This window comes from Canis lupus, chromosome 3 (assembly GCF_003254725.2).
Source record: "Canis lupus dingo isolate Sandy chromosome 3, ASM325472v2, whole genome shotgun sequence".
NCBI lineage: Eukaryota > Metazoa > Chordata > Mammalia > Carnivora > Canidae > Canis > Canis lupus.
The window spans coordinates 81,302,865-81,374,953 of NC_064245.1; the positions used below are offsets into that span (position 1 = coordinate 81,302,865).

Below are 72,089 nucleotides of genomic sequence, written 5' to 3' on the forward strand. Positions count from 1 at the left end.
GTTCTTAAGTCTCAGAAAATTTTGTGCTTTGCACTGTGGAGGGACCTTCGAAATAGCACAGGTCCCTGCGGTAAGTTTTGGTCATAATGAGTGTCCAGCAATGCAGAACCCTGAAGTAGAATGGACTTGAGGATCCTCGTGCTCAGGGAGAACTAATGAAAGGAAGCAAAAAACCTTGACATTACATTCTCTCTCTACTGCTCTGCCCAATCAGGAGTCACTTCTGGAAACAACTATTCTGTGGAATAGAACAGGCTCTTGGCTCATTACTGAGCCATGAGCGCAGTGTCACATAGGTCTCAGTGGAAAAAAATAAAGAAAGAAATCCATTAGGAACAAGTCAGAGGACAGTTGCACATAGTCATGCTGTGTAGTTATGGTCCTGCTGTTGTTAAAAACATTCCAAAAATAATGGCCTCTTAAAAGTCACCAAGGAATAAAAAATGTTGAATGTTTTTCAAGTTAAAAAATAATTCTTTATGCTCTCTAATAATGTTTACTTCTGACATCTATAGAGATTTACAAAAAAATAAAAGATGTTTAATGTCGGCTTGTCAAATATAATATTCTTTCTGTCCTTTAATAGCTTTTTGGTAACATTCTTGATTTTATTTAGTTTTCGAAATTATTATTTTTTGTGGCAGTTATTCTAAACCAATGGGAAAAAAACAACACAAATTATTTTTTGAAGTATTGTCTAGCTCACTAGAGTAAAAATCATCCAAGCAACATTTTCAGAGCCAATATATGTTAAAATATAATTAACTTGTAAAATTTGAATACCTCTCCATGGATACTCAGCAGCTAAATGAAGACAAGACCATGGCTGGGGTGCAGTGTCGAGACCTTGGCAGGTGTGAGGCTGCCTTTTATTTACTTGTATTTAAACTCTTTATTTTGGAATGATTTTAGATTTACAGGGAAATTGCAAAGAAAATACAAAGAATTTCTGTAAAGCCCTTATTCAGTTTCGCCTACTGTTAATATCTTACATCACTCTAATACTTTCATCAAAACTAAAAGACTGGCATTGGCATATTACTATTAATTAAACTCCAGACTTTATTTGGATTTCACCATTTTTTCAGTGGATGATCTTTTTTCTATTTCTTGATATAATCCAGATTTTTTAGTCTGTTTGCGAAACTGTAACAAAAATATCATAGTCTGTGTATTTCTCACTGTTCTGGAGGCTGAGGATTCTAAGATCAAAGCACCAGCAGATTCTATGTCTGGTAGGCTCCATTTTCCTAGTTCATAGATGTCTGTCTTCTGATTGTGTCCTGACATCATGAAAGGGGGTGAGGGAATTCTTTGGAGTTGTTATTTGTTTGTTTGTTTGTATGTTTGTTTGTTTGTTTGGAGGGATAGAGTCTGAGGTAGGGAGGGGCAGAGAGAGAGGAAGAGAGAATCTCAAGTAGGCTCCATTGCAGAGACTGACATGGGACTTGATCTCATGACCCTGAGATCACAACCTGAGCTGAAATCAAGAGTCCGATGCACAACCAACTGAACCATCCAGGTGCCCCTGTAGTCTCTTTTATAAAGGCACTGATACCATTCATGGGGTCTCCACCTTTATGACCTAATCAGCTTCCAAAAGACTTATCTTAAAATACCAATCGCATTGAGGATTAGGTTTCAACATACACATTTTAGGGGTACTCAAATACTTAGTCTATAGCACCAGCGTACTACATTCCACTTAGTCCTAATGTCTCTCCAGTCCTCTCAGTCTTTCCTTGTTTTTCATGACCTTGACAGTCTTGAAGAGTATCATCTAGGTATCCTCTAGAATAGCTCCTAAACTGGGCTTGTCTAATATGTATATTTTTTTCTCAGTAGACATAGATTATGATATTTTGAGAATATTACTACAGAACTGAAGTGTTCTTGTCATCACATCATATCAGCAAGTAAATTATATACACATGACTTCACTGATGATGTTTATCTTTATTCCTTGTTTAGGGTAGTATCTGCTAGGTTTCTCCACTCTAAGGCTACAGATTTTCCTTTTTGAAATTGAGTCTTTAAATCTAGTGTACATCAGGGGTTATGGGATTGGAGGAGGGAGATAATCCCCAATTCTTAGAGAGAGTACCTAAGTATCTGTATTTTTGGATTCTTCTATTAGAAAACTTGTCTTTTTTTATATTTGTTTCTTTATTCAATTACTTATTTATATCAGTATGGACTACCATTATATTATTTTTATGTGAGATTATAGTCCACATGACATTTATTTTGTTGTTCAAATCGTCCAAATTTTGGTCATTGGTAGCTCCTTTAATTTGCTCCTCTGTCCCTTTGACAAGCCCTCAGATTTCTTTTTTAGATCATTTAAATTGTACGTTAAGGTGCTCCAGGCTTATCTTGCACTTTCCCTGCCTTAATTCTAAAATCAGGCATTAGTCCAAAGACTGCTGACTTTTCTTATGATTAGTGAATATCATTCAGAAACCAAGATCTAGGTTCTGAGTGTGCTGCCTGCTACTGAGGCACCCTTGTTTCTAGGCCTTCCTAACCTAACTAGAGAATATATGTATATTAGCTTATGTACATGCAGATATCTCAAATTATTTCTATATCTACATCTTTGTGTGTATGTGTGTGCAAAAAACTATTCATACTGATATCTTAGGCTCTAATCCAGTACCACAGCATACGATCTATCTTCATTTCTTATTTATCTGAATTTCCTTTGTTGATAATAACAAACTTGACTCTTACCATCGACTCTCATTTATCTAATTCTTCATTCCCAGTAACCATGTAAAGCAGTTTCAGATATGCTACTTCTACCTAGGGCTCCTTTTAAATTTTTTTAAAGAGCCTACAACCATATGCATGATTAAAATTCTTCTGTGACTTCTCATTATCTTTAAGAAAAGTGTGAATTATTTGACACAGCTTATAGAAGGGTCCTGGATAATCTAACCTCCTACCTCTGCAGGCTCATTCATTAATTTTTCTTTTACGTTGTTTCCAAATTCAAGTCACACTTGTCTTTTCTAGCTCCATGACTATAGCATGTTCTTTCCTATCTTGGAACTTCATACCTGGCATAACCCTCTCCCCCATAGTGTGACAGCAGGCAATTCTTTCTTTCTCTCTCTCTTTCTTTCTCTCTCTCTTTCTTTCTTTCTTTCTTTCTTTCTTTCTTTCTTTCTCTCTCTCTCTCTCCTTTTCTTTTTCTTTCTTTCTTTCTTTCTTTCTTTCTTTCTTTCTTTCTTTCTCTTTCTTTCTTCTTTCACCTTTCTTTCTTTCATGTTTTTTACTTTTTCATTTGAGAGAGAGAGCACAAGCAGTGGGGAGGGTCAGAGGAAGAAGTAAACCCCCCACTAAGCAGAGAGCCCCATGTGGGACTTGATCCCAAGACCCTGGGATCATGACCTGAGCTGAAAGCACTTAACCAACTGGGTCATGAAGGTTCCCCTCTTTATTTTTCTTTTTACTACTATATTGACATTGCCTAGAAAACTGTCTGACATACAATAGAGTGTTAAATTATTGCTAAATGAATGAATGAATGAATGATTTTTCTTCTGTACCTGATTCTCTCTGCCTTCTCCCTCCTACTATCATTTTACTTGGCTAAATCATACTCATCATGAAATTCAATGCTTAAACTTCACCTCCTCAAAAACTCATTCCTAAACCACCCTGACTACACTAGGTTTGGGTCCACATCTACTCTTTTGGGTCCCAGCCTGTATTTTCCTTCAGATCATTCGTGGAGATTACAATGTTGAGCCTACATTTTCTTTCTTTCTGAATCAGATGGAGTCAAACTTCAAAACTATGTTTTCTTCTTTCTTTTCTTGGTCCCCAGGGACCCGATAATGTCTTGCCCATACTAGGAACCTGGTAGTTATTGGTTGAACGAATGAAATAATGAATTGAAGAGAGAAAAGATTAGATACAGAATCTGTGCAAGGTAATGGAGCAGCTACTGAGATCAAGGGCAAGTTTCTTCGTGTACTTTCAGCTGGAGGCAAAGTCACCTTGGGGTACTTCAAGGAACAAGGTGTAAATTATCTGTGAAAATGTCATTAGGACTTTGAGGCAATGAGAATTCCATTGAAGAAGTACTTATGAGGTTTCAGAGCACAAATTTTTAAACAGTTCAGTTGAAGATTGCAAGACCTGGGAAAGCTTTTGAAGATATATGTAAATTGATTTTGTGGAAGAAACTAAAACTCTCATATATTTAAAGTTTGCCAGAGTATGCAATTTCTGATTTTATTTTATTTTTCATTTTTATCTTTCTTACATGGGATTCCACTGGAAATCAAAACATCTAAATCTACACAGCTTCCTGTTTCCATTAGTGTGATTTTTATTATTTACTTTCTTCATCATCATGACTTTATCGCTCTGGGAGACCTTTGCCTAGAAAAATTAAGGGAAAATAATTTTAGTATTTATTTTAGGAACTACCTATGAGACCCTCCAACTCTTCGGTAGAAAGTATTGAAACACAATTTACAGCCCAAAGTTTTGATCCTCTTGCCTCAAATTCCTCACTTCACTGTATTCACCAATCCTAAACTATTACATGACTCTATGGAATCCTAAATAAATCCTATATATCCTTATTAATACCCTGGATTTGCCTTTACTAAAACTTTATGGAGGGAATTGTTTCCCTTACTATAGCAAGCAACAACTCATCAAGTTGTTTTAGTGATATTTTAGGGGAATCTACATTCAACACTTCTCATATTAGCACACTTACTTTATTTTTATTCATTAATACATTTAGAAGTACACCATTACATTCCATTTTTGTGGACCAAAAAAAGATTAAATATTGAAGAATATTTTTTACCACCTTTAAGCTATCAATATGACAACTCTTAAATATTTTAGTCTCGAACATTTTTTTTTAATCATGTATGTTTAACACAAAATGTTACATTAGTTTCAGGTGTATGACATAGTGCTTCCACAACTGTTTATGCTATGCTATGCTCAACACAAGTGTAGCTATTATCTGTCACCATATGCTATTACAATACTGTTGACTATATTCCTTATGCTATACCTTTTACATTCCAAAATATATTTTTGAAATTTAATAGTAAGTGTATATCATGCTAACCAGAATGGTATTGTATGGTTGATAAATGCTTTGTCACTATACTAAAATACCAAAAAAAAAAAAAAACAAAAAAAAAAAACTTTAATGTCACCGTGTTATTACTGTAAAGCCTTTGAAAATATTGTTTACTATATTTTTTAAAAGAGAATATGTTTTAAATAATATTCATATGGGCTAGGAGAATTAGGAAAATGCCTTTCATAAATTTGGCTCAGTGGCTTGGCCACTTAGGATGCTGATCTATGAAACTTTTAATTTTCACTGACTTTGCAGAGTATTCTGATAATAATTCAACATATGAATTAAATTTTTATTTCACAAAATAAAACCAAATGACTCTCAGTCAATAAATTCCAACCATGAAAGAAGTGAATGGAGCAGCAAACTATGTATGAAGTGCCTAATGAACTTGCAATAGAAAAATAAATGTCACTGTCCCTGGTCCTGGGAACTTGTGATACAAATCATATATCATGATGTCACTGTAAAGCTCAACATCATACTCATGCCTTGTGCTTAGGAAAGCATAAACCAGAGGTCTAGAATCTTGAGTTTCATTTCTGTTCTATCTTTAAACTCCCTTTGAAGCTTTAATGAAGAAAATTTATTTTTTAGTTTTTTTGTGTGTGAACTGAGAGGGTTGGATTAGATCATTGGTTTTCTAATTGTTTTCTACAGAGACATCTTAGAGGCCATTTTGATCAGAGGAGTAATGAATGGGTCCAGTATGAGGACCCCTCACTCCACCAGTGCTTCAAATAGAGCAGTTCTGTTTTCTTCCTTTTTTTTTATTTTGGACTTCCAAGCTTACTTTCACTTGAACAAACAAATCAGTACATTAAACAAAAACAAACAAACAATAACCAAAATTCCACATTCCATTTGTCTCGAATATAGAGTTTGGATTATGACAAACTTATTTCAAATTCCGTAGTTAAAATATTTCTTAATAATAATAATAATAATAATAATAATAAAATAATGATGGTATAATTTGTTCGGTCCTTATAATGTCCTGGGAAGCTAAATATATAATCTGATTTCATTCTGACAAGAGCACTGAAAGGTAAGTATTATTATCTTTTTTTTTAAATATACATATTTTTTTTAAAGAAAGGGAAAGTGAATATCAGAGAGATTGATTTCCAATTATCCAATTCCCTAACATTTTTGAGAGCCTACTTGTACCAGGTGATTTGTTGGGTGTGTTTAGATTCCATACTCACAATACACTATGTAGCTATTTATATAGCAAAGCTCAGAACTAGAATTGAATTCCAGAGTGGATAAAGCCAGTGCTTCATCAATACTAGTAATAATAATAAAACTGCTGCCACTGAGAATAATGATATACCTCACCTTGATGTGGAGGGACACTCTTGAGGAACATTGCATATTAACAATTTTATTTAATTTCATAATGCAAGAGATACACTATTTATTTGTTTGTTTATTTTAATTTTTTTGAGATACACTCTTCAATTACTCCCATTTTAAGGATGAAGAAACTAAAGATTAAACAAGTTAAGTGGTTTGCCAATATCTAAGATCACAATATTAGTAAGAAGCAGAGATGAGCTTCAATCCTAAATTGTCTAAGACCAAAGCATTCATTCAACCCATATACTTTCCTGATTAGTTTGCCATACTACCTCCCACTGCAATTTAAAATGTGGTTAAAAGTAATGGAATCTGAGGACTGGCTCTCCCTGATTCAAGACATATTATAAAACTACTGTAATTAAAAGAGTGAAACATTGGAAAGAATATACACTAGTAGACCAATGAAGCAGAATAGAGAGCCCAAAAAGAGATCCACACAGATATAGCCAACTGATCTTTGACAAAGAAGCAAAGGCAATACAATAAAGCAAAACAATCTTTTAACAAATGGTACTGGGACAACTGGACATTCATATGCCAACAAACAAATAAATAAACAAGAAAACAAACAAAAGCTAAACACAGACCAGAAGTCATTAAAACAAAAACAATGTAAAACTTTTGCTTATGAAAGACACTGTTAGAGAATGAAAAGACAGGCCACAAACTAAAACACATAATAGTAGTTTTGAAAAAAGAAAAAAAATTTGCAAGAAACTTTTTGGATAAAGGATTATTACTCAAAATATATGAAAACTTAATTTTCAACAATAACAAAACAAATAATGAAATATTAAAAAAATAGACCTTAACAGATACTTCATTAAAGAAGATATAGAATAGATGACAGGGGAGCCTGGGTGGCTCAGTCAGTTAAGCGTCCAACTCTGGTTTTGGCTCAGGTCATGATTTCAGGTCTGATCTCAGTGGAGAGCCTGCTTTCCCTCTCCCTCTGCCTCTACCCACCCCATCCCCAGCTTACATACTATCTCTTCCTAATAAATTGATTAATCTTAAAAATAAAATAAAAAGAGGTAGCCTGTGTGGCTAAATTGGTTAAGCATCTGCCTTTGCCTTAGGCCATGATCCCAGCGTTCTAGAATCAAGCCCTGCATTGGGCTCCCCATTTATTTTTAAAAAATATAAAATAAGGGATGCCTCGGTGGCTCAGTGGTTGAGCAACTGCCTTTGGCCCGGGCATGATCCTGGAGTCCCTGGATCAAGTCCTGCATTGGGCTCCCTGCAGGGAGCCTGCTTCTCCCTCTGCCTATGTCTCTGCTTCTCTTTCTGTGTCTCTCATGAATAAATTAACAAAATCTTATAAAATCTTATAAAATAAAATAATAAAATAAAATAATTAAGATATAGAGATGACAAATAAGAATATGAAAAGGTGCTCTAGAGGCAGCCAGGGTGGCTCAGCGGTTTAGTGCCACTTTCAGCCCAAGGCATGATCCTGGAGACCTGGGGTCGAGTCCCATGTCAGGCTCCTTGCATGGAGCCTGCTTCTCCCTCTGCCTGTGTCTGTGCTTCTCTCTCTCTCTCTGTTTCTCTCATGAATAAATAAATAAAATCTTTAAAAAAAGAAAAAGGGGATCCCTGGGTGGCGCAGCGGTTTGGCGCCTGCCTTTGGCCCAGGGCACGATCCTGGAGACCCGGGATCGAATTCCACATCGGGTTCCCAGTGCATGGAGCCTGCTTCTCCCTCTGCCTGTGTCTCTGCGCCTCTCTCTCTCTGTGACTATCATAAATAAATAAAAATTAAAAAAAAATTTAAAAAAAAGAAAAAAAGAAAAAAAGAAAAAAAGAAAAAGAAAAGGTGCTCTACATCACTTATCACAAGGAAAATGCAAACTGACACAATAGTGAATATATATAAAATATCTGCACCCGTACAGCAAAAAACATTTGTACACTTATTAAGTATGTTAACTAAATAACTAAGGAATTGTTAATATTTCTCAATAAAATTCATACCAACAAAAATTAAAAGTTCTTTCTTTACTGCGAGATTTGAAAAACAGTAATAAAAATTACTGTACAGTTAGGGACACCTGGGTGGCTCAGCAATTGATCATCTGCCTTCTGCTCAGGGTACAATCCTGAGGTCCCAGATTGAGTCCCACATCGGGCTCTCTGCAGGGACTCGATCTTGGGTCTCTAGGATCAGGCCCTGGGTTGAAGGCGGTGCTAAACCGTTGAGACACCAGGGCTGCCCAAAAGTCTATCTATATAATAAATAATAGTAATATTTAATAAAATACCACTACACAAGTATTAAGATGACCAAAATCTGAAACACTAATAACACTAAACGCTGGGAAGAATGTAGAGCAACAAGAGCACTCATTCATTGCTGGAGGAAGTGCAAAATGGTACAGCCACTTTGGAAGACAGTTTGGTGATTTCTTACAAAACAAAACATACTATTATCATAGGATCCAGCATTTGTACTTCTTGGTATTTATTCAAAGGAATTGAAAATATATGTCCACACAAAACCTACACATAAATGTCTATGGCAGCCTAACTCATAATTCCCAAGTCTTGGAAGCAATCAGGATATATGATAATGGGTGAATAGGTAAAGGAACTGTGGTACATATGGACATGGGCATATTATTCAGCATTAAAAAGAAATGAGTTATCAGACCATGAGAAGATGTGGAGAAATCTGAAAGGAATATGAATAAGCAAAAGCAAACAAGCAAACACAACAACAACACCAAAAAAAAAAAAAAAAAAAGAAAAGGCCACGTATTGTATGATTTCAACTATGTGACATTCTAGAGAACACAAAACTATGGAGACACTACAAATATTAGCAGTTGCCAGGAGTTAGTAAAAAAAAAAAAAATAAGCAGAACACAGTACATTTCTAACAGTGAAATTACTTAGTATGAGGCTGTAATGGTAAATACATGTCATTATACATTTGTCCAAACCCATAGAATTCACAAGACCAAGAGTAAACTCTAAAAGAAGTTATAGAATTGGGATGATTTTATATCAATGTAGGTTCATCAATTATAACAAATATACCTTTCTGATGGGGGTGCTGATATTGAGAGAGCCTATGCACTGGTATGAGAGAGGGGGGTGGGGCAGTATATGAGAAATCTCTGTACCTCCTGCTTTATTTTTCTGTGAATCTGTAACCACTCTAAAAAACACAGTATATAAATAAAAATGTAAATACTCAACATTTCAAAGCAAATCAAACCACACTGAGACATCACCTCACACCTGTTAGAATGGCTATCATCATATAGACAAGAGACAATATGTGTTGGTGAGGCTATGAAGAAAAAAGAACCCTTGTGCACTGTCGGTGGGAATGTAAATTGGTTCAGCTGCTATAGAAACAGTATGGAGGTTCCTCAAAAAATTAATAATAGAAATACTGAATGATCCAGCCATTCAACTTCTGGGTATATATACTAAGGAAACAAAATGACTACCTCAAAGATTTGCACCCCCATGTTCACTGCAGATAATTCACAACAGCCAAGATATAGGGGGGACAGCTACCTGTTCTTTGAGAGATAAATAAAATATCTTAAAAAGTGAAACATAAAATGGAATGTTATTCATTCTTTTTTTAGAAGGAAATCTTGCCGTTTGTGACGATGACAGACCTTATTATGCTAAATGAAATAAGTGATAGGAAAACAAATACTGTGTGATATCACTTATATGTGGAACCAAAACAAAAACAAAAACAAAAACAAAACAACAACAACAAAAAAAAAACAAACAAACTGAACTCCTAGAAACAGAGAACAGATTGGTGGTTGCCAGAGATGGAGTGAGGGTGGGGGTTGGGAATGGGTCAAGGTGGTCAAGATTATTTATAAACTTCCAATTATAAAATAGGTAAGTTTGGAAGATATAATACAGTGTGTATATAATATTAATTTTATAATTATATATTTGTACATCTTATTAATATGTTTGTGGTGGAACCAAGTATAGTGGGAAGAAAGGAACTTAAAAAAATGTAAGGGAGTCAGTGGTAGACATACTCTAGAAAGAAAACTTTCACCTTTTGGCTTTAATTATGTGTCTCAGGGCCAGTTTCTGCCTTACTTAATGGAGCAAGGAGCCCCTGCTAGGCTTTACTTGCTCTCCACAGCAGGTTCTTAGAACAAAGGAGAGTCTGAACAGCTCATGGCCTGGATCGATAGTTGTAAACTCATTGCGCACAACTGAGCCACTCCACTGCACTGCACTTGAAAACAATGTCCATTGTGCACTCTCAGAATTTGTGTCTCTAATGATTTTCTTGACCAATTTCATACAATAATCTTGACCCTGATAACTGCTAATGAGGTTTAAAAATAAAACAAAATTATGACTGTAGCCTAATAAACTATCACTGTAGCCTATCTAAGAGTGTTTCCATAAAATCTGTAGTAGGAGGACATTGTTGTCCATGTGAAATACTAGCTTATATTTTCAGAGTTGGCTACATTGTCTCCTGGAATGCAACTTTTTCTCTGTCCCCTGGGTAGAAATGCACTCACCTCTCTTCTTTCTTATTATATCTATCATTTAACTCAATTACTTTTTATTCATAGCTTGAGTTATTATTGTATAAACCATAGTTTTTGCTCAGGAAATCATGCTTTATAAGATAAATTGAGTTTGGAGACCAAAAATGACTGGAATAATTAGTTGAATGAGAAGGATTAAAAATTGAAATTGCATTTTGCACACAAAAATATGTTTTGATCCCGATTACTTTTCTACATTTATCAAACCACATTTGCTTAGAAATCTATTCATAAAACCATGGTACATTTTGTTTTTATTCTCTCAAATTGGGAGCCAAAACTAAAACTTGCAGAAACACATAAAAAATAAACTGGAGGAAAAATTCAAGTTAGCAAATCTCTACAGCACAATAAATACATACATTTTCTCTCTATGCGTAACACATGGTTTGGACAGGTGTTAGTATTAATAACAACAAGAGATTTGCATATTTTATAAACAAGTTTGCAAATATACCATAATACCTAACACTCCATACATAAATTTCCACAGATGTATCTTTCTTGTCTAAAATATGTGTAAAATTTTCTAGCATGTACCAAAAACACTCCAGCACTAATGCTTACTTCGGCAAAAACTGGGCATATCTATTCACAAGACCTAAAATGCAGAATTTATGCGATCAATTAAATCATTTGCCAATTAAATTTCACCAGCTTATCCAAAAGTTAACTCTTCTAAAAGTCCTCCTAGAGACAAGAATCAAATACAATCTTTAAAGTTAATATACTGAAAACAGTAATGGCATGTTTTTATATATATTTAAAGAAAAAAAAAGCTGTAGTGATTAAAACTCCTTTTTCTAGCTGGTGTTGTGTTGGGAAGGCATGAATGCAGAGACGCACTTATTCCTCCTTTTGTTTGTTTTTGGCCAGCAGCCAGTTAAGGCTGTAACTCTAGCTTGTGGAAATTGGTTGAGTAAATGGAGACAATGAACCAGGTGCGGTGGATAAAGATTAGAGAGGCTGAAATTATACAGTTAGTGAGGTATGATTCTATTGTTTCAGTAGGGGCACCAACTCCTACTGTAGGGAGGAGGGATGTGGAACGAAAAACCACATCAATCAAAATCTTTTGCCTGTACATGTTGATTTGTATCTCAAATGGCTGTCCATATATTAGGGATATTTACATGAAGAGCTATTTAAAATTGTTTCGTTATGTTTTTATCAGAAGTATTGGATTCCATGTGTCTTTCTTTTTCTCTCTTATCACAGGAGCTTGCCCACTGATGGATAGGCTTGACAAAATGTTTTGAGGGCTTCTAATAAAAGTAAGATCAGGAAGACATATGCATAAATTTAATCTCAGGGTCACTTAAAAAAAAAAAAGCTCTGTCAGTGGAGTCTAAGACTTTTACTACATCATTAGCTACTATTGTGCATAGTTTAAAGATCATCTCAGGATGACTTGATTGATTGAGGATGACATGTATTTTGTTCTCTGAATTTATAACATGCTTCAAAAATGGTAGATTATATGACCCTTACAAGCAGATTTTTGGCATTAACATAGTCTCAGTGCTCTGCAGACACAGAGGCTGTTATTTTTGGTTATGATCTCCTTTTCTCAGTCTATCAGATCATATAAAATTTCTGACACTGATCAAGCAACTTCACACAGCTTTCCCTGGCAAATGGTGTGGCTTGGCATTCTTCTTTCCTTATATGTGACACTAAGCCATACCTTTTATACAGTTTACAAGGAAGATCTGACATTTTTATATATAACCAATATAAGAAAACCAAAAGGACAAGTGACATAGGAATTCTTTATGAATTCAAGGATAATTATTCTGCATGTGGATATCAAAATCATTAAATTATTATTAAAAAAAACCCTTTAGCAATTACGAAACCTGACACATTCCATGAAACCTTTTACTTTGATAAGTTCCACAACATTGTCATTTACATGAGGCTGAAATATTTCACCAGTCCAATATTGTGTCCTTACTAGAAAACAGCAATTTACTCCATTGTGTTTAGGTACAACATAAATTAACATATATGAAATATATTTGGACAAGGTAATGAAAATCTTGAGTAAAAGATTCTATTGCTAAGAGCTTTGACAATAATTTTTCTTATAATCTAAATAATTGCCCACCACTCTTCCACTCTCATCAGAATGGACAAAGGGTGTGCTTCTATTTCCTATCTTAAAATCATAATTTCAAATGAGTGATTCCACCAGGTAGAGACCTAAGTTGTCTATGCATATTGCATTTTTCAAATACAAGGATTGATGGGAAATTGAGATTCAGTTGAGCTAAAGTGATCATAAGCTTGCTAAATGTCTGATATATCAATATATTTTATCTATATCTATATATCTATAGATACATATTAAATTTTCTTAAAATATCACCAACTTCTTTGTTTAATTTTACATTTCAAATTTATAACTTGTAAGATTGGTGATTTTAATATTCTAACTAAAAACTTTAATTGGAATAGATTGTAAATCCTTAAATATATAGATCTTATACCTAAATTTTAAAATTTAATAAAATTAAGGAGAAAAATGGAGGGAAAAAGGTAGAAAGCATTCCAATATTGTTAAACATGGTAAGCAGGAACTCCTCTTCCTTTCTCAAAGTTATATTGATCAATGTACTCTTTAGATCCAAAATATCAATACAAGAAGACCTGAAAATCATGTAAATTCCAGGATGCTATATGGAAACAGATATCTTTTTTTTAAAATTTTATTTATTTATGATAGTCATCACAGAGAGAGAGGCGGAGACATAGGCAGAGGGAGAAGCAGGCTCCATGCAGGGAGCCTGACGTGGGATTCGATCCTGGGTCTCCAGGATCGCGCCCTGGGCCAAAGGCAGGCACTAAACCGCTGCACCACCCAGGGATCCCTGGAAACAGATATCTATCTCCTCACTATATCTCTATCCCAACAGCCATATCTTCTCTCCTTTTCTGGTTTTTATTATTGGTCTTTAACTCCAGGCACCAAGCCTCCAGCCCTCCTCCTCTGGATTCAAGTCAAGGCTTACTTTTTTTTTTTTTTTTTTTTTTTTCAACTTCACAACAAGGATTCTGTAAAGACTTGACAACCAATATATTGTTAGTTATCAGTAACAATGTCTATTTCTTTCTTTATTTTTTACAGAGGGAGAGGGAAGAGAGAGAATCTTTAGCAGTCTCCATCCCTCAGCATGGAATCTGATGAAGATCTCAAGTTCAAAACCCTGAGATCATGACCTGAGCTAAAATTGAGAGTCAAATATTTAACGGACTGAGCCATCCAGGCGCCCTAGTAACACGTTTTTTTTTTTTTTTTTTTTTTTTTTTTTTTTTTTTTTTTTTAACTAATGAGTAATCTGGCTCCAAAATTCTATCCTGAACATGTGTAGGGCCCCTCATCATAGCCATTGTCATACTTGGTTCATCCGAAAGCAGATTCTCAGGGAAAGTCTGAGGAAGCATAATAATCTCAAAGGTGGTACTTGAAGTACAAGAGCAGGAACCAGCAAGAGATAATATAAACATGTATTATCAAGATGGCCATAACTAGTTGGAATGAGTTGCTTGTTATATTTCAAATGCCCACACAAATAGCTATAAAAGCTGTATCTTAGAACAGGCTCTCTGGAAGAATTTATTCATTCTATCTTATCATATTGGTTTGAGAAAGAGAATTTAAAAACAGTCAGCCCTCACATCTGGTAGCTATTTTCTACCAACTTAGCCATGATGTTCTTTTGTTTAGCATATACTATTTTCATAACATCAACAATGGACAAGAACTATACCTGACTATAAAAGAAGAGAAAACCAAGATAATTACAGAATATCTCTGAAGACTGATACAAGTAAGTATATTTGCAAGTACAAAAATATGACCAGACATGCCCTTATACTCATTACTTCTCCAATGATAATCTGAACTCTGCTCTATTCCTCCTGTATTTAACATTAAAAAAAAATCTTCATATTGTCTCTGACTTCCTAGAGTACTCAATCTAGAATAGCCCATACTTCCTTGACCCTTCCACTAAATCTCCTAACAGATTCCCAAAATTCTATAGGTCAACGTTCTTCGTACAAATCAAACCAATAGCATAGATTAGATAGATAGATGGTATAGATGATATAGATATAGAGATAGGTAGAAAGAGATAGATAGAGATGATAGAGATGGAGATAGAGATAGATAAGTGTTACTATTGCAATTAGTTCACCTCATTATGGATCCTGAGAAGTCTCATAATCTGTTGTCTGAGAACTAGAGAACCAGTGGTGGAAATCAATCTGCATCTGAATGCATGAGAAAGTGAAGACTGATGGTGTATGTATCGTCTGAGCCTGAAAGTGCAAGAACCAGGACCATCAATGTCAAAGGGCAGGAGGAGATGGATGTCCTAGCTCAGTTAAAAAGAGCAAACTCATTCTTCTTCCACTTTTTTGTTCTGTTCATCCTCAATGGATGTTGCCCAATCACACTGGTGAAGGTAATCTTTCCTCTGTCTATAAACTCAAAAACTAATCTCTTTCAGAACACTCTCACAAGAGGTACCTGGGTGGCTCAGTCAGTTAAGCACCTGTTTTCGGCTCAGGTCATGATCCCAGGGTCCTGGGATCAAGCACCACATTGGGCTTCCTGCTCATTGAGGTGGCTGCTTCTCCTCTCTCCATGTTTGTTCTCTCTCTTTCTCTCTCTGTGTGTGTCAAATAAATAAATAAAATCTTTAAAAAAAGAAAGAACACCCTCACAAACACACCTACAAATAATGTTTTACCAGCGACCTGGGCATGCTTTAGCCCAGTCAAATTAACACATAATATTAACTATTATTCCCTCCTAACAACTCTTAATAGTAAGATATCACATTTTCCATTGTTTTCAGTCTTTGCTAACAGAAATTAATAAATTTAACTTTGACCATAGATGTGTTCCTCTAAACTTTACCTGTTGGCCAACATAGAGTAATCATTCACACTTCAGAATTGCACATAGTTGAACACCATGTTGGTTCCAATGAAGCCCTCAACAATACAGCTCCAGGGCAGGAAGCATCAAGGGCATGAGGTAAGGTGTTATTACGTGTGCCTGTATGAATCTATGAATCTTTCCTGAGCCCATAAAAACATGTTACCACAGTACTAGAGATGTAATATAACTAGATATGGGGGGCCCAGTGAGGTAAGGTTTTTGATGTCCCTGATATAATTAGTATCTAAACAATGTGGGGCAGCACTTCATCTACAGTATAATGTGAAATATGCTCTTTAAGCTTAAATATATTTACATTTTTTAAAGATATTTATTTATTTATTTATTTATTTATTTATTTTTTATTTATTTATTATTTATTCATGAGAGACAGAGAGAGAGAGAGAGAGGCAGAGAAACAGGCAGAGGAAGAAGCAGGTTCCCCGCAGGGAACCCAATGCAGGGCTTGATCCTGGGGTGCAAGATCAGGCCCTGGGCTGAAGGTAGACTCTCAACCGTAGAGCCACTCAGGCATCCCAATACATTTACATTTCTGAAACATACTGAGAAAACCATATCAAGATGATGGAGATTGGTTTAAATGGTTGCATGGTGAACATTTCAAAATTATGAATTTAGGGATTCCTGGGTGATGAGTGTCTGCCTTCAGCCCAGGGCATGATCCCGGAGTCCCAGCATCGAGTCACACATCGCGCTTCCTGCATGGAGCCTGCTTCTCCTTCTGCCTATGTCTCTGCCTCTCTCTCTGTGTCTCTCATGAATAAATAAAGACATTTAAAAAATATGAATTTAAAATTTTAAATATCTTATGAACATGGTATATACACACATCAAAATACCATTTATGCACTCATTTTTGGATTAAAATTTTGTTTATAAGTTTAGGTAATCATATATATCTAGAACCAAGTTATTTCTTCTTTGCAATTATCTCTACATATGGGAACAATAAAATGATTTTGACCTGTCAAAGAGAGCTCTCCAGGGATCCCTGGGTGGCGCAGCGGTTTGGCGCCTGCCTTTGGCCCAGGGCGCGATCCTGGAGACCCGGGATCGAATCCCACGTCGGGCTTCCGATGCATGGAGCCTGCTTCTCTCTCTGCCTGTGTCTCTGCCCCTCTCTCTCTCTCTGTGACTATCATGAATAAATAAATAAAATCTTTAAAAAAAAAAAAAAAAGAGAGCTCTCCAATTCACAGTAGCCAAGATGGTCTTCAGGAGAAGAGTTGAGATTGAGGTAACCATTTAGGGCTTTATAGATAATTGTAGACTGAAATTGCTCTCCAATGAGATTAGTTGCTAAAATAGACTTAAGATTTGTGTAGCCCTATTGTCCTGTGAGTTCCAGATACTTTACATTTCCTTCCATTTATTTCCAGTGGAATCTATGCTGATATTTAAACAAAAGAGCTGTCCAGGAATATTTTTCTTTTCTGGAACAACACCAACCACAATAGCAGCAACATTCTTCCAACCAGTATCCTTATAGCTGGGTGGCCACTTACAGAATTCTTCTCTCTTGACAATATCAGCAGAATTGTTTCATTTTTCCCTTTTAATAAATACAATGTTTTCCCTTTTATTTTTACTTTTTATCTTCTATAAAATGTTGGAAGACCAGGCATCACCAGGCATAAGTGTGTGGTGTTACTTGCTACTTTAATACACTTTTCATTAATTTCAAAGGACAAATTTTCTTCAGATTATACCACATATTAGAAGTAAAAATCAGATTTAATAATCTCAGATTTAAGTCAGATGTTTGACTGTCTTTATTTGTTCATTCATATACTTCTTTCTTCACCCAGTAAATATTTATTGAGTATTTCTGTACTAGGCACCATGCCAGGTACTTGAAAACAGTCATAAACATGATGCTCTCAAACCCTGTTCTCATGAGGTTTATAATTTAATTCCATTATGCTTAAGAATCTCATGGTAAATATGAAAAAAGCTTTCAGTCTTGGGGATGACCTTTACAAGATATTGAAAGGCAATTTTAATATTGTCTGTAAGCACTTAAGTATTTTCTTATGTAGATTTGCAGAAGAAGGCTTCCTCATCAGGCAAAGCAGGTATTCTCCCTAGATGAAAACAGTAATTTGGTAATAGAAATTCCAAATGATGTTTCCCTACCATTAACACTTTGGTTTTTCACTTGGCAAACACTGAAAAGGAATGAGTCTGTACAGTTGGAGTGCAACTGAAAATAGCATGAATGTTAATGCTTTTTACAAATCTCGATCACTTAATTGTTCATCAAGCTCAGAACATCTGTATTTAAGCATTAGCTCCACTGTCTGCTATAAGGCAATTCCAAGAGCTATATTCAATGGAAGCTGCAAAATCAGCATATTTAAAAATTCAACATATTTAATATCAAGAACTACAAATAAGAGACTATTTTTCCTTTTCTTACATTCATGCAAATCCTGATATTGTTAATAAACACAAACAGTAATGCTAAGGGCCAGTTCTATTTATAATCATTTTGAAGCCAAACTTCCCCATAGGTTAGTACAATGATTCTATAAGTGGAGACTGTACTTTAAGAGGTAAAGAGATAAACACATAAAGTGTGAAAGCTCATTCACTGAGGAAATTAATTATTAGAGTATTTACACAAGGAAATGTCAACAATAAACTATCTTAACCTATTAACAAACTTCCAAATTTGGATGATTTAAAACCATGTGACTACAAACATAAAATATGATGGTTCAATAATTATCATGCACTTTCAAATCAGGTTTGGGTCATATGAAACTTTTTGTGAAAGTTTGCGTCCTGTTGTTAATTGTTGTCATAGTTTTACATATGAGTGAAAACACAAACCTGAATGCTATTTTTATTTTTACTATGATTCTCTGGAAATTTAAACTTTGAAGATCATAAAACTCTGGCTCAATAACTTTTCAAACTAATTCTTTGTACAGACATAGTTCTACATATATGCAAGCACGACTAATGTCATTTTACACTGATAATTTTATTATAAATGTGATAATGATGTAGAGAGAAGAAAAAAGTGTATGAGATTCCAAAGTTATGTAACAATTATAAATCTTTACCTTCATTCTTTATTAGTTGCCAAATAGCTATATGTTTTCTTTTGAAAATACTGATTAATACTGCACTCTATCAAATGCACACATAATAACATTAGTGCATGTAATGGCACACCTTTAATAGATAATAGATCAACAATCACTAGTAGGTAGGAGGGAGAATATTTTGATTACAAAAAGAAAACATTGTTTACATTGTTCTACATTCTAACTGGAGAGGGGGTTGTGATTGTATGATTCATACATTTCTGAAAATTCCCAACACTGTACAACCCCAAAAAAGCGAATTTTGCTGTATATAAATTAAAAAATAAAATAAAATAGATTTAGACAGTTCTATTCTGCAGGCCACTCAAACACTATGTAAGAATTTTCAGAATATATAAATTCCCTTTTCCATAGTCTGCCATTTATTTATTTATTTTTAAAGTTTTATTTATTTATTTATTCATGAGAGCACAGAGAGAGAGGCAGAGACACAGGCAGAGGGAGAAGCAGGCTCCCCACAGGGAGCCTGATGTAGGACTCGATCTCAGGACCCCAGATCATAACTTTAGTCAAAGGCAGACACTCAACCACTGAGCCACCTAGGTGCCCCACAATCTGCCTTTTACATTTCATTAAGACAGGCTTGATTTGGTTTCCTAATTTATATATATATAAATATATATATATATATTACATATTATATATAATTTGTATATATTATACAAATAATATATATATTACATATTATATATAATTTGTATATATTATATATAATCTAATTTGGATATCCTAAATTACTGAACATATGATCTTTATAAAAATTCTTTGATAAGGGATCCCTGGGTGGCGCAGCGGTTTGGCGCCTGCCTTTGGCCCAGGGCGCGATCCTGGAGACCCGGGATCGAGTCCCACATCGGGCTCCCGGTGCATGGAGCCTGCTTCTCCCTCTGCCTGTGTCTCTGCCTCTCTCTCTCTCTCTCTCTCTGTGACTATCATAAATAAATAAAAATTAAAAAAAAATTCTTTGATAAGTTCTATTCTTATCGTTTAAGTTTTAATTTGGAGAAAATTTTAAAAATTAAGAACTTAAAAATTTTCTGAGAAAAGTGGTAACATTTTTGAAGCAACTTTCACATGAAGAATTAAGAAAGTTTCCTGATATTTACATATCTTCTAACTCCAATCATATTCTATTTGTTAGTATAGATGGATGAGATAGAGCTTTCCAGTATTTTGTATTGTCTATTACTTTTTGTCTGTTCTTAATTCCCTGACTGTAATATACCCACTAATTTAGGTAAGAAAATTTTGTAAATATTTCTTTATTTTAATAGTGTATTAAGCTATATTCCAAGTTTTAACTCTATTATTTTATTCTGAGTTTTATTTGACAATCATTCACCACTGTGATTTGCCAGTTATCTTGCTTGATGATAAGAGGACTGGAAGATAAGAAGAGATGGTCTTTGCTCTTAAAGAACTTAGAAGAGGGATTCTCAGAAATGTAAAATTATTTAATCTAAATGCTTATGAGCCATAATAGATGCCTGAAGAAAGTGGTTCACAGACATGGAATTAAGAATCTTTAAGCTTACCTTTATAATTGACTGAAAAAGGATCATAAAGATTAAAGGGCATAAGCTCCTATGTCATGACATTGTTGTGTGAAATTAAAAGGTCTCAGATGCGTGTGAGGTTGAATTTGTCAAAATAATTACTCAGGAAGATTTCCTCTTCCCTCAGCCCTTAGGAATAAAGTGACTTTCTTCCAGAGTAGAAAGATGGTTTGGCTGTTTATCCCTCCTTTCTCCACTATTTTGGAAGTGCCCCTGGGCAGCTACAGCCTGTGAGGAAAGTCTCCAATTCAACATGTACTTGAATGAACACTAATTAAGTAAGTAAATCCTCTACTTTACTATGTCTGGTTTGTTATTACACCTATAAAAGGAATTATTAATTTTAAAAGTTATACTTTTTCTGTTCTAGAATGTTCATTTTATTCTTTTATATTAACAAATTACAATCGCTGTTGAATTTCTTTATGTTTTACCCTTTATTTCACTATTATTTCTGTATTTTGTTTATTTTTATGGTCATTTTAAAGTCTCTTTGTGCTAACTCCAACATCTAAATTATCAGTGTACCTAATTCAATGTTTCTTATTCTTGATTTAATTATCATTTATCTTTTGATGCCTGTTTTTATGACTTATAATACATGATTCCATGCCATATATAGATGTTGTAATTACCTCGTAAAAAGACTTTATATCTAAGCACTGTAAAGACAGATTTCACTGCCTTTCAGATATAATACTTCCTAACATTTGGTTTGTTCAGGATTGGATCCTGGAAGATATCCTTCTTCTACTCTGAAAGTTTTGCTTTTCAAAGATTTTTAGCTTAGCTCTTTGGTGTCTCAAATAAGTTCAAAATCTGACAAAGGTCCTGAGAAAAAGACCTCTCCTTAGCATTACTTGTCTCCCAAGCACTGCAAGATAGTAAAAGATTTTACTTTACCTTCATCTCAGCCCTATACCCGCCATGCTATGCAGGTATTCAGTAAATATCCAAAGAAGGCAAATTGGCAGAAAATTAGAGAATATTCTAGGAATTATTTTTTTTTTAATTTTTATTTATTTATGATAGTCACAGAGAGAGAGAGAGAGTGAGAGAGGCAGAGACACAGGCAGAGGGAGAAGCAGGCTCCATGCACCGGGAGCCCGACGTGGGATTCGATCCCGGGTCTCCAGGATCGCGCCCTGGGCCAAAGGCGGGCGCCAAACCGCTGCACCACCCAGGGATCCCTATTCTAGGAATTATTATGTCATGCTGGATCATAGAGGCCTCAAAAATTATGCTGATTTTTCTTTCTCCCAGTATAGTTTTTCTGCTTGTAACAAAACTGATTTTTAGTTCAGAATAAAACTTGACCAATAACCATAAGAGAAACAATTCTGAAGTCAAGCTGAGAACTCTGCTATTTAACCTATTGTCCTGGCTTCTGCAGTTTTCCAATGTGTGCGTAGAAGATCCTTAAATGTATCCCTTTACTTCTACTCTATAGCAGCATAGGTGGTGTAATGCTATCTACTATGTCTCACTAAGAAATTGATTCTACCTTTTGTGCTATGCATTGCTTTCGTATTTGATTTTAACTCCTGCTACTTAGGTTTTTAGGATCTGGATACAAATGAATTGCTCCAGGTTACGTTGGCCTTGTTGCAATTCAATAAATTGTACATTTCTTTGTAAGTAGAGCTGTATACAGTATTTTCAATATCATTGCGTCCTGAAGGTAGATACTACAATAAAAGTAGGCAAGACTCAAAAGCCAAATCAGCCTTAATAACTTTACATAGTCTAGAGGTAGCTTGACATTGAAATAAGCAAGCATAGATTATCCAACTCAACATGGTTGATAAAATAATCTTTTAAATTGACATATACTTTATATAAGCACTTTTATGAACAAAATAGTAATTAATGAAAAGACTTACTTTTAACAAAATTAATATAGTATACTTAAGATGTATCTTAAAGATAAACTTAGATGTCGAATATATATATATATATATATATATATATATATATATATATATATTTTTTTTTTTTTTTAATGGGGGCACCTAGGTGACTCAATCAGTTCAGTGACTGAATTTGATTTCAGCTCAGATCATGATCTCGAGGTCCTGGGTTCAAGCTCTGCTTGGCCTCCACTCTCAGCACAGAGGCTGCCTGTCTTACTCCATGCTCCTACTCCCACTCACTCTCTCTCTCTAATAAATCAATAAAATCTTTTTTAAAAATTTAAAAATAAAATATTTTAAGAATGTAAACATTCATACTATGATAAAATAGATATCAACCATAGAATAAGAAAACTATTAAACAGTGTAAAGTGAGAAGAAAAACGAAACAAAACATAAGAATGTAACCTGGAATTGAAATTAATAAAACTGGAAAAAAACTATAGAAAAGTTAGGCAATATTAAAATTGATTATTTTATGACAGTATTGAAAGAAATAAAACCTTGTAATCTAATGAAGGAAAATTAAAATTAGAAATAAAATTGTTTCAATGTTGGAAAGAGAAAATTGTGAACAAAAATATGCCAAAGATAGCCCTGGTGGCTCAGCGGTTTAGTGCCGCCTTCAGCCCCGGGAGTGATCTTGGAGACCTGGGATCGAGTCCCACATCGGGCTCCCTGAATGGAGCCTGCTTCTCCCTCTGCCTATGTCTCTCTCTCTCTCTCTCTGTGTCTCTCATGAATAAATAAATAAAATCTTTAAAAAAATATGCCAATGATTAAAAAAAAATAAAGGGGTACATTTACAAATTAATTTATTAATTTCAGTAATGCTGAATATTTCATGATTCTACACATTTCCCAGAAAATTTCTAGTGTAAAAATTTACCAAAAAAGTTACACACACACACAAAAAAAAAAAAAAAAAAAAAGATGGGATCCCTGGGTGGCACAGCGGTTTGGCGCCTGCCTTTGGCCCAGGGCGCGATCCTGGAGACCCCGGATCGAATCCCACGTCAGGCTCCCGGTGCATGGAGCCTGCTTCTCCCTCTGCCTATGTCTCTGCCTCTCTCTCTCTCTCTCTCTATGTGACTATCATAAATAAATAAAATTAAAAAAAAAAAAGTTACACACTTCAACAAAACATTTACTCACAGATGAATACTTGAAAAATATACTATGTTCAGATTATTTTATATCTGAAGTTTAACAAACATTTATACACTGTAAGATTACTGTTATTTCTGCTATTATGGATTATATAGAAAAATACTAAAACTCTTCCCCCAAATATTGTATAAATCTTGATCTTAAAAGCTATTTAACAAATTAGTAATAAATATCATACCATTATGTCAATATTGGGTTAAAGAAAAGATTTATGAAGAAATGATACAAATCATCTTTGAAGAATTTTAAATGAGGAAATTATTTACATGATGAATTATATTTACCAACAATCAGCAAACCAAAAAATTAAGTTATATGAAATATTGTTTCCATAAAGAACCCATGATGTTCCAGCAACCAAAAATATGCAGCATTTTTCTTCATCTTTTATATAATAAAATAAAAAAAGCAACTTTTGCTGTATTCATATTACATACAAAGATATACACCTATGTGAGAAGAGATATTAACTATTTGAAAATTATATCTTTTATCTTATAATCCCTAGGTACATAAAAATCAGCATTAAATGACTAGAATTTGTAAGAGATTTGATAATTAGTAATATCCATTAAAATAAAATTAGAAAAATAAATATGCCCAGAAATACATATACAGAAAGTAAAGGACCTATGTGAAGAAAACTGTACTTTTTAACTGAAAGATATAAATCATTATCCAATATCATAATAAAATAATATCTGAGTTAATGTATAGACCATTATATTCTAGAAATAGTTCAGCCATAAAAGTGTCACTTCTTTCTAAATTAATTATAAATGTAATAAAATTCCAATTATGCATCAAGTGATAAATGATGTATAATTTGCTTTTGTAATTAATAAGTTTAGTTTAAAGTTTATATGAAAGAAAAAAATGGCTGAAAATTATCATGGAAAATTATAAAAAAAGATTTACAAAAATTACAAAAGAATAGTCAGGAGTTCCTTTTTATCCTTCCAAAATTAAAACACATTTAAGAGAATATTAAAATTAGATGTTTTGAGAAATTTCTAATGCTAAAACTTACCCAAAGAGAGTTAGAAAAACTTAACAAAACATTTACCCAGAGATGAACACTTAAATTAAAAAACATGCTTAATCCAGATTGTTTTATATCTGAAGTTTAACAAACATTTACATACAATGACATTCTTGTGCTATTTCTGCTATTATGGATCAAAGAGCAAACTGAAACCCTTCTTTCAAATATTATCTGAGTCTTAACTCCAAAAGCTGTTAAAGAAAGTAACAACAAATACTATAGTCAATTATATCAATATTTGATAAAATATAGTTGATAAAGAAGTTCGATATAAGTTATCAGCGATTGTTTTCAAATTTTAACAAGAGAAATCTTAAACATTTTAATAAGATTTTAATGTAAGAAGGGAAGAAGAGCAAGGACAAGCACCCAAGCATCTCTGAGGAAAATCCTTGTTTTCACTCTCTCAGGTTGAGTTCTAGATGTCATTCTGGAAGTGATAAAACTCCTAGAGATATGAAAGTCTTGCATCCTTTCTCCCTCTGTAGCCCTTGGAGGCATCATGTCCCCAGGGAGGAGTTCCTGCACCACTACAGAATGACAGCAGTCCAGGAGTACTATGAGTGGTGTACACAGATCATCATAGAGGGCCTGTCCCAGTGCTTCATGTTTTCCAAAGACTTAGAACCTAAATATGTTCCTGATATGCACATTTTGCCATAAAAATAGAGAACTCAGTGGAGGGAGGGACCATAGACCTTTAGACACTGGCATGAGGAGACTGCAGAGGGTCTCTGTGGAACTCTGAAATCTCTACTGACTCTGAGGACAAGATTTTACTAATCAATGAATGCTTGATAATAAGTAAACTCACAGCCACTTAAACTCATTATGTTCCCTCCAGAAAACTGGATATTTGCTATGGTCTAAATGTTTGTGTCTCTCCAAAAGTCACATACTGAAATCCTAATGTTCAGTGTGATGAGATTAAGAGGTGATTATTTCACAATAATAGAATCCTCACTATTACACTTAGGTCTCTGGTAAAAGAGACTCCATAGAAATCTCTAACCCCTTCTTCTACTTGAGGACATGAGAAATCTGTAACTTTGAAGACGGCTCTCCATAGAACTCAACCATGCTGGCACCCTAAATCCTCTAGCCTTCAAGACTGAGAAATAAGTTGGTGTTGTATTTAAGCCACTTTGACTGTGGTGTTTTATTTTTGCAACCCAAATGGACCAAGATAACATTCAAAGCAAATATTAAGTTCAGTATATAAAAATAGAGAAAGTTCCATGTTTCACATTTGATTTTATATTTATGGACATAATTTATAAAACCAGCAAAACTAGAACAAAATAAATGAGCACATGGTGCCTCTTACAGCTTATTTTCTAATTGGCACTTAATCTGTATTTTTCACAAAGTCCTATAGTATCTACAATATGGTCTTTATATATCCGTTCTGACAAGTGCGTGTTAAAAATCTATTTATATTTAGCAAAAATTTCATCAGGTTGTACTAGGGATTGTATTCATTCATCACATTTCCTAAGCTACGTAAATAAGTCATGACTATTTTCACAAATAATGTTCATTATCACACATTAGAAAGTTACATGCTATTAATGATAGTGGATCCATGAATTAATGATAAAACAATGCTCCACAAAGTGCAGTCATTTGTAGATTGCGGTTTCGATTACAAAAATACAAAAATTAAAAAAAAAAATAATTCATTGACTATACGTAGGGTAAGGTTTTTAGTTTTAAAAATGCTGAGGATCAATCATATATGTATATTTTTAAATGAGCTATGTAAGATAGTGACATTATTCAGAAGCATATGTTTCTGTTTATTTTTATGTAAAGAGGGAAACACTATGTACTATCACTTCACTATTAGTCTCTCTTTTGATGGGCTATAACTGGAATATGCCCATAATGGAATATTACAAAAACATATCATTGCATCAGTAAAATAGCTAGTTTTCTTTTTCCCAAAACCATCCTCCAAAACTAAAAGATATGTGCTGATTAGTAAAATGTATATATTTCCCTCAATTTTCCAGACAAGAGTGTTTTTTACATGTTTTTTACATGAACTTCCTAAACCAGAAACATGGAGCTCTATTTGGGTAGCTAGGTGGGACTTATAATAGGTGCCTTAGATCAAGCCTTTTTTTATTTGACTCAAAAATATTTATGATACTATTATTTATTATAAATCTTATGCATTCTCAATGAATAAAGCAAACAGTAAAGAAAACTGCATACCAACAATAGTTACTTTGAATATTTTGATTAATATTTTTCCAGATATAAGCTAATATGAAATTATTACAAAGAATTAGATATATATGAATGTATGTATTCCCAAATTTAATCACTTATATGCATGTATTCATATACATAGATTATATATGTATATGTAGATAGAGTATGTATATATATGTTACAAATATTTCAAACTATGGCATGTATTCTATTTTATAGCATAACTTTTTCTAATAATATTTTTAATACTAATTTTTAAATTAATGTATTTCTGTACCTACATACCTGCATCATCAAAATCAGTAGAATTGTCATCCTACTCTTTAACATCATATATCTTTTATAGATAAAATATGACTTTTGTAAGCAATCTGGGAGTATGCACATGATCAATTTTTAATATTATAAATAATACGTAAGGAATATCAGTCATTAAACATATATTTCATTCAACAAAATGTACATATAAAATCATGTAGCATATGGCCACAGCAGCACAATAGGAAAAAAATACAGTAAATATATGTTTGAGTCTTGCTCACACAAATATTTGTTTCCAATTATTTTCTTGGAAGGTAATATTGAAGTATCATTATTTGCTCCAAGAAAATAATATTTAAAGAATCTTTCAACATATTGCTAAATTATATTCCAAAAAGATAGAGCCAAATTAGAAATATGTTTTGATGTATGAAAATCACCCAATATTCCTATATAGGTGCTGTCATTGGGTATTGTCATTTAGAAATATAAATATGTCTGGCATATCATATTTTAATCTCAATAATTTAATTTGAATAATTTTAACTATTACTTGGAACTTTTTTTTCTAATATACTTTTTGAAATTTGGTATTTCTCCTGAGAATCACTGTTGAAAAATGCTTTGAAGCCTGAGCAATGGTGCTAGATTGTGCTGGTTTAAATCCCAGTCAGCCACCTCCTAGCCTATGACCTGGGAATAGGGACTCAGCTACTACATACCTTATTTTCCCTATTTGTGGGAAATAGTCTTAATAAAAGTGAGGATTAAATGTAATAATATATGTTTTCTTTATATTACATATAATTAGGTATGTAATATATGTATTTTGTATAGGAATGGCACATAGGAATCATTATTATGTAAATGCTATTATTATATGCTCATGGGCACTGCCCATATTTATTTGAGAATTTATCTTTTGTTTTCCTATTATAAGAGATCCTTAGAAATAAATAATATCGATTTTCTTTTAGCCATATAAACTCTAATTTCCCTTCTAACTCTCTTCCCCTTTAATCTCCCAGAGTAAGAATGAGTCTTTTCTTTGGGTGCTCCCTGAACACAATGTGTTTTCACTTGGAAAGCTATAATTTCAAGACTCAAAGCTCTAAATGAACAATGCCTTATTTTATCAATCTAGAGATTTGCTCCTTAGTAAACCGGTTTAGTTAAAGCAAAGTTTTACTTGTGCTGATGATTACTTGTTCTGATTAAATGAAAACACTAGATTGTTTTTGTCTATATGTAGAGGCACCCACATTTTCTTGGGAGGTCTAGAAGTAAATACATGGTGCCTGGTGAAAATAGAGGCTTATTTTGCCGGTGTTTATAGATAGATGATCAGCCATAAGGAAATGTACAATAGTGGCATTGGAGGCCATTTCCAGCTGATGATGTTTCTGTATTGCTTTTCCATAAATAATATCAACACTTCAGAGGAGAATCACTACAGATTCATACTCACCAAAGGGGGAAAACATCACCTCTGGCTATGTAGTGCTCCCGATTCTGACAACCAGCTCCACTTGCCCGTGCGGAAACAGAGGTGATGCAGAGGAGTTCTTCGGTTTCCAAATTCAGAAGACAAAAAAGGACAATTGGCAAGGCAAAATTCAAGCCAACAGTTTGACATGAAAACTAATTCAGCAAAGTCAGAATTGCCTCGTATCCCTTGGCTCTTGGATGATGGGTCCGAAACTCTATCTCCACACTGTCTCATCTCGCAGCAAGCTTCTGAATTTAGAGATGCTATCTTAAAAGTTTCTGAAAGACCTAGACCTGACCTCGTCCTTACCATCTGAATAGGAAATCATGCCAGCTTTGTGTCCTCTTGCTTCAGATCAGGCAGTGTAATTAAAAATGAGTCACACTTTGGGAACCACGGAAAGACACCTTTTCTTGAAATTCAGGTACAGTGCTATTTCTGGTAGATTCCAGGGGTCTAATTTATTCAAATGTTCAATAATAACCCAGCAGGGACAGTGTCTGGGGTCCTATCAAGAAGTTTATGTCTCTCAAACCTCTTGTTTGAAATAAAAGAAGCTATGGAAATGATCTTTCTGTGGCCTCCTCAGTCCTTTAGTACAACAGAAAAAAACAAAGTTTCTTCCAGCATTCTAAGTGTGGTGATATTGCTATCAGTGTAAAAATGTTGCTTCCTTGCCTAGAACCAGACTATGTTCAATTTAAACAGGTCAGCATAGAAAAGTAAAAGAGATAGATTCATAACTGTAGAAAAAAAAAAAAAAACGCTCTTCCACAATCGGTGTGTTTTATACCCATACCTCTGTCCCATTGTGTGTATATAGTTATATAGTATATAACTATATAATGGAAAAATAACTAACAAATGCATCATTATAATACATTAGAAGCATGTATTTTATCCTTTGCAAATGCATCTCCCAAATGTCTACTACTGTTTCTTCTTTGAAGGGACCCAATAAATAATAATACTGAGACTAATGGGCACTCCGTTTAATATAACATGGCTGACAAAACAAAGCCCCAACATAAAGAGATTCTCAAGAACACAAAGAAAGCAAGTATATTGATGCCTGCATTCAATTACTGTACTATAAAGCATTCATTCCTTTGGAAGAACCTATTATTTTTCAAAATAATGTGAAGCCTCAGCAGGTGCCATCGTAGTTGGCTGTGCAAACTGTAGCTCCGCCAAACTCCAGTAATTATTTAGACCAGTCAGACTCTGTGTGTGCTCTACAACAGAGTCAGCATTCACTACATCACTTCAAATTGTTTGTTGGATCTTATTGTTAGGATCGTGACATTCATTACTGGGGACTAAACCCTTCATTACACAGTTTGTCAAAGTCCTCAAGCAATACACTCTTTGAAAAAGAACAAGCAGAATTAGTTTCCTGTGGGGAGCTCTTAGAAGCAAAAACATTAAATAAATAAAAAAAGGAGAAAAAAAAAAGGATTTCTAAAATACATGTTACTTTGTCACCAAATAGTGACAGCTCTTCTTTCACTTACATGTCACTCAGATCAGCAAAAGTACACAATATTTAAGAATACTAAATAAACTTCTTTTTAATGATAGTATAGCTTCGGAAGTTCACTTTTTCAAAATACTAACTTTCCTACAATTAAGTAATACCTATTGCTGGCCGTGGTATTTTGTTTGTTTGCAACAGATATATGATTTGAGGAAATATGTAGTGATGCTGGAATGAAACATCAATTACCATATAAAGCTCCCAGTAATAACTTAATCTCAGTATGTCTTTTGATAAATACAATTTTATCATAGTTCCACTGAAGTTATGAGAGGAGAAAAAAAATCTATTATAAACAGATTTAACTATTGACTATTGGAACTTTCCTGTTTTTAAGAGAAATTCCAGAGCTTACTTCCTGTTTGTTTGTCACGTCTACTAGGCCTTCTAACCTAAAATTTGTATAGCAAACTGAAAAAAGAAAAATTGTAAGCCAAACTTTGTTCATGCTTTTTTGTAATAAGTCCAAGCTCTCTTTTTTTTTTTATTTATTTATTTATTTATTTATGATAGTCACAGAGAGAGAGAGAGAGAGGCAGAGACACAGGCAGAGGGAGAAGCAGGCTCCATGCACTGGGAGCCCGACGTGGGATTCGATCCTGGGTCTCCAGGATCGTGCCCTGGGCCAAAGGCAGGCGCCAAACCGCTGCGCCACCCAGGGATCCCCCAAGCTCTCTTTAATGGAGTTTAAATCCAAAGACAACTGGCATTTTCTGAGAGACTGGCTATTTAATGCATATCAAGTACATTCACAGCCAAGAAAACCAACCTACATTACAGACCATAATTTAGGACTTTACCTTCCTCACATAACGATTTACCCTTGAATGTTCCAGGTTATCAAGTGATACTATAGCCTGTCTAGTAGCTTGAAGGCTCTCTCTTTCTCTCTCTGGATGGTTTTGCTGAGTGTTCTGTTTCCTCTCCTCTAATGAAAATTTATGCCTCACTTCGCATATCAAGGTAGACCCAATGAAGCAAAAATACCTCTTCTGCTTTTTGGTTTTGTTAGCATTTCCCAGATACTATTGCCTCTTGCTATGAATAGTCTTCATTACTTACCTTCATTTATGACTGTTATTGGGCAAGTTCTCCACTGGAGTTCATGTTTTTCCAAACTTATCTTCTGCATACATTTTGACTTCTTCCCACCCATCTTCCTAGAATTGTTATGAAACTCGTTGCTTATAAATTATGTATTATTAGTTATACCTAGAAGGAAAATGGAGAACATGAAAGGCAAGTTACCTATATGATAAGAATTTTGAGACTAAACCGTAATTCAAATCAATAAGGTCATCTGGGTAGTATGATGCTGTGTGTGTGTCTATGTGCCTGTGTGTGTTAGGGACTGATTTCTTCCTTGTCATCTTCCCCTCCTCCTCCTTATCCTTCATCTTCTTGTTCTTCATTCTTCTTCCTATCCTTCTCCTCCTCTTCTCCTTCTCCTCCTCCTTCTCCTTCTTCTTTTGAGAACTTGGGTTTCCCTATAACAGGTATGGTTTCCCCAATCAGGTGATATTGAATTCTTGAGATTTCATTTCAAACTATATAAAATAGGCCATCCTTGTATGGGACTTGACTTTTTCAATTCAGACATTTCTGTTTCACAGGTATGGTGAGATAACAAATTATCTTGGCCCCCTGCTGTTTCCAATTATTACAGTTTACATGATTTAAATTAAACTGTGGGCCTCAGTCTGCCATAGGGAGAGAGGGAGTATAGGATTCCTTCTTTGGCATACTGAGACAAGGGAAGAATGAGTCCGAAGCCCAGTGTAGCTTCAGAGAGGGAACAAATTATCAGAGTCAAAGAAAGTTGCTTCAGTCCCAGGAGAAAAACCCTTTGCATTTGAGCCAGAATTCCAATAGTAAGAGAAAGTTTGAGGAAGAATTACTCTGTTTTAGAGCCTGAGTGGACTGCAAACTAAAATGTCAGCAGTCATGATGCAAAGCATTCTTAAGGCAGGAAATAAAGAACTGCTGAACACAAGACTCTCAAGCTGCTTAGCATTAAAAACCCTCTGTTTGTAATAAGATATAAATGTGCCTGAATGCGTCAGATATAATATTTCATATTAAATTGTATTCATCATTTAATTTAATACTTCTTCCCAGTTTCATATTTTGGTAACAGATATCAAAAAGCAAAATGCCCTTCCTGTCCACTAGTGGAAAAATTAAATGTTTGAATTATAGTACCTGAGATATAGAGCAATATTGAAGATTGCATACTACACCACTCTCTCCCTCTGTCACTCTTCTAATCCTTAGGTCCTATCTACAATAGTCCAGATGCGAAATTGTCCAGGTAGGACACAAACATTCCCAATATTGCATATTGCCTTTCCCCAGTGATATACAGTAATACTACGTGGCTGTTATTTCAAGGAAAGAGTTAGAAGGTGTGGTTGGGAAACAACACTCCATATAATTCACATGGAGTATTTTATCACAATACAAACAAACAAACAAACAAACAAACAAACAAAAACTGAAAATCGTCCATGGGCAATCAGCTCTTTCGTCACAAAAAGATGACTACCATTCAGTCAATTTATACTTAGAGTTCTTTTTTGGTCCTCTCGTACCCTTGTTCCCTCTTCTTGACCTATCTCACTGCCAGAGGATATTCCTGTTTAGTATTTATATTGTCTCCTCCAGGATTTCCTGCATTTTTTTTCATGAGTTGTTTGAAGTAGAAGTTAGTACAAAGTTGTATTTTCCAGCAACAAAAATGTTTCCTTTTCTTATTCAATTTGACATCCAAGAGCTATGTTATGGCAACTAGCTTTGCTTCCTAAGTAACTCCTTTAAATATAAATACATGCGCTTGTCTTCAATGTTATTTTCATGGATTATCATCTGCAAGATTAGAAAAAGAATAAAGCTCTTATATGGTGGTATAGGATAGATGTTCCACACTTATTGAAAATCAGGGTGACTTGATTTGAGACTGTCCAAGAGAAATGACTCAATATGATGAGTGAAAAAGAAATCATCTCCCTCCACATATGAAAAGATTCTCAGGAAACTAGGAAAAAATCAAGGGGATTAGGAAAGATATAGCACCAACTGGTGCTGTGTTAGGCAAATAAAATTCTGGTAAATCTTTCCGACCTGAGGGACTAGAAGTAAGAGTTAGGGCAAGGACTAAGGATACAAAGTCTAAGGGAAAATTCTGAAAAGAAGAGAGCCAAGGATCAGGAACCTAAAAATCTATGTATAAATCCTACCAAAATCCCTTGCTGACATCCAAACCAGGTAAGCAGAAAGAAAAGAACTAAGATTTGAGCTCCCACCAGAGAATGAGTCCAATCAAGTTAATTTTCTTCTAAAATCAATAAGCAAAGAAACCTACTAAAAAAATAAAACAAAACCCACACTCTTCAGAATAATAGAATTTAGAGTTTTCATACAATAACAATCCCAATGTCTAATAAATGATAAAAAAGTGAACATGAAAAAATAGTTAAATTTTCAAGAGAAAAGACATTTAAGGAGACTAACCTTGAAATGACCTAGACAAGAAAATTATCAGATAAAGACTTTATTCAGCTATTATAGCAATACTCGATGACATAAAAGGGAATTAGGTATATAGTGAATAAAAAGTATAGCTGAGTTATTCTGCTGAGAGTAAGAACTAAAGATACAATTTCAAAGAAACCATCAAAGGAGAATATGAAGCCAGTGTGAGAACTAGAGGGATTTGATAATGGGAAGGGATTATGCACACACACACACACACACACACATATACACATATATATGAATATTCAATATTCAGATTATATAAAATTGATACATGACTTGAATCAGGAAAAATCAAGTAAACTTTTGACAGGAGAGCATATCATACCTGCAAGAAGGACTTAAAATTGGACTGTAAAATAAATTAATATGCCAGTGCTTAATAAAGATATAAGTGCCAAGAGACAATCGTAGCTAAACGTGTAAGACCTGTATACTTGATGGTCAAGGAAATGAAAAGAAGTATGGGGGACATTTATGTAATTTCTCCTTAGCTCTTGTATCCTGGGTCTAGATGACGGAAGGTGGTAGGGAATTATAGCTCTTTATTTAAGAACTAGCTTAAAAGTCAGTCATCACCATTAAGTCTTTCCTACCTACAAATATAAAGATATCTAAGTTCTTTGTAATTTTAAATAATTTAATACCATATGTTTCATTAAGACATATTCATTATCATCATCATCGTCTTACATCATCCTTATTTTCCACAGTTATATTGCAGTTAATTGTGAGTTTCTCATCTCTATTATTTATCAGAGACTTACATATCCCATGGTTTATGTTGCTAAAGTTTTAACCTTTGTAATCAAAATATGTCTGATATAATTAGCACAAAAACGTGCAGATTTTCTTTCACATGATATCCTAATATTTCACTTGAATCATAATAATTTGATCATGGCTTATGAACTCTACTTGCATTATCACTGTCATGTTTGTATTTATCCTGAAGGTGAAAATAACCAGATGAGCTTTATAAGGCATATTTTAAAAATAAATATTCCTCCATCTAGATTAGATTCACAATTATCCTGCAAAATTGAATACGGTAAATAGATCTAACAATAATTCTGTTAGGAATCATTTGTTACTACATGAAATAAGCATGGCTTTGAACAAGAATATGAGGCTTGTAAATTTTTTAAAAATTTTAATTAATTAATTTATTTGACACACACACACACACACACACACACACACAGAGAACAAGTAGGCAGAGTGGTAGGCAGAGGGAAAGGAAGAGGCAGGCTCTGAGCAGATAGCCTGGTGCAGGGCTCCATCCCAGGACCTTGGGATCATGACCTGTGCTGAAGGCAGACACTTAACCAACTGAGTCATTCAGGTGTCCCAAAGCTTGTATTTTGAAAATATTTCTTTTGACATTATGTCAGGGCAATATCTAAGAACAAAAAGCAAAGCAACATGCTAATTCTACTACAAAATATATTGTAATTTAAATGTGTTTATTGATTTACATTGTATTTTAATAAAATTATCGCTTATTTTTAAGATTCTGACTTGCAAATTAAAATGATGTTTTTCTTCTGGACACTTCTGATTATTGTTATTTACTATTCATTACAAACCCATAGCATTCCTGGAAAGATAAATTCAACAATAAAACTGTAATGCCTAAAATGCTTACAAAATAGAGAAAAACACCACAGAGAACAAGTCTAGAGTAACACCAGGTACCTATAGTTTGATATTTCTTCTCCATGGAGATCTCTAAGCTTCACATTTAATGGCAAATAATGAATTCTGTTGATTTTGTAGAGTGTAGACTTATAGTTGTACTGATGCCAGCTGAAGGATCCCTATTACCTTATTCTCTCCAGAGGGAGTAAAAATATTTTTATAAGAAAATCTTTCTTATTTTCTATAAACAGAAAGGGTTAAGATCAGAGTCTGTAATTCTACTTGGTTCTTTTGCTTTTTAGTTTTTGTGAACATTTTTTTCCAGACTAAGCTTTTCACTTGCTCTCAATCGCTATATTTTACATTACATCATGTGCTGATGCAGGAGACATTATAGTTTTATATTCCGAAGTGTCTCAGTAGAAGGGGTGGAAAAAGAGGGAAAGTTTGCCTTTTACAAGATTTCAGAGTTTCTATGTATTTGTGCTTTTGTTCTTGAAATGTGATTGTGTTCCATGAGGGATTTGGCATACTTTCAGAAAGTAGTAAAAATCATTAATGGGCTAGACTATTAAGAAATGGTATTTATTGAAAAACTTATTTCCTGCAGCGCTGCTGAAGTACACAAACCCTTGTTTGGAAGATGTGTCTGCTATGTGGTAGTTCAGCAAACAAAGGAACTCGTCCTATTTCTGATTTGAAAGTAGACAGAGGAATACAATAGGGAACACTTAAGCATGCAAAGCGGAACAAAACAAGATTGCATTGTTTGTAGTAAGTATTAATGCCCCACATATTGTCAACTTATAATGGTTTTCCACATCTGGCAGTTATTTTAAATGAATTGTTACTATTACTTTGCATCAATCACTGTGAGCCTCACATTTATTGAGGAATATTGGTCAAATAAAATAGTCTGTTTCCCATCGTCAAAAGATAGGTCTAATAAGTGAGGGCTATATGATTTGTCTACTCTTTCAGATAGTTTATTGGTGGTATGGAACCTTTCTTGAGTATTTTGCTGAAGTCCTGCCCAAACCATTTTATTGTGTCTATTAGTAAACTGGTTATGTAGAGCAGACAGAAGTAAGCTAACCTGGAACCAATAATAGTGCAAATATTTGATTTTGACTGGCATACAGCAGTATTTTAATGCTGGTTTTCAGACAAATCAGTGTTTCCTTGGGCAAAACCTCAAACTGCACACCTGTCTTCCCTTTGGGCCTTGGCTGACCCCTTGTGGTCATGATGTCTCCGCAGTGTTCACTTGAATCTAAAGTCTCGTTACATAAGGCAAAGTGCTTCCTTTTAATTACCTTGCTGTGTTCTTCGTTCTCATCTGCTGTGTAGAAAGAAAAAAAGAGAAAAAAGGAAGAGAAAAAGAAAGAAAAAAGAAAAGGAAAGAGAAAGAAAGAAAAAGAAAGAAAGGAGGGAGGGAAGAAGAGAAGGAGGGAGGGATGAAGAAAAATGGACAAGGAAAAGAAAAAGGGAAAAAATAAAAAGAAAGGGCATTCTTTGGAAAATTACCCCAGAATAATGTCTTTGTGCCTTTATAGATGGCTCTCCCTTAGAAAACATATTGACAAGTCATTCAATAATTTTGTGTTGGAGGGAGAAATCACTAACTAGTTGCTGGCTGCATTGAAATAAATCCTGCTGCTTCTATTGAAAAATCATAAGACAAGATATCATCTATTTGTCCAAAACCTTTTTATCCTAGCAAGTTCTTGACACTAAAATATTCAAAGGTGTGCGTACCTCTCTCCCCAACCCACACTTGTGCAAACTTATGCTTATGCCTTAAGAAATCATGGATCAAGAAATCAAGTAACCACATATTCCAATATTGAATAATTGTGTAATCTGAATCATGTAAATTATCATCTTTTGTTCTCCAGTTCATCTAAAAAAAGAGATTTAGTCTATACATTCTTTAATATGCTATAATTTGGCCTTAATATTCTTTCTGTTTTATTCCCCATATACTTGTCCATCTGATTTTATAGAGTATTTCCATATATCTCTGTTCCACTGTTGAGATTTCTTTACACCATTTTCTTCTCTCTTTTTGTTCTCTCAGCCATCACTACCTATATGGCCAATGTCTGTGGAAAATTATCTGTAAGACTTTCTGTGCATTAACAAACTTTCACTTATTCTTTCATGCCTTTCCAATTGTTTTTTGTAAGCTGCAATGGAAGAATTCCAACATTTTGATCTGAAAATCCAAACTACTTTGAAGAAAATTAACACAGATATCAGAATATAGTTAATCCTGTCAAGTTCTGGTTCTTTATATCCTCATTTGAACCTCATATCACAATATTTTGTACCTCTGTTTATGTTTAATAGTGATCAATAGCATTGGTTGCTAATTGTATGAACTAATTTAAGACCAGATATACTACCAGGACCCTTCCTGCAGATGTGAAGATGAAATTCAATGTTTCAGTCAAAATGGTGGGACACAAACCCATCATATATCCATTCTGTCTGCCCACCAACTAAAATCCAAGAAGCTCAGTCACTTGTTCTCTCCTTTTTGGACATAATTCCCTTAGGTATCATGTCCATCTTCCTTTTCTGCTGCACTGCATGGACTTACAACTCTGTTGTAAATAAAATATACCCTCTAACTTTTCACTGAGCAAGTTTTGTTCCTCAGTTTTAAATGCTAATGAGCTCATTCTTTGTCAAAAATTAGTTAAGTTTAATGTCTTGTTTTTTATCACAAAGAGAGGTCAACCTGCAGTAGCTTACGCTAAATTGAAATGCATTTCTCTGTCAAGAAATAGCTGAACTAAGTAGAACAGAGGCAGCAGAATTGCTAGGACTCCATAGCACAGGGTTCACATTTCTGGGTGCAAAGCAGCTGCTCCAAATCTCAAGGAAAAAAAAAAAGAATTTGAAGTAGAGGGCAGTCTGAAAATTGCATGTTTCATTTCTGCTCACATTGCTTAAACCAAAATACGGCTTTACCAGGTTACAAAAAAATATAGAGTATGTTTTTCTAGCTGAGTAGCCATATGGCCAACTAAATCTCAGAGGGGATCTATAACTAAATGAAAGAAAAGGATAATGTATATTTACGTCCCTTTTTTTTTTTTTTTGCCCATAATATGTTTCCCTTGTAAACTTTTCATTTTTCACTCACTACAAATCATGGAAACAAACTCTACTTACTTCTAAACCAGTGCTTTTGGTTAAGGTCTCAAATAAGCTTTGTTAGATCTCAAAATTTTACATATGGGATATGTGGAATATGTTGCCAAAGGTGATACTTATTTTCATATTTTATCCTTGTTAACTTAAATATTTGACACTGCATTACACATTTTTACCTTTTAAACACTTCTTTTTCCCCCAAATGTATGTAATAATCTACCCATGGAGGAGGAACTTTGACACCTGTTTCAGTCCGTTTGATCATTATAACTTTTGATCATTATAACTTCAGACTGCAATCAATCTTTCAATCTTCTCCATAAACAACTTTTCATAAATGGTGATGTTAGGTGAAATATCACTTCAATATAAAAACTTAAAGTAACTTGTAAGGATTGAGTAAACCTTGAGACCATTATAGACTACTTTACTTGAGAGTCAAAAATACTGAAACTTAATTATTGCAGTAGATTATTCAAGTGTTTAATTCAAGGGAAACTGGGATATGTAAATCTTGATTATAAGAACTCGGGCAGACTGACACATACCTCATGGGTAATGGGTAGCTTTTGAACTGGCTGCAGAGCTCAGCCAATTGTTATCGATCATTCTTTTTGCCCTCTTCCAACTTATCAATAGTGATAGACTTCCATGACCATTCTGAACTAAGTAATCCTGCCTACTCCCTCCTTTACAATTGACTGCACTACAGATGGTGATCTGGTCCATGTTGGAATGATCAGCACTTGATACCCAGGTTTATTGGAATGAAACATTATGGAGAAAAAAGTCAAAAGCAATGGGGCGTTAGAGAGTCACTGTGCAATAAAGCAGAGGAAGACAGTTCACGGAAGAGCAGAATGAGCATATGGCAAGAGAAGAGAAGCAAAGATAAGGAGAGAAAGTAACATGTTTGGTTTCCTGTTCAGGTCTTCTTGTAGTCTTGACTGGATTCTGAGAGCTCTGTGCCTTCTCAAGGTAAATTCTCAACTTTTTTATTGTTCAGGTTCATTTCTGTAACCTTCAAGTAGAGATATATAAACCATCAAAATCCTATGTTTAAAATGTAACTATACATCTCTACAGATTAGCTAAATACGAAATAGATATTTAAATGGAAATTTCTGTGTGTTGTTCTCGTTGGTTTTAGCACAAAAGATAAAAAAAAAAACTTTTCTAACTATTCTGCAAAATGAGAGCAATTTATTTTTTTAAATGAGATAATTTGTAGCAACTGAGTGTGTTTGCAATGAAGAAAATTTAGAGTTTTTCAAAGGATGGATATTTTGATGATGCAATTGAATATTTTGTATCTTATAGAAAGATTATAATGAATCAACAGCTGTACTTCATAACTTCTTACAAAGATTTGTTGAATTCTGATCTGAACACTGGATAACATATACAATAAGTGTATATTTGAGAGTGTCTTTGCAGTGATACAATGCTAATAGGAATAATTCTGTTATTAAACCACAAGTCTAGAAATTAGTTTCTAGACTGAACAGAAATTTAGTCTAAAGTTCATAAGGATCAAATGTACAGAATCCAGTACTTAAATATAATCGTGTCTTTCAATTGAAGGCAAAATGATGGAGACATATTACCTAAGAATAATAAATGATGTAAAATAAATTATTTTGCACTCTTAGCATGTTAAGTGATGGCAAAATGCCAACTGCCTAATCTCTGGTATAGCAGAATATGGTATGTCTTCCAGTGAGGGTGCTGACTATACTTGCTAGAAAATTTAAAGGCACTCTGGAACCCATAGTCCCACAAATTGCTCCCTTGAGGACACTGTGGTAGAGTAAAAGCATGGAAAATGAAAATCTTACCTCCTTCTTAGATAAGAATGATGAATCTAGTGGGAAAAAGTAAGGAAGTTAAAAAGATGTGGGAAATGATCTCACACTCTCAAAGCTCTTTACTGTACCTACAAGGAACTTTGGGGGATATATTGGTGGAAGCTTCAAATCACTTTCCTGTAGTAATTCTGTGGAGAAATGCCAGATGATTCTAAGGGCTACAAATAAAAAGAAACTTTCTTCTCTTTGTTAATTTAAGAACAACTTTGGAATCTTATCTTCCATTTTGAAGTAGACCATTGCTGTGGTTGCTACCTGATGTTTCAGCAACATAGGTAGTTTAATAAGAATAAGAATATGTCAAAGGTATCTCAGAGAGGTAGGCAATAAACAGAATCTATTAGAAGATGTAAATTGAAAAATGATAGAATAAAATGTATAAATTTTACCTTTAGAGAAACAGTCACTTAAAAAATGTAGAACAAATGAGTCAGGCTATCAGTTATATAATTGGAAAATAGAAGTAGGAGGGAAAAGTGGAGGAAAACATGGTAGCAAAAGAATCTGTTAATTTTCTCCCTAAAATATATTTAAAAAACTGTATGTTGCCCATTAAATTTATTTATATCCTCAAATTTTATAGATGTGTTCATGTAGTCATTTTTAGTTTAAGAAATAGATTGAATCAATTATTTTATATTTAACAATGAATTTAGACAAAAAATTAAAATACTCATCATAAGTGGAAGCATCTGAAAATGCAGAGTAAAAAAATGAAGAAACTGGGGATCCCTGGGTGGTTCAGTGATTTGGCATCTGCCTTTGGCCCAGGGTGTGATCTTGGAGCCCCGGGATCAAGTTCCACATCGGGCTCCCTGCATGGAGCCTGCTTCTCCCTCTGCCTGTGTCTCTGCTTCTCTCTCTCTGTGTCTTTCATGAATAAATAAATAAATAAATAAATAAATAAATAAATAAATAAAATGAAACTGACTAGCAGGCTTCTAGGCAAATTACAATAAAGTCACATAATCAAGTTGTGAACAATAGATGCATCATCATATGTTCTAGAAGAGGACAGTAGTAATCTCTTCAACAATAATCCAATGGTTTGTAACCCAAATTTCCTCCATTTATTTCAATCTAGTTAAATTTAAACTCTTGAAACATGGAAGAGAGAAGATTAGATAATGGAATATGTGTTTTTTTTTATGTCTTCATATATTTAATATTATTGACAGCCTACCATGCAGCACTCACTCAGGTGGACTGAGGTCAGGATACATAGAATACACAGTTCTTGCCCTGAGGAGCTTACAATCCAAAGAGGAGGACGTTCTTCTAATTACAAGGGTGATAATTGTTAAAAATGAGAAAAAAATAAAGATGTTTTTAATGTATGGTTGAACTTGCAATTTTACCATAACATCTTTATTTGCTTCCAAATGACCAATTAGTCACCATATCCTTTTTTTTTCCTTAAAAAAAAAAAAATTCTCTACCTATGAAGTGGGGCTTGAACTCAAGTCTCCAACATCAAGAATCTCACGCTCTACCAAATAAGCCAATTATGTGTTACTTGAAGCATGTTTTCCCCGTTGCCATATCACAACCCCATAGTGTCAGGTGATGAGATGCTACAATCTTCATTATATACATAAGACCAACAACCCAAGTTGCCCCAAAGACCTATATGGAATAAATGGAGAGTCAGAGTACTATAGTCCTTACAGCCTGCTGTATACTTTTGTACAGTCCAAAATGTAGGAATGATTTTTACATTTTGAAATGGTTGAAGCATGTCAGTAGAAGAACAATGTTTTGTGACACTTGAAATTATATAAAATTCAAATTACAGTGTTCATAAGTAAATCTTTATTATAAAACACCTATCTTTTATTTAAACAATTTCTATGGCTGTTTTTGTGCTGCAGTGGTAGATCCGAGCAGTTGGGAGAAAAATTACGTGGCTTGTAAAGCTTGAAATATTGGAAATCTGGCCCTTTAGATAAAAAAAAAAAAAAAAAAAAAAAAAAAAAAAAAAAAAAAAAAAAAGACTTTCTGACTTTAAAGGAAATGCTCTTTATAGTTTCCTTAGTATCTGAATTTTATTGTGTGTTCAGCATATGTGAGTCATTGTTATTTACTCTGCATGCATCAAATTAAGCAATAAAATACATTTATAAGGAGTGGGTTTTTCCCCCATTTTATAATTGTAAACGTGAAAAATGAGGTGCTTTCTTAAGGTCAAAGGATAAGAGTTTGAGCAGACATTTCAACCTAGTCAGACTGGCTACAAAACCCACATTTTTCCACGACTCTGTACTAATATTCAGAGTAGGCTGTGTTCTCAAAATTTTCAAGATTGTTTCAAAGTGGAAGTTGTTACAATTCTTTAATCTGAAACCCGAACAATTTTATATGCATATCTCACACATTTAGGACACCTGCTTGGTATTTTAGATGCTAATAGTTAATGAACTCCACTGATCTTAATGGCTACTCCATTGTTTGTAACAGGAAATTAATATAGAATCATTTAAAGATCTTAACTTCTAATGAGTCCATATATATTATTTTTTACTCTTTATTATCTATGCAAGACTTTGGAACAAAGTGGGAATTTAATCCACATTCATTCTGTCATTTCAGTGGCAGTATTCAAGAAATCAGTCTCGATGTTCAAGCCCATACCCCAAAAAAGGTAAATGATTAAGTACTACCAAGTTGGATTCTTTATGATGCATAATATGTACTCTGTATTAAAACCCATGTCAGAAAATGAACTTCAAATAATCTCACTGACTTCCAGCCGGGATGAGTTTAAGGGAGGGGACCGAGATGGCAGATTCAGGTGGTTTATTTTCAAGTTTAAATATGAGCTGCAAAGGGTTGTTCCACACCGCTCTCAGTAAACTTTCCATAGGGTGGACCAAAACTAATAAAATAATGTTTCACCTAACCTTACACAAACTAATATACATACCTTAAAGTCTTTTTTTTTTTAGATTTTTTTAATTTAAATTTTTTTTAATTTATTTATTCATGAGACATAGTGAGAGAGAGGCAGAGACATAGGCAGAGGGAGAAGCAGGCTCCACGTAGGGAGCCCCACGTGGGACTCGATCCTGGGTCTCCAGGATCATGCCCCAGGCTGCAGGTGGCGCTAAACCGCTGCGCCACCGGGGCTGCCCTACCTTAAAGTCTTTAATCTCATGCCCAATAATAAGGGACATTAAATGAACAAAGTTCACCAATTCTGTTGAAAATATGTTATGTCAGTTTCTAAGTGTTCCTTTGTGTGACTTGAACCTAGAGTAAGCATAAACATCAAGTTGAGAGAAGTATTGATATTTACCTCGAGGCCCCTCTTTTCATCAATTACTTCTTACTCAGCACCTTTTATTATTTTCAAAAATTATTGATACTATGAACTTGCTCTCATTGCTAACATCTTGGTGTGTGTGTGTGTGTGTGTGTGTATTCATGTATTCATGCATAAAATCCATTCATCACTAAATTGAAACTTGTTTAAAGGCAAGAGTCAAATATTTCTTTTTCAGCCATTTGACACTTATTTTAGTACTATTGATTCCATAATTTTTTATATAACAGTTTTGAAATAATGAAGTTATAAAATAATGATTTTTTAAAATTTAATTTCATATTGAAATTTTAATAAAAAGTATAATCATTAAGAAATTTATGATCTTCATGGAGGAACTCAATACCAACATATAATTGCTATCTATCGTAACCATAAACTATGTCCGTTATCCTCTTACAATACTTACCCTAAAAGGAAATTGAGCTGTCCTGAACATGCACTATTTTAATCATCAGAGCATCTTGGTGAGGCAAGTATAATTAGTTATAATTATGGTCTTAAAGGAAACTGCGGCTTTCAAAGTCAGAGATAGGAATCCAGGATTGTGCCAAGTCATTCTTGAATCAAGAGGCCAAATTTTTCATTTGAGGAATGTACTGATTGTGTAAAAGGCACACACATACACAGAGAATTATTTTACACTAAAAGCATATGTGGAAAATTAGAATTAGAAGTGAAAGGTAGGTAAGGAAGATGGATATGGATTGATCATGATATGATCATGATCTTCACTTTTCTCATTCTTCACTTTTCTCATTCTTCACTTTTCTCTTCTTCACTTTTCTCATTTTCAAGCTGGATTAAAATAAGAGGAGAAATATGGAAAGAGTTTCTTGAAATCTAACTACAAATTGATAGAAAAGTAAAGGAGAAATGGAACGTGGTGAATGGAAATAAGCAAAGGCAGATAATTCAGGCACAGTTATCAGTTTAGGCCCTTGTGTCTCCAACAGCATTGGTATTCCCTCACAACTTGGAGAAATAGATACTAACAGAAAAATTATATTTCTAGTTGTGAAGGTTGATAAATATTGTAGCCTATTCTTTCTACAGCCTTTTGTTTGTTTGTTTGTTTTTGCCCAGGTCAGTATCTCTACAAACCTTGATGACAATGACATCCATGGGAGGAAATAGATGATCACAAGAAGATACTGAAACTCACGGAATTGGGAACTGATTCATCTCTCTCCTTTCACTGACTCCTGCAGTTGTCACTCTTCTCAATGTATCAGAATTTGAGTACTTGTTATGATGATTTTACCAAAGCATTAGTGATAACTTACAAGTTATCTGTTAAAATAAAACAAATGTGAAATGAATTGGCAGTAAGATTTAAGTCCTACACACGTTTCAGTTGCTGGCCCTAACAGTGATGTGCAAGTCTCCTGTTGAGTAATTGCAAACATATTATACATAACTTAGCAAAAGAGGAAACACTGGCATTAGTATACTTTATTTTTTACTTTTATTTGAAATTTCACCAACATTTCTATGCAAAGCAAGATCATGTTTAAATGATGCAGAACAGGTTAAGCTCTGTTACGGTGACAGTAAACAAACTCTGCATCAGCGTGAGGTTGTAAGATATTGAATCTTCAACCGTTGGGCTCAGAGACAAGTGTGATTGCAAATGACAAAGGGGATTATGAGTACGAGCTGAGTTCCTTGGAACTTTAATTAGTTCACAGATTGTTCAGTTGTTGCTTCCTATTCTATCAGGCAGCAGTAAGACACAGTAGGTGATGTACGGCAAACCTCTGGTGAAGTTGTAAAGCAGAAGTCAGAAGAGAAGGTTACTGTTTCTTACCAGAATTTCAATAATGACTCCAGAATCCACCATTTCGAGTGTCTCCTCGCTATCATTATACAATTAGCAAAAATAAATTGATGGACTTGTTTGTAGTTCTAATGTAGTGTATGACACGACTGACAACCAATTATAAAGTTTGAGTTGTTTATCCTGAGTTGTAATCTCAGTTCCTACTTAATAAAATTTCTTCTTGTGTCCATTCTAGTTAAAAAGTACATGCTAGATTTAAAAAAAATATATTTCAGAGAGCAGGTATAAATATCTCCATGGTCATCAAGAATACTTTTTGCCTCTCTGATCATCCCCATTTGACTAGATAAATCTCTGGCTACAGAGAAGGAAATCAATACAAACTGAAGGTTAACAGAGTTTTCTTAAGTTAGATAGCCAGATGAATAGAAAATACCCCCCCGCAAAAATAAAAAATAAATTAAAAAAGGACAAGTAGGTGAGCTATAATGCTATTCAAATAAAATTACTATGGAGACATAAGGAAAAAGAATATAATGATCTAATCTGAATCCTCTCCAGGAAACTGGGTTTAGCTTCACTAATCCCAATACAAATTATCACTATATTTTCTAAATCATACAATTTGCCTCTGGTGAAGGGCAGATATCAACATTAGCACACTTCCTTTACAGCCTTACTAGTACGTTTAATTTGCTTTCCTGACTTTACTTAATGGTTCTGAGAGACTTCATTGCAGTTAAAAAAAAATGCAAAGTAAAGTAACACTTCTATAATAAGGTACCTATTTTATTTTATTTTTTTTAAGGAAACTCTAACATCTAGAGAGTCTTTGGAGGGTGTTTTTCCAAATTCTACAGTGAAGAGATAGATTGACGTCAACTTATAGCATCATCATAACACAAGAATTATTATTTTTCTATATAGAGAAGATAATTTTTAAAAAGATTTTATTTATTTATTCATGATAGACACAGAGAGAGGCAGAGGGAGAAGCAGACTCCCTGCAGGGAGCCTGATGTGGGACTTGATCTCCAAACCCAGGATCATGCCCTGAGCGGAAGACAGATGCTCAACCGCTGAGCCATCCAGGTGTCCCTAACCTCATATTCTCGACACCGTGGAGCTACAGGTGAAATCTGGGCAAAATTAATGGAATAGTGATTTTGAATAATGTTCTGAGATCCATAATGACTCTCAATAAAAGAATTAAAAAACAAAAATTCGCATGAGGATTTTAACCTTATTGTGCAAAGAAGATCCCAGAATATGAGAAAATTTTCTTCTGGAATCCAAGTCGATTCTATATTGGGTAGGGGGTAATTGTGCATTTCCTGGAGAGAGACTGTGTTACAGAGCACCTGATCCTCAGGGAAGCCCAGGAACAAAACAACTTGCCTGGAAATACAGTCCTTGAGATGTGCACGACTCCCACATTGGTTCTCATGGAAGCCTGAAGCTCTCCCTGACTTGTGCTACAGTTATTTGGAGCTACACTTCTGAGACCTAAATAACAAAGATTCCCTATAGTTTCAGGTGAAACAAGAAAAAAAAAATTTTTAACAAGAAAAATTCTTAGCTATTAGAATGCTTAATTTGTGACAACTTAGAAGAGGCAGATTCCATAACAAGCTCAGGCTAAGGTAAATGTGGCTTCTCAAGAGGTGTCCCAAATTATCAATTTGTTTTTCTTTTATTTATTTAATGAACATAAAAATGACTTATTATCATCATGAACTTTCATTAGTACTTCATAAATATGAACTCACTTAATAGGGAAGATAGGGAGGGACACCTAGGTAGCTCAGCGGTTGAGCATCTGCCTTTGGCTCAGGGCTTGATCCTGGGGTCCTGGGATGAAGTCCCACATCGGGCTCCCAGCATGGTGCCTGCTTCTCCCTCTGTCCATGTCTCTGCTCCTCTCTCTGTTTCTCATGAATGGATAAATAAAATCTTAAAAAAAAAAAAAAAAGGAACACAAGAAATAAATATTTTAAGTAAAGTAGAAAAGGACACAAGTCCAGTGAGTGACAAAGCTGGGAAACCCATATAATCCAATTTTGGAATGAGTCTATAATCCACTATGCTGTGCTATCTCTATCCTGAGTAGATAGAGAACTCCACCAAATATTTTTTTTTTTTTTTAAGAATTTCATTGTCTTATAAGTAAGTCAAGAACAAAACACAAATCCCTACCTATCCTTCAAAGTTGAAATAATGCATGTAAAGCATATCTTAAAGTACATGTAATTGCTCATAATAGCAATCAATTATAATGGTAAATATTTACTAATCTCTCATGGTATACCAGGTACATTGAAAATCATTATGTATTCATTATTTCATTTAATAAAAAACACTATGAGGTTAAAAGAATCTATCACCCTTTTTAGGGAGGAAATTTGCTCTAATTATGTTTATATTACTCATAGTTCTTCCAGTATTAAACAGAAGATATTCTAATATAGTTTTTAAGAATGGTGTTATACCATTCTTAAATGGTATAACATTGTGTGTCACCATTAGTTTTACAATGGCATAATTAATTGTTACTATCAATAATTAAATTTCTAAATTTCTCTAGTGATTTGATGTTAACAATATAAATTAGAATAGAAATAGCTTTATTCCTATACTAACCTCAAAATTTTTTATTTGCATTCTGATATGCTTCTCTGAATGGAAGAAAAATAATGGAGTAATATAGCTAGAATGCTGAAAATTGCATATATTTATATATCAGATAAGAGAAATATTTACTGACGGACACACACACACACATGATAACCTGTACAAAAACATATAGAAATATTTTCCTACTCCTTTCTTTTAGATGTTAATACTCATAGAGGGCATTGCGTAGTTACTTCAGCCCTGTTTCTCTGGTATTTATGTGCTCGTCACTTACCTGGGACTTTTAACAATTCTTAAGAAGCTTCAGTATATTTAATCAGGTTAAATGTCAGCTTGTAATAAAAAAAATATAATTAAATATCCAAAAGACCTACCGTATTCCAATATGACTTTATTTAAATATTTATAATTATATATTATATATAAATAAAATTATCATTTAAATATTTATAATATATAATTATAATTTCCAACCAACATTTTAATGGTTGACTTTTTTTTAATGTGCTGTGATAGATTCTGAGACTGTGCTCACATTATTCATATTCAAATTGGGAAGTTAGTTTTTTATTTCAGGACAGTGTAAAAAATAGAATAGAAGGAAATCTATAATAACAGAGTTAACCCAGCAAAGAGAATGATTAACTATATTTGGAGAGATCACGACAATGAAATTGTGATGTAAACTGTAATTTCATATATAGTTAGAAACTACAATAACAATATTAAGCAGATTTTATGGCTTGTTATATTTTACAATTGAAAGTAATATTATGTGTTTTTTTTTTACTAACTTTCCTGCAGGTCACTAAATTTCTGGATGATCTTTTATTTTTTAAAAGATTTTCTTTATTTATTCATGAGAGACACAGAGAGAGACAGAGACACAGGCAGAGGGAGGAACAGGCTCCCCCGCAGGGAGTCTGATATGTGATTCAATGCCAGGACCCTGGGATCATGACCTGAGCCAAAGGCAGGTGCTCAGCTGCTGAGTCACCCGGGTGCCCCTTGGATGGTCTTTTAAAAGCTGAGAAATACCCTCTTATACTCCACAAGCATCCACAAATTTGAAGTTGTACACTCATGTTGAAGGATTTTATAGACAGGCTGGTATCTCCCCAGTTCTCAAGTTCTGAGCATATACAGTGGGGTTGTGGAGGGAGAGTAAAGGAAAGAAAACAGTTGGGGTTTCTTGATTTCCATACGTCTTGATCCCTCCTTCTCCCCAAGAGGCTAAATAAATTTTATTGAATAAAACTTAATACTAAGATTATTCTGTTTCCCCCCCCCCCACTATTCAGCTTCTTTTAAAGTTTAGTTTTAAAAATTCAACTCAATTTATGTTACTCCTCTGAATAAAAAACCAATACTAGCTCCATAATGCCTCCGGAGTTAAATCTAAACTTAAGAACATGGTGTGGGAACTATTTGCAACCTGATTCTTAGCGTCACTTTCTAATCATTCCAACCATCCTGTGTTATGGTCACATTACACTTTAAATTCCTCCACATATGTGCCTTCTCTTCTAATGCCTAATGCTTTTTTGCATGAATGCTGGTCACTCTGCCTAAAATGTTCTTTTTTCTTCTTTTTTTAACGCCTGGAACATTCTGATCACTTTCTTTTTTTTTCTAATAACTTTAGTAATTTTTTTAAGGGACCAAGTCAAAAGTTGCTTCTAACAACTTTTCATATTGTCCCACAGTCATTGCATGTTCTGTTGTTGCTCCTTTAAAAAAAAAAAAATTCTATTTTGGGACACCTGGGTGGTTCAGTTGGGTGAGCGATCCACTCTTGGTTTCAGTTGAGGTCATGATCTCAGGGTTATGGGATTAAACCCCACCTCAGCCTCTGAGCACAGAATCTGCTGGATATTCTTTCCTTCTCCCTCTGCCACTGCTCCCCCCCAAAATAAATAAATAAATAAATAAATAAATAAATAAATAAATAAATAAATCTAATGAAACTTCTGTTTTGGATATTTCTATTGACCTATCTTCAAGTTCACAGATTCTTTCTCTGGTCTTGTTTTATCTACTGTTGAGTCCATAAAGGGATTCTTCATATTTTTTAATGATGATTTTGAACTCTAGCATTTCCTTTTGTCTTAGAATTTCCATCTCTCTCCTTACCCATCTCTTTTGCCTGTTGTCTATGTTTTCCATTTGAGACCTTAATAAAGTAACTGTAGTTATTTGACAATCCTTGTCTGATAACTTCGATATCTGCATCATTTGTGAGTCTGGTATAGATTACTGCATTGTCCCTTCTGACTGCATTTTTCTTGCCTTTTGTGATACCTTATAATTATTTGTTGAAAGATGCATATGCTGTGTCAGACAGGAACTGAGATAGTAGGCCTTTAGTATAAGAATTTGTTTTAATCTGGCTAGATGCTGGGCTATGTTTAATCATTTTAACTACAAGAACCACAGGTTGCACAATCCTTTTAGGGATCCTTTGTCTTGAGACAGTGACCCTCACAAGTGTTACTGCCTCTCCCTCTGTACTACAGCTTTTTCTCCCTGTTTCTACACTGTTTCTTGGCTCCAACATTCCTATGTCCTAGAAGACCTATTCTTGGTCAACTACATTTGTTTTGTGTGTGTCTCTCTCTCTCTTTTCCTTAGGTAAGACAGGAAGGCTGGAGAGAGAGGAAGTGAGGAGAAATGCCCTCTCTACCATCTGGGATAAATTTCGCTTGTCCTTTTGTGCTCTGGCAAAACCCTTCCATTGGAGAGTAGGCAATATGAAGACTCTGACCATATTTTATAATGATCCTTATTCCTTTCTCTTCCTAATACCACAAAATCTTTTTCAAATTCCATGTTAGACTCTAAGACTGTGCATCCCCAAATGTTTCTATCTCTCAAGCTGGTCCACACAGAGGCTCCAGTAATTTATCAAAATGGCCATCTAAGTGTTCTACCACCTAGGGTAGACAGTGGCTTTTGGTTTTGGTAAGCTAATTTTGGATGCAAAATCTTTCTCCATGTATCAGACACTCCAGATTTGGGGATGGTAGTTTTCCTGCAATATCAGTTTTCTGATGGGTCCAAGAAAAATTCTCAATTTTCAATCTGTCCAGTTATTTTCTCATTGTAGCAATACAAATGATAACTAGTAAGCTCTTTATAAATTTAGTTTAAAACTAGAAATCCACATTATCTTTAACCTTCCTCAGTTCCCTGGTAAAGGTCATTATCCAGCATGGTCTCCCTTACTTTTCATACACACAAATTCCTACTTAACAGAATGCATTACACTTCTTGTTTACTGATATAAGATGTGCCTTTTTATGTAATATGGTAATAGACTAAGACTGCTCAAATGAAAACAAGTTGCAGCTAATTTATTCTGAGTTTGTAGGGGACTCAGAAGCAGGCAGGGAAGTGTGAAATCTTCATGGTGAGAAAGAAAAGGTTTCATCTGAGCACTGATTGGTGGTTGTTGGTGTGGGGGAAACAGAGACTGGATAACACATGAGAAATTTTAGGTTGGTTTTCTGAGTTGGTTGCTGCAGAGGTTATAGGTCAGAGTTTCATTTATGCGCGTTTCATTTCATGCTATAACATGTTTCATTTTATGTTTCAGTTATACATTTACACAAAGTATAGGTCAGAGTTTCATTTATACAGAATTTCATTTCTATATTTATACAATGTTCTGGTCTCTGTCCATTTGTATATTTGGTCTTTCAGTAAACATCACCCACTTCTTTGAGGGCAGGGTTTTATTACTTCCTAGTGACTAGTTCATAACTAGAACAGATTTCATACATGTCCAATACAAATTAGTTGAAAGTAAGCATCTATTAATAAACTAATACTTAACTTTATTGTCACAATAACTTTGAAAGATTGCCAAGGTTCATACTAGTATCCCAACTTGTTTTAGGTCAAGAAATTGGAACCTAGAAAAAAGTGTGTGCTTTGTTTAAATCGTATGTGTTATGAATGATAAAACAGAAATATAAGCAATTCCTTTTATGGTTCATATTGAGCATTGTTTTCTTTATCAAATGTTATCTTTAATTGTTATCCCTTAAATATTCATTGCACAATTATTGCAAACCTCCTATATGCCAGTCTCAGTGCTATACATATTTACTTTCTTTAACTTAATGTCTTAAAATCTTAGTGATGTTTATATTTAAGTATTATTTATGTGTAAGTCAAAGACCCTTTAGTTTCACCAAGTATTATATCAATTTTAATTATAAAAAGTACTTGATTATTTGCATTTAAATATTTTAAGCATTAACAGAAAGTAATATTATATATTATTCTAGAACTTAATTTTTTTCAGTCAAATTATTCTTTAGACTTTTATTGTGGGATCAACTTTTATTATTTTTTTGCTTTTTCTTTGTGTTTTATTTCTTTTTTTGATATATATATATATATATATATATATATATATATATCTCCTTCTACTCCATTTTCCTTTCTTCCTGTCTTTTTATATCCCACCAAATACATCCTCTGAGATTCCTCCACTGATGCAAATATTTGACAGATTGAGAAAACCTTTTAACCATGATACACTTAAAAGTGGCATTAATAACAATCAGACAATATACACTAGTTAAGACCATGTGGGCTTTACTATTAGCTCTTTAGTCTCTACTCGTCGCTCCATGCTTTAGTAAAATAGTACTGGTGTAAGGTTGTTGAGTATATTTATTTATCTGTAGTATAGCCATGACTTAAAACACTGCAAGGGCTTCTCTTTTATTAACTGAGTTTGTAGAAGATGTCCCAGGAGAGAAGAGATTGTAATACTAATAGCAAATACAGACCAACAAATTCTCATATCGATTGATTTATTTTTCAGATCTGTAAAAATCACCCATTCTCTGGAGCCCTTGGGGCAAGCAAGTGATATAAAAACTCAAACATTTTGAGCCAAAACAAATAAAAACCAGCCTTGCAGCTCCATTTCATTCAAAAAGCTTCCTTTATGAATTAGAGAAAGCTGATCTAGAAGAAAGCTTGTGTTCTACTCCCAGAGGTTAAATGACATTAAATTTCAACAAATAGAAGAAACGACAAGGCCCGAGGACTGTCCTTGATCAAACACCCAATATCCATTCCATTTATTGTAAACGGGTAAATTCCAGTTAATCCTAGATGGATTGAAAGCAGCAGGAAATGTGAATATGCAGTTCATGCTGCAAAACCTGGTCCTGCAGGCATACTCAGGAAACAAAGGTATTTATTTTCTGTGAGCTTGGTATCGGCTAGAGGAAAGCAGAGAAATACACATGTGGATGAGCAACATCTAGAATATCTGAGAATACCTGTTTTCTTTACAAAAGGTTGAAGCTTTTAGGGTAACAAATTCTCATATCAATTCAAGGTATTTTAAGAGGATATTTGCCCCTAGATAATCATAAAACCCAACAGTGATTGAGTCTAGTACCCCTCACAGAAGAATCTGATTGTTTTTCTCCCGTCTCCCCTCCTTTCAGGTTAAACCACGGAGAAAGTATGACACTTGCAATCTTACGGCAAATCTCTTGAGCTGTAAAAACAAACAAACAACAACAACAACAAAACCCCCAAAAGTTTAGTTCATAAAGTCAAAGAACAAAAACCAAAGATACATGAGATACTTAAAAGTTGAAATAACAAGCCTATAAATCTGTACAATAACAACAACAATAGGAACTATTTGAAAACTATTAGTATGTGCAAGCGTTATTCTGAGCATTTTAAATTATCATTATTCTTTCCATTTTATAGCTGAAGAAAATGAGGCTTAACATTACTAGGGCTCATATATGTTGTGTTATAATAATTAGAGACCAAGAATGAGGCACATTAAAGAAGAGAAGTTCTAGAATGAGACAATGGCATAATAAAGGGTAAAGTGAAATAAGATTACAGCAAATCTGGAACTCTATTGTATGAACTTAGAAGGCTATTAGCAACTAGACAGAAAATGAGAGTAAGAAAATATCGTTTGATAACAGTTTTTTTTTCAGTGACATCATTTTGTATACATCACCATTTGAAGATAAGATATGGTGAATCAGGGTTATGGTTGAAGCAGTCCATTCTATTTGTATAAGTTTCTTAAAATATATAGAAATAATTATACTGGCTCGTGGGAGTAAGAACACCTACCCTTTTTATTTTCATAGGCAACAACAGTAAATTGTTTTGGCTAATTTAGTCTAATAGCAGAATAGAACCGAGCTCAGCAGACATTCTAAATTTCTTTTTGTCCAGTGTGGAAGTGATTCCAACTACTTGTTATGTAGCCTACTTGAATTTATTGATACTTGAATCCAAGGAGGCTAGATAAAGATGTCATGTAAATTTTCAAATAATCATTTCTAAGAACATTTCAAAAGATAGTGCTTTATGATTTCTGTTCCAGATCTAATTTAGACACATTAGTTCTTTGAATTTGAACAAGATGTGTGATCTGTTGGAGACTCACTTTCTTTATTAGTATATGGAAGATGAGGATACTTTCTATTATATGAGGATGGTTAGTATTAAGTGCCGTAAAGTAAGTCAAAGACTCATGTTTAAAGAATAGATGTACAAAAAAAAAAAAAAAGAATAGATGTACGATAGTTATTATCATACTGAAAATCCTCAGTGATTTTATTAACTAGACTTCAATAGTTTCTGGAAGCCTCTAAAAAGCAATGTCATCACTTAAGGAAAGAAGATAGACTGAAGAAAGAAGATGTGTTAAAAAAAAAAAAGGAAGATCTGTTGAATATTCTTATAGAACCAAAGATTCTATAATAAAAAAAATCATCTGCTTTGTCAGAACTGAAATGCAGTTGGTCACACGCAGATTTTTCAAGATGGTACAGTTATGAAGTGTTAGCTGCAGTTAAGGACATGCTGCACCAAAAGTGAAAAATTCTTTCTGGAGAACAAAACTGACTAAATAAAGAAGATGGAAATTCACAAAGAGAAAGAATGAAGTAAAAAATTGGCAAACAGTAAGGTAAGTATTGAGTCAATATTTATATAGAAAAGATAGATGCAGAAAATGTATCCCAAAATCTCCTTGTAATGATTATTGCTTTAATTCTGAAAGACGTTTTATCCTATTAAAGACCATAAGTAGGATGAATTTGAAAAATTAGGCAATGATTCTCTGGAGCTAAAATCCAATTTTTGCTCAAGGTCTAGTCTTCTATTCAGTCACTGGTGAATAAAGGAGCAGAACAATTTCAGTTACAAAGCAGCAAGCGTCCTTCTCCACCTCATAGATTTTTTTTTTTTAAGTTAACATTTGATGCTCAATGATTATGCTTTGCAGAAGAGTTAGCTAGAAGTTGAAAAGTTGTTGAAAAAGTTATTTTTTCCCTCCAGCAACTGTAATCAGCCAGGAAAAAATTAAAATGTTGACTTAGAATTAGAGCAAAAGTCGATGTTGATATTAAATTAGTGTTTTCAAGATGAGTGAAATTTTTTTGGCTAAAACTTGAGGAATGAAATTATGTTGACCTTCATTGAGAAGAAATATTGAGTCCAAACTCTCTAAATGTTAACTTTTGAACCAAATTAGTGTTTGGAATGATTATAATAATTTGATGTTTCTGCTAATAGTTTTTGTATAACAGCAGCATATTTGACCTTTTTAAAATGTCAGAAATAATATTTAATATTAATATGCTTCTCAGCCACTTTAAACACTCAGGTAATATTTAATTTTAAAAATAATAATCTTGATATTTGTGCTCAAAATGTCATCATATATTGCTTGAAGGATGATTCAATATCTCTCTAAAATTGATGAATTCAAATATTTCTTCCACAAAGTAGTTTAGGAATTGGAATGGATAAAAGTAATTTATTTTGCAGAAATTGAGTAGACTTTACTCAACATAACATGAAGTCCAATGAAACCTAGTTACATTGAGGCCATTTTTATTGTGGGACTAACAACAGTTTAAGGATGAATTAGGTTAGGAAGAAAAATCTTTGTCTTCTTGTTGGCATCAGAGTTTCTAAGTAGAAATTTAGAGAAACATTGTAACAATGAAACTTAGGTGAATACTATTAAGCTGAAATGTCATCATTTTTGTCTTTATATAAATAATATATTTTCTGAGCACAGATTTCTTAGGTTAACGTGTCTTCTTCTTTTACTAGTTATTCCTGGAAACTGAAGTTGTACATTTATATCTGGAATGGATTAGAATATTTATTACATTATGGGTCCATGTTAATTTTTTAAATTAATTAATTAATTAATTAATTATTTATTTATAATAAGAATTCTTAAGATATACTTTCTTAAGAATTTTCTACATACATACAGCAGTATGAGCTACACATTATATCCCTAATATTTATGTATCATATAACTGGAAGTGTGTACCTTTCAACCACCATTCTCCAATCTACCCTCCAATACCTCTGGTAATAATCACAGAAATCTGATCTCTTTTTCTCTGAGTTTTCTTTTTTTTTCTTTTTTAGTTCCTACATATAAGTAAGATCATTTATCTTTCTCTCTCTTGACTTCTTTCCCATAGCATAATGCCTTCAAATTCTATACACATTGTCAACAAATTGTAGGATTTCCTCATTTTTCTGTGTGGCTAAATAATATTCCATATATACAGATGGTCCCTGACTTACAATGGTTGAATGAGGTGAAAGTAATATACATTCATTAGAAACCATACTTCAGATATTAAATTGTGATCTTTCCCTGGCTGGTGATATAAAGTATAATACTCTTGATAATCTTTCATCATGCTGAGCAGTGGCAGTAAGCCACAGTGACCACAAAAGTAAATAACCAATGTACTTAGAAACCATTCTGTTCACTTTCATACAGTATTCAGTACATGAGCTATTCAACACTTTATTATAAAATAGGCTTTGTGTTAGATGATTTTGCCAGATTGTAGGCTGATGTAAGTGTTCTGAGCACGTTGAAGGGAGGTGAGGCTAAGCTAGTCTGGTAGGTTAGGCATATTATTATTTTTTATAAGAATTTTTTTAAATTAATTTATTCATGACAGACCCAGAGAGAGAGGCAGAGACATAGGCAGAGGAAGAAGCAGGTTCCCTTTCAGGAAGCCCAATGTGGGACTTGATCCCAGGACTCCAGGGTCACGACCTAAGCCAAAGGCAGACAGATGCTCAACTACTGAGCGACCCAGGTGCCCCAGGTTAGGCATATTAAATGAATTTTCTACTAATTATATTTTTAGCTTAGCATGCATTTATCAGGACATAAGCCTACTGTAAACTGAGGAAAATCTATATCTCTATATACCACTTTATGCATTCACCCATCAAAGGACATTAGGTTGTTGCCATGTCTTGTCTATTGTAAATAATACTGTTATGAAAATGAAGTGCAGATATTTTTTCCAGTTAGTATTTTCATTACCTTTGGATAAATTTCTAGAAATAAGATTGCTGGATCATGTGGTAGTTCTGTTTTTAATTTGTTGAGGATCCTTCATGCTATTTTCCATAGTAGCTGCACCAATTTTCAATCCCACCAGTAGTGCACATGGATTTCCTTTCTCCACATCCACACCAGCATTTGCTATCTCTTATCTTTTTGATGATGGCCATTCTAATAGGCATAAGATGATATCTTATTGTGATCCTAATTTGCATTTTCCTAGTGACTAGTAATATTGAACATCTTTTTAAGTACCTATTGGCCTTTTATGTATCTTCTTTGAAGAAATGTCTATTCATGTTGGTTGCATCTTTTAAAAATTGTGTTATTTATTATTATTATTATTACTATTATTATTATTATTATTTTCTATTGAATTGTACGTTTTGCATATTAACTCCTTATCAGATTTATGGTTTGCAATTCCTCCCCACCCATTTTATAGATTGTCCTTTTACCTCATTGATGGTTTCTTTTGCCATGCAGAAGCTTTTTAGTTTGATGCAGTCCCACTTTTTAATTTTTTAAAAAAGATTTTATTTATTCATGAGAGACAAAGAGAGAGAGAGAGAGAGGCAGAGACACAGGCAGAGGGAAAAGCAGGCTCCATGCAGGGAGCCTGGTGCGGAACTCGATTCTAGGACTCCAGGATCATGCCCTGGGCTGAAGGCAGGCGCTAAACTGGTGAGCCACCCAGGGATCCTCTACCACTTTTTGTTTATAATTTTATTGTTTGTGCTGTAGGTGTCATACCCCAAAAAAAAATTATTACCAAGACCTATGTTAGGAAGTTTTCTTTTCTATTTTCTATGAGTTTCATGGTTCAAGTCTTACATTTAACTCTTTAATCCACTTCTAGTTATTTTTTGGTGAGTGGTGTAATATATGGGTTCAGTTTTATTCTTGTGTATATATATATATATATATATATATATATATATATATGCATATTCAATTATTGTGGCACCATTTATTAAAGGGTTTGTCTTTTTTCATTGAGTATTCTTGGATCCCCTGTCAAATATTAGTTGATGATATATGCTTCAGTTCATTTTACAGATTCCTCTGCAATCCCCATGGAGCAAGATCAGATTATGGGCTCCCAAAAATTAATCCACAATGCTGAGGGAGGCTGGTTGTCCCTCTTGGTTTATCTTCCCCATTAGAGAAGCCAGAGGTTCAGGCGAGACCTCTCTTGTGGTGTTGCATTGGTGTGGGGGAGGAGCAATGCAATCAACATGTAGCCACTTCTCTTCCCTTCTAATGTTCTCTCCCTTGGTTTCTGAGGTGCTCCATGGGGGTGGGAGTGGGTGCTTCAGCCTCATCTCCATGTTCTAAGATTCTCTCAGTACTGTCTTATACTTGAATAGATGTTAGTTGTTCTTGTGAGGCAAACCAAATCAGGAATCAAAAATGTCACTGTCTTGGTGTTGTCATTTCCTGATCTTATTTGAAGACTACTTTGAGTGTCAAGTGCTTTTTGTGAGCAGATACATACAGCATTTTTAAGCAAAAACTACCAGAAAGCATCAGACCTATCTAAGATGTACAATTAAATGAAATAAAGTAATTTGTTAGATGTGGAAAGCCAGTGCTCACTTCTGCAGCACATATACTAAAATTGGATGTGGGGAACAAGAGGATAGAATAACATATAATGTCTATATTTATGGCTGAGGAACAAAAGTGAATGTTGAAACTGTCCATAGAGAAAAGTAACATAAGAGACATTAGAGGCATGATGGAGCAGTGGGGATAAATAGGAAATTTAAATATGTGTAATTGTAGCCATTTAAGGGGAAATAATCAGTAGATACTTGGATATAAAGTCTAAATCTCAAAACATACAACCATTTTAGAAATATATATCCTGAGTTTAATTATGATAATTAAGATATGGCCGTTGTTGAGTCTATAAGGAAATTATGTACGATAAGGTAAGAAGCGAGTGACAGATTGTGGAAAATACCCTTATTTAAATAACAGCCACAATGAAAAGGCACTCATAAAAAGGCTGAAGAGCTGATCTAGGGGTAGAAAAAAAAAAAAAGAGTTTGTACAGAACTGAAGGAGGAGAGTATTACGGAAAAATACAGGGTAGTGCAAGAGAGTCAGATGTTCCTAGAGGTTAAACAATGTAAGATAAACAGACCGTGGATTTAACCACACAGAGATCATGGGTGTCCTATATGAGAACTCTTTCACTAGAATGATATTGGTTGCAGTCATACTGAATTTGGCTGAAGAATAAAAGGGAGGTGACAAACTGGCAATGATAGGTGATAGACAACCTTCTCAAGCAGTCTGAATATTTAAACAGGCCAGGGGTAGTATTAGGTAGAATGAGAAACACATGGGGAGTGAGAGGTTTGTTTGTATTTGTTTTTACCTTTTATAAAAAGATAGTCTTAAACATATTTAAGTGACGAGATGAAAAGATAAGTAGTGAGGAATGGAAGACAGAATAAGTGAGTTTGATGATTTCTGGAAGACGGGATTCAGAGCCCTGGTAAAATTATTTATCTTCAATAGTAGGAATATTATATCTTTCCTCCAAATGGAAGGGAAGGAAAGAAGACGAGCACACTTGTTTTTTCTATTTCTAGGTAAGGAGAAAATAAGTTGAGAGATTATTTTCAGATAGTTTTTATTTTCTCTGTGAAGTAAAAGCCAAGGCCATTGGCTCAGATTGCCTGGGCATGTTTGGATTGAAGTGCAATTGATTTAAAATAGTGAGTAGGAAATATAAAAGAATTTCCAGGCTGTACTGAGGGTTTAGGTAACAGGAGTAGATGGGTTTACGTTGCGCCAAGTATGCATGATTTGAGATTTTCTCTAGCAATACTCAGACTCTTGGATATTAATGCAAAGAGTGTGGATACTCCAATTGTGCTAGAGTTGTGGTTATACTAGACAAGACAGAAGGCTAACACGACAGGAGACTCAATTACGTTGGACATTGATGAATCAAGGAGTCTAAGATTGTCAAGGAAGAAAAGAGTGATAGGAAGTATAAACCTGGAGAGATTAAAAACTAAAGTCTAAATGTTGTATAATCTCCTTACAGCTGTAATTAGACTTACTGAGGGATATATGTAAAAATATGAGGTGTTGGTAACTAGTTGTTTGAGATTTTTAGAGATATAATTGTGTGTAGACCTCTGTGGTGTATTGATTCAGAATGGTTTATTCAGAATTTTATCTGAATACATGGAGCTGAGATCAGGAATAGAAATTCAAGAAATGTGCAAAAGAGATTTGTGATTTGCCAATAACGAAACTGGATTTGGAGTTAAGACTTGGTTTTTAATCCAATATTTGCCATTTTCTACCATAAGTTTATGTATGTTAGAACTGTCATTAATAAGATATTTATGAAATCGTGGCAAGGTGTTCAGGAGAAGAAGCAAGTGAAGTTTACAAATATAAAGAAGCTTAAGAAATAAATTAGAATTTTGAAGGATGATTCTAACCTTAAAGAAGACAGTAATAATTCAAGTGTTTTGGAAATTGTTAGCAATTAAATATTTTGAGAAAGAAGATGTGGGTACTTTGATTTCTATTTATTTTTTGTTAATTCCTTTTTGTTTTTCTGAATTTCTTTGTCTTCACTTATGTTTTTCCTTCAGATTATGGGTACTATTTTTCTTTGTTCCCCAGGGGAAAGCATCAGCCTCCATATAGAGATGGAATTGAAAGATTGGCATTTTATTTATCTCTTAAGACATTAATTTTTTAGGGTAGTTTTAAGATCAAAGCAAAATTGAGTGGAATGCACGAGGATTTCCTATATGTCCCTGTCCCATTTGAGGCATAGCCATGCATAGCCTTCCCATAGTCACCATCCCCTACCAGTGTAGTACATTTGTTACAATTGATTAACCTACATTGTTACATGATAATCATTCAAACTCTATAGTTTACAGTAGAATTTACTCTTTCTGTTGTATATTTTATGAGTTAGAACAAATGTATAAGTGACACGTCCCTATCGTATAGTAGCATTTTATTTTTCATTTTAAGTAAATTTGAGCTTTGGTACATTTCAAAAAAAAATCATGCAGAATGTTGCCTACTTTTGAAAACATATATTAACAATGACCATTTTTATCAGAACACATAAGTTATGCACCTTGTCTATGGAAAACAAAATGTTAGAATTGAAGGAAATGAAGAATAGTCCAAACCTAAAGTGTTTTGCAACATCCCTTTAGCAATATGAGACCAGCAATGATCTAATGTTTAATGTTCATGTTAGTATAGGAATAGTTAAGATTAAAAGAATCAAGTTTTTTTTAATCCACTTACTGAAGATATTTTTATTACTCCCAAAGATTAGAGAAATTAATATTTTTCACAATATTTTGCATTCTCTTGATGGTTATAAATAGAAGTTTTTTTTAGTCAGAGTTAAGAATGCAATGAAGAAAAGTACCCATAATCCCCCTTAAAATACATTGTATTATCTGTATAACTAGTTTGTTACAAAATTAGCCCATCACAGATATCACTCTCAGTTTCATTTTGTAAACCATTAGAAATATCTTGATATCACCTTGCATCCTTTTGGAACATTTTAGCTTGACTGTGGGATGTGCTTTCAACTTCATAAATGCAAGGTAATTATCAACAATGCACAAATACAATCCCAGTACATTCTAGACCACAAGTCATACAACTTTTTTATTACATAAATACATAAAAATCATAGGTTTTCACTTATAATTATTTCCAATGAAAATGAATTTGTTCTCTTGTCGCACAACTACAGATTTCACTCAATTTATTTTCATCAAAAAGATTTAAAAAGACAGATGACAGTGAACATTAGGGGGCAAATTACATATAATTATTAGATGTGAAGTGTCAGAAAAGGTAGAGTGCAAATTCAGAGAGACCTATGTGTTTAGCCTAGCAAGCCTGGGGAAAGAAGACTTCTTTCCAAACTTGAAAAGGTGCACTGAGAAGATAACACTCACAATGAAATTCACTGATGGCAAAGGTTGTACATAAACTTTACAATGCAAACAACTTGCAAAGAGCTAAATTTCATTAAATAGCGTGCTATTTGAAAACTTAGGAGGCTGAATTCCAATGATATCCAAATAGGAATTTGTTTTATTCTATCAATAAACACATAGTAGCATATTATAGAATGTATTATTATGTTTACTGAATGTTGTCTATCCTGGAGATGATCAGTTCCATGTGAATAAGGATGTAGCTTGTTTTGAGGTATTTTTTTAAAGATTTTATTTATTTATTCATGAGAGACAGAGAGACAGAGAGAGAGGCAGAGACACAGGCAGAGGGAGAAGCTGGCTTCATGCAGGGAGCCCGATGTGGGACTCGATCTCAGGACCCAGGATCATGCCCTGGGCTGAAGGCAGCGCTAAACTGCTGAGCCACCCAGGCTGCCCATGAAGTCTTCTTTCATATTCTCTTTGCCTCATCATATCTAAGTTCCTTGAGACCCAATCTAGTGCCAGCTGCATCCTATTCTGTGTGGCCTGCACATCTTCACTTGCATACAACTGGATAGTGATGCCCTTGGTCCATACCATACTCCTCTCATGTATTTCCCCCAGAGCTTTCCTATTGTTACATTTCCAAAATGGTTGGCTGCCTGTGCATGTGGGATTCCATGAGGGCAGGGGTACAATGAAGTGAAGTGGTGGTGACATAAAGTGGTGGTAAAATGAAGGGAGGAAATCTGGTGCTAAAAGTAGAAGAGATCTTCCTTTGTAACGCAGCAGGAAAATATGGAGAAATAGTTGTTGGGACACTTTTCAGATGCTTGATACAACATGGGAATCATCTTCACATAGGCTCTTTTTACTTTTCTGTCCTTGCTTCTGTTTTCTGAGATTACATTCTCTAAAATACTTGACATTTCTTCAGGTTCTGCCTTCTGGAAAACTAGGTTAAAATGTTTAATGATATCTAAAGCCTAGACAGTACAAGGAACACATGAGGCACTCACTAAACATTTGTTGAGTAACATGGTAAGACCTTAAATGGTGCTACAGTAGACATTGCTACTGTGACTTACTTAACATCCATTTCAATATCTTCTGGTACATTCCAGAGGCTCCAAGTAGAAATATCCCTTCTAATCTTTCAGGAAAAAAAAAAAAAAAAACTGAGTGAGGCTGTCCTCATACATAGTCAGTAAAGAATAAATGACTTTGCCCACACCAATGAATATATCTCTTGACATACAGGAATAGCATAGTTTCCCTTAACACTTACAGGACATAACGTATACATTGTTATTATATTGGTTATGGTGATCTGTGGCCAGTGATCATGACTTAGTGACAGCTCAGAGGACAGCCAGTATTTTTTGGCAGTAAAGAATTTTTTTTAACAAAGGCATGTATATATATATATATATATATTTTTTTTTTTTTTTAATAAAGGCATGTATATATTTTTTAGACACAATGTTATTGCACAGTTAATGGGTTACTGTATAGGACAAACATAGCTTTTACATTCATTGGGAAACCAAAAATAAAAAAAAATCATTTGGCTCACTTTATTACAGTATTTGTTTCCTTATGGTGGTCTGGAATGGATCCCACAATATCTCTGAGGTTTGCCTGTATTTCTTTTGCATTATCTTAATTGTTAATTTGCTGTATCTATCTAGCTGTCTAATTTATCATATACTTTTTTAAGAAGACTTTTTAAAATTATTTATTCATGAGAGACACCGAGAGAGAGGCAGAGCAGAGGGAAAAGCAGGCTTCATGCCCTGAGTGGAAGACAGAAGCTCGATTGCTGAGCCACCCAGGTGTCCCTCATATACTTAATTAATATGTTTTATACAAAGAGAATACACAAGTATCTTCAGGATTTTATAGATTATTTACAAACAAAAATTTAAAAGAAATAAAACATTTAAATAGGTATTTAATGGGGCATCTGGGTGCTCAGTCAGTTGAGTGTTGGACTTAGTTTTGGCTCAGGTCATGATCTCAGGGGTCACGATCTCACGGGTCATGAGACCACGCCCTGGGCCAGGCTCCCCAGTCAGCAATTTACTTGAAGATTCTCTCCCTTTGTCCCTTGCACTATTCTCTCAAAAAAAAAAAAAAAAAAAAAAAAATCTTTAAAATGAAAATAAAATAAAATAGAAATTTAAAGGCAATAGTAAATTATGTGCCAATAAACATAATGCTTGGAAGTTTTTATTGAACAGTCTCTAAGTAAAATCTGATTCAGAAAAAAAGACTTGTAAAGTATGATAAAATAAATTGTAATTTGAAATAAATAAACATGGGCTTGGAATGAGGCAAAAAGTTTTGAAACCTATCTTTGCCACTTTGCATCTCTGTGTGCTCTGTCAGGTTACACCTATATCGAAGAGTAGCTAGAGATTTAAGAAGTCAATGAATAGGAAGTAATACCTTGTTAATATAGTTTTGGTTCTTAGTCATAAAACTATGGTTACATTATTAAAATTATGCTTTGGTGCTGTCCTGTACTGTTTAAGAATATCTTCATCTATCATCACTTTGGTGTATATTCTTTTCCTTAATTTTCTTATTTGTAGCTATGACTATTCAGCTATTCCGAAAATTATTTTAGAATTTTAAAATTAGGGCATCCCAGGTGGCTCAGCGGTTTAGCGCCACCTGCAGCTCAGGGCATGATACTGGAGACCAGGGATAGAGTCTCACATTGGGCTGGCTCCCTGCATGGAGCCTGCTTCTCCCTCTGCCTGTGTCTCTGCCCCTCTTTCTCTCTCTGTCTCTCTCCTCTTTCTCTCTCTCTCTCTGTCTTCCATGAAAAAATAAATAGTAAAAAATCTAAAAAAAAAAAAAAAGGAATTTTAAAACTATTCCTTCTTTCCTTCCTATGGTCTCAGGGATATTGATATTGATATAATAAGACTCAGGGATATTGCTCATGTCACATGGCATGAATATGATAATATTGGTACTATTGCAACAACAGAAGACTTTCTCATTCTAGTTTTATCCAGTTGCTTGTTTGCTTGTTCAGTGGCCACGGAATGAACTGGCAATTGCCTCCATGAAGTATACTATCAATGATACTGAAAGGATATTTTGTCCTGCTCTATTTCCTACTTGGTTTCTCTTAACTAGGTAGATAGTTAATTCTCATGCCAATTTTTCTATGTATTTCTATGTATTTCTTTAATCATCTTTGATTTGGAAATGATATTCTGCAGAAAAACTAGCTTGTGAATGGTGTAGAAGACGATAGCCACTTGTCAATTAATCAAGAAATATTAAAAATCATTAGAAATGTATGATATTATTCAAGAAATAGGCTTATAGAAAGAGGCAACTAGCAGCTTTTCAAATTAGGGTGAAAGAAATATTTTAGATGCTGAAGATGCTTGAATCTAGAAATAAACAAATAAATAGAAATAAATAGAAATAAACACGAATTATATAAATAATATCCTCATATTTGTAAAAAGATTTTCCTCATTTGTTTTGAAAAGCTTTGTTTTGACTATAATCTATAGAGGATATTTTAAAAAGATTATTTATTCACGAGAGACACAAAGAGAGGAGAGATGTAGGCAGAGGGAGAAGCAGGCTCCTTACAGGGAGCCCGATGCAGGACTCCATCCCAGGAGCCTGGGGTCACACTCTGAGCCCAAGGTAGACGCTCAACCACTGAACCACCCAGGCATCCCTATAGAGGATTTTTTACATTGCTGAATATAAAGGTTGGTTAAGAGTCATCACTTTCCATGTTCCCTGCATTAAATTTAGGTATGTTTTTGCATTTTAACTACAGATAAAAAAAAAGTTCCATTCTTAGGTAATGGCCCCAGGAGAAAGCAGTCTTCACCCAAGAGTAGCTTATGGAAATGGAGGGACAACTAAGAGACACCAGTAACATGACATTACTATTTAAAAAAAAAAATGAAATAAAGGAAGAGAAACAAAAAAAGGAAGAACAAAAGGGAAAGAGAGAGAGAGAGAGAGATAAAGAGAGACTAGGGATCCAATAAGAAATTAGGAATCAAACAGCCCAAATTAAATATTGAATAGTAGAAGGTATTTTATGTCTCTCTAGTAAAAATAATGCATAATCATTATTAATTTAATATAAATAATCTAAGTAGAATTTATCATGGAAGACTGTATCTTCCTGATTTATTCATTTTTTTCAAAGATACCAGATCTTCTTAAGGAAACTACCCTTATCATATACTAAAAAGATAAATTCCCAATCAAATATCAAAAAGAGACAATTATTATATTTCAAATGAGTACTTCCTCTCATAAATCCATTTTTAAGGTGGAAAGTCACTTAATAGAACATAATGTAGTTCATTACAGAGAAATGCTATTTAATTATAGTGATTCAGTATCTAGAAAAAAGGAAAATTTTCCTTAGAGAAAAGGCATGTATAATGAGTTATCTGAACAATCACTTTGGGTCTATCAGGATGAGAATTTCAGATGGTCCACAGGATTAATAAAACTTTGAACAAATTGAGTAATTTGGTGAAAATGAATACATTAGTCTATTTTCTGTACTGCCAAGGCATTTTTTAATAACTCTATCATTAAATATAACACAGTGCATTGTCAATGTTCTATTCACAGCCTTATCTCCTATTAGATTTCAAGGGCAGAAACAATATCTTTTGGCCTATCCTAATTTCACACCAGATTTGATCCTGAAATCTTCATATGCACAGTTTTTTTTTTGTTTTGTTTTTTTTTTTTGCTGGAACCCTTGTCTAATAAAAGCCACAACAGGCAGCTTTTTTCTTCAGTGGCCAGTTGAAAGTGGAAATCATTTCTTTTGTTACCCAAGATCTGGGAGGTCTGGCAGTGAACATGACCATGAATTTCCACATGAGTCAAAACCTCTCCTTACCATTTTCCTGCCCAGACTCATTATTCAAATTAGTTTCTAATCCTCACCCTATTACCTTCCAGTTTTTTTATTACCTTGGAGAGGGTTCTGCTTCAAGAGTCTTTCCCTATAAGATAGTCTCTTAGCAACCTTGAGGTATACAATACAGCGTTCTCACCACAAAACAAACAAACAAACAAACAAACAAACAAACAAACAAAAAACATAATGGAGATATTAGCTAATACTACTGAGGTAATGATGTGGCAATAAATAAATATATTAAGCCACTTTAAACTTACACAATATCACAACATAATGTCAATTTTATCTCAATGACAAATATGCAAACAGATAAAAAAAATTTTTTGTCTTGATGCTGATAGTCTTTTTTCATTTAGAACATTGTTACCACCAGAAACTTCTCATCATACTTATATCCTGGGAAGCCCTATATGAGTGCTGTTCTTTGAAATTTTATTTTACTCTGCTAGCCTTTTCTTTTGGGGACAACGGATCATCTCTCTAAAATGTTCCTGACTTAGTTATTTTACTTCCCTAATTGTCTTGTCATGCTCTAAGCAATACCAGTATTTGTGAGTAAATGAACTAAAATAGTAAACGAATGGTCATCTTTACTGATATATATATATATCAAAGATTTGCAGCTTATATCTACTCCTGATTTCTCAAAAAAGCTTTCTCCAGAAAATCAATATAATTTAAACCCTCAGTTCCTCCACTTGAATATAATATTATTTTCTACCATGTCAATGAGGATTAGAGTAAAAACACACAAAGCATGCCAAATACAAGATTTTGTTAATTCTGACTATGCACATCTAAGTGAGAAAAAATATATAGAAGTTGTAAAATTTGATCAAAATTTTTAAAGTGTAAGATACCTTTTCTGAAATCAGTGATTATGATGCAGCTGACAACAGTTTAAAAAATAATAATTACACATATTACGATGGTAACAGACTGTGGATGAAGGACACCAAAAAGGGTGGAGAGTATCATGTCATCTGACCTTCATATTATAGCATATAATAAAAGTTCCTCTTACTGACTTGGATTTCTCTCAGTTTTCAGCAGCCACTATGGCACCACCACAGGTCCCTAGAACCACTGGTTCTCCAGGAGTTTGGTAAACTATTGAAGGGATGTCAGATTTATGTGACAAGGACCACCCTGAAACTCATGCAATTAAGCAGTAGGTAAATATGAAAGCAGTATACGAGTTGGATAGCTGCTGAGTGAAGAGACTGATTAGGGGCTTGACAAATGACCCCAAGATCATGAGCCAAACCAAGACGGAGACACGATTGATTGAATCGCCCAGGCACCCTATGACCTTACTTCTCTTAAGAGTCAATTTTAGGGCTAAACATGAGGGTGGATTGCTGAGCTTTTGGGTTCATATGCTTATGTTAACTGAAAAATTTAATATTTAAGTCAAACCAGCCAACTGCCTTATTTAGACAAAAGATTGCCTTATTTAGACCCTCAGCATAGAAGGCAGTATACACCATTTGTTTAAAAATGCTATTTTTCTCCTAACTGTAGTTCTATTTTTCAAGTCCTTATTCTGCCTTCAAGATAAACAAATAGGTCAGCACAATGTTGTACTTATTCCTGTTGCTTTGTAATGAATCTTGAAATAAGATAGTCTAAGTAGCCATCAAACTTGTTTTCTTAAACAAAGTTGCTTAAGCTATTCTAGGTCTTTGGCCATTTCCATATATATTTTAGAATTAATTTACCAATTTTTTTACAAAAAAAAACACTGAAATTTATTTGGAAGTTTGTTGGATCTATAGGTCCATTTGTAAGGAATTAGTAATCTCAATAATATCTGGTCTTCTCTGAAATGGCTTGTAGATTTTAGTGTATGTATATCTCATGTCTTTTGTCTGAATAATCCCAAAGTATTTCACATTTTTGAAGATTTTAAAATGATAGCCTATTTTATTATTAACTAAAATTCATACTTTATATCATATATCTGAGTTTTCATTGAATACACTTCTAGTCTAGAATTGTATTCAGGAAACCACATAGCATTTAGTTTTCTTGTCTACTTGGTGTACTCCTACTTTTTACTGGGACCATTCCTCAAACTTGCCTTGTTTTTGATTATCTTGATAGTTTTGGGAGTACTGAATGGGTTTGGGGGATTTTGTTTGTTTGTTTTTATAAAATTAGGGCTTGTCTGATTTTTTTCCTCAGGATTAGTTCATATTTATAGGTTTTTGAGGGGAAGATCACAGAGGTAAAGTGCCATTCCCATCACATATTACAGGTACATACTATCAACATAACCTACCTCTCTTGCTTAGTTACCTGACTGGAGTAATGTTTGTAAAATTTCTGCTCTGTAGTTACTATTTTTCCCCTTTTCAACCTATACTCTTTGGAAGACCCCATGCACAGTTCATGCTTGAAGTATAGGGACATATCTATCCCCTTTCTTAATGGCATAGTATCTACATACAATGTTTGAAATTCTTTCACACAGGAGATTTATCTTTTCTGTCGTATTTATCTATTAAATTATTTGTATTACTATGGATCTATAGATATTTATGTTTTAAGTTATACTCCAATATTATTTGCTCTATTTATCTGTTCAAACTGTTCCAGTTTTGGCCATTGGGAATTATTTCAGCTGGCTGCTATGTTCCTTTGGCATATCAACATCATTGTGGGATTTTTTTTTTTTATTCTAAAATTTTCTGAATACAAGACAGTCAAGCTTATTTATACATTCTTTGTCTCAACACTATATTTAGCCATTTCTCTAAGGATTCTCAGTTCCTTTTATTGGTGAGTAGAATGAAAAGCAAGATCTGCTCCGATTGACTTACTTCACTCAACATAATACCCTACAGTTCCATCCATGTCAAAGCAAATGCACAATCATCATATGGTTTCAGTCATACAAGGAATATAAGAAATAGTGAAAGGGATTACAAGGGAAAGGAGGGAAAATAAGTGGGAAAAATTAGAGAGGAAGACAAACCATTACAGAGTCCCAACTCTGGGAAATAAACAATGGGTTATGGAAAGGGAGGTGGGCCAAGGGATGGGGTAACTGCGTGACAAGCACTGAGGAGGGCACTTGATGGGATGAGCACTGGGTGTTATACTGTATGCTGGCAAATTGAATTCCAATTAAAAAAAAAGATTAAAAAAAAAAAGAGGGGACAGCGCTGGTGGCTCAGCGGTTTAGCGCAGCCTTCAGCTCAGGGTGTGATCCTGGAGACCCAGATCTAGTCCACGTCGGGCTCCCTGCATGGAGCCTACTTCTCCCTCTGCCTGTGTCTCTGCCTCTCTCTCCCTCTCTCTCTTTCTCTGCCTCCACCTCTCTCTGTGTCTCTACGAATAAATGAATAAAATCTTAAAAAAAAAAAAGAAGAAAAAAGCAACATCTGGGTGCTGAAGAAGTTCATTGCTCCTGGAATGTCATTGCTCCCAGTTCGCTGAGCTGATAGAGCAAAGAAATACATGTGTATATACTAATTTGTTTATATATACATGTAAATTATATGCATATTAAATGTGTGCATTAAGCTACATGAGTTTATACTGATATTACCAACTCGACTCTATTATCACTTAGCTCATTGTTGCTTTCTTCCTTGGCTTATCTCTTCCAGCTTCAGTGCAAAAAACCTGGCTCCATCCATTTCCCATCCACTTATTTGTTAGTTCTCATAATATCCTAATATAGTTTCAGAATTATTAACTTGTACCCACCTGGGAAACAATATCAACAATTACAGATGTTAAGCACAATCCCTTTGCACTGTTTTAAATACTCCACTCCTTTCCAAATTTTCTTAGGTCAGTACTTTTTTCCTCCACTTCTTTCAGTGAGATAGTTTCGTTCATTTGTTATAGTGTTAGCTATTTTTGTCATAGTCTACAACATTCTATCCAGGGATGATTTCTCAGTCTCCCCCCACCCCTTCAATCTGTTTATGTTGTTTCACTCTTTATGCTTTCAAATCTAAAGATTTTGACAAATGCATAGTATCATGGATCCACCTTTACATTCTTATACAGAACAGATTTACTGGCCTTAAAAATATGGTTATTCACCCTTTCAAGCTGCTCTTACCCAAATCTCTAAACACTGATCTTTTTTTTTTTTTTTTACTGTCTCTAGTTTCTTTTCCTGCCAGAAGATCCTATACATAGAATCATATAATTTATAACTTTTTAGAATGGCATCTTTCATATGCATTTAATATTCATTTATGCCCTTATATGACTTTGTAGCTTATTTCTTTTCGTAGCAGAATAATATACCATTATATCAAAGTTATAACACCTGTTTAAGCACTCACTTTTTGAAGGATATTCTATTTGCTTCCAGTTTTTTGGCAATTATGAATCAGCTACTATAAGTATTCTTATACATACATAAGTCCTATTGAATTAAGATCCTCATCATTATGACCTCACTTAGCCTTAGTTAATTTCTTAAAGACCTTAAATCCAAATCTACACATAAATACGTATCCTCCCATCCAAGTACTAAC

At 34.1% G+C, this 72,089-nt stretch overlaps 1 long non-coding RNA gene across 1 annotated transcript; it reads right to left on the reverse strand.

The window, feature by feature from the left end:
- Positions 1-4,267: 4,267 nt before the first annotated feature.
- On the reverse strand, positions 4,268-31,527 carry LOC125754804 (uncharacterized). Its single transcript, XR_007409655.1, has 3 exons — positions 31,391-31,527; positions 28,771-28,867; positions 4,268-4,395 (listed from the first exon to the last, which is right to left on the reverse strand). It is a non-coding gene; the product is annotated as an uncharacterized LOC125754804 (long non-coding RNA).
- Positions 31,528-72,089: the final 40,562 nt, after the last annotated feature.